Below are 72089 nucleotides of genomic sequence, written 5' to 3'. Positions count from 1 at the left end.
AATATAATACCACATGATACCATTGATAAATACAGGACAATGAAAATGAATCCACTCATATACCCCCAATCCGATGTCCCAGTATGGAGTACCACCTTTTCAAAGTTGGCATCTTCTGGTACAAAGTCTATGGATGGGGATTATTCCGTCAGCGATGAACTACATCTCTAAACGTTTGGGCATTATATATTCTATTTCATCGATAATAAATCAAATGTACAGATAAAACTCATAAAATATTAATTAAAATTTGTTTAATATTATATGATAGGTTCAAATTACGACTTGATGAGTTTTAATGATAAAAATTACACCCTAATCTACGATTTACAAATTGGCAGCGGAAATTGGGGTGTAAATCTTATCATTAAAACTCATCAAATTGTATTTTGAACCTACCATATATTAAACAAATTTTAACTAATATTTTTATGAGTTTTATCTGTACATTTGATTTGTTATTGATAAAATAGAATATATAATGCCTGAACGTTTAGAGATGTAGTTCGTCGCTGATGTAATAATTTCCTAACTAACCCCGCGAAAATGGCGACCTCCATCCAGAAACTTCGAACCATACTGTAAGAGGCCAACTTTGAAAAGGTGGTAGTCCGTAATTGGATTGTATGAGTGGATTCATGTTGATTGTCCTGTATTTATCAATAATATCATGTGGTATTATGTTTTGGGTGTTATTTTCCTTTAATTCAGATATTACATGCCAGGGTATTGTCCTAGTTTTCATTTTCTCCAAATACATATTATCATCTCTCGTCTATTTCTACTTGCCCTTCAGCCTTGAAGTAAACTTGGGATAATTATGCATTTTGTTATACGCAATTTTGAGTACAGTGCACTTTGCCGCAGCTACTTATATGATATTACCTATTGTAGACACATCCTTATGTTTTGTTCATTTTCTTAAAAACGATTAAGAGTTTAATCATTTTTGTCTTTAAGCATAAAACAAAGAGTAAATCAGTCCATTCTGTATGTGTGACCTGCAAAAAAACTACAATGGTCGTTAATTTGGTTTGCTGAAAAGCCAGATAACCTTTGAGGTAACTTTTTAAAGTATTTAGAAGAAATGTATCTTTTTTAAAAGTATTTATATGCACTGTAACTAATTTCTTTGATAGTTACTATTATGTTACACTGTTTGTACAGTAAAGCAGCTGTTACACAATTTTTGTCAATAGCAAATCTAAACCAGTATTGTAAATTGATGACTCTATGAGCTAAATACCAGTACTTTCTATATCACTTGTAAAATCATTTGTTGTCTGTTCATTGAAGGTGTTGTATTTTCTTAATCTTATAAAAGTACATAGGGTCATGAACACATTCTACTGCTACCAAAATCATACCCATGATCTGTGATGTATCTAACCAGTTACCACACACATTGCAACACACCAGTTGCAACATACATTATCATGCATCAGTTATCACACATCTAGTTACCACACACATTTTGGGTAATGACTCTGATGCATGGTATTATGTGTATTATGTACAATATGTGTGGTAACTGGTTAGTGTTTACCACACACCATTTACCACACGAATTACCTCATATTTTACCACACACCAGTTACCACATGCATTACCACACACCAGTTACGTAACTGGTGTGTGGTAGTGTATGTGGTAACGTGTGTGGTAAATCGTGTGTAGTAATGCATGTGGTAACCGGTGTGTGGTAAAATGTGACGTAATTTGTGTGGTAAGGCATGTGGTAAAATATGAGGTAATTTGTGTGGTAAATTATGTGTGGTAACGCGTGTGGTAACCGGTGTGTGGTAAAATGTGAGGTAATTTGTGTGGTAAGGCATGTGGTAAAATATGAGGTAATTCGTGTGGTAAATGATGTGTGGTAACGCGTGTGGTAACTGGTGTGTGGTAAAATGTGAGGTAATTTGTGTGGTAAATGGTGTGTGGTAATGCATGTCGTAACTGGTGTGTGGTAAATGGTGTGGTAAATGTCGTGTGGTAAATGGTATGTGGTAAAAATTGTTACCATAAATTAATCCCTTGTGTGGTAAATGTTACCATATATTAATCCATTCATGTGGTATTCCTGTGGTAATGTTGTGTGGTAAATGTTCCAATTTACCACAGGACAATACCACACGACATTACCACACATTACCACACAATACCACAGGACATAAAGACATAGCATTACCACACAACAATATATGTGGTAATCGTGTGGTACAGTCCTATGGTAATTATATGGTATTACCACAGGACATTTTTGTAAGGGACCCCCAAAATTTTTCCTGGGGGTGCTGCGTGTATTATTTTCCATAGGCAGCACCCCCACGAAATCAGGTTCCCTTTGTATTTTTTATATATGTTATAATGTACATAATTATCACATCCGACAATCGCAAATCATACAACGTCTTTCACATATTCCAATAACATCCCTCCTATAACATGTAACGCGACTCAATCAAGCTCCGGCACGCCGATACAGACGTAGTCGCGCGCGATACGTGATAACCATTATAGTTTACACACTACCATGACTACTCGATAGCAGGGAGGGACAAGGGTGTGGTTGGACTTGAAACTTAGACGGTTTTATGTCGAATCAAGTGTGGGCGAGCCCGACCGCCCGTGTTTTGTATAAAGAATTACAATTCAGACAATAAAAATCAAATTTCAGTCTTTTTCGCCCTGCCCCATATGGCCCTGGGAAGCGGGGGTGCTGGGGGTGAAGCACCCCAAAATGTGGGGGTGCTGCATGTGTTATTTTCCATAGGCAACACCTCCTGGAAATCTAGTGGTAAGTTGATGAATGACAGAAATGTAATGAAAATGAACGATGTTTTGTAGACCCCCACCCCCTTAAGAATTTTCCGACACAGTACTTAAAATAGTGTTTAAATTCACCCTTTTTCAAATCGGAATATCAAATATTTTCTGCTCGTGCTTCGCGCTCGCATTATTGATTTTTATAATAAAAACAAAGTATTTACAACGCCCAGATACTAAAGGGCTAACTCTAAACACGCGCACGCATGTTTATTCAGATACGCAGCTTGTTTTGGGGCTACTCCGGGCTGAAAATATTTATATCAAATACAATTTTATGAAAATCTGATAACAAACAGTTAAGTTATTTAATTCTAAAGTTTAGCAATAGTTTATGAAAATGGTGATATGCATGTCGTCATGAATATTAAATAGGTGGGTTGACATGTGCGGAAATCTCTTCCCAAAGGTAGAGGGACCAGGGCCTGCATGGAAAATTTGACAAGCATAAAAAAAAGAAAAAAAAGTTTTTCACCCAAAATGTAAGGTCATTTAGTCCAAAAGCTATTATTTCGATTGTGAAGTGATGTATTTTTCTCCATGAAAGACCAAAAATAGTAGGGGGGCATTTGATATTGTGTCCCCCTACTATTTTTGGTAGGGGGGACACGTCCCCCTGTCCCCTCTGGGATTTCCGCCCTTGCGGGTTGAAGATATCACATCCCCACTATCCTGTTTCTTGTGTTATTACATGGAATCAAAATTGTTTAATTTTTTCATACCAGTGTGAATGATATGTCTCCCTTATAATGAAATAAGTTGCAGCAAAGAATATCTAATAGACTAAATCAGTTGTCAATTCAACTGTTTTTTGGTTCTTGAAGGGAAAATATCAAATAAACCTAATTTTATATAATAAAATACAAAAGAACAATTGGGGATATGACATCATCAGTTTGCTCACTGAATATTAATGAAGACATGCTTAAAACTGTTTCACCGGAATAATGCTAATCTTTAAAATGCAATAACTTTGATATTCCTTGTCGGATTTTGATCAAATCTTTATTCTTATGTTCGCCTGATTTCTCTTTATCTGTTCAAACCATATTGCATTCAGTGTGGAGTTTCAGATCAGAATATCAAAAATTTTCTGCTCGCGCTTTGCGCTCACATTATTAATGTAAGAATATATCCAATTACCCATCATTTTCTTGATTTTCAAAACATGAATAGAATGTCCCAATTATAGGTCTGAAATCTCAATTTTGTTTCCGCTCGCTCTTTGCGCTCGCATCAATTGTATAGTTATATACCTATCCTGTTCATGATTAGAAAAGTGCTTAAGATGTCCTGTTTTTAGGTCTGAAATCTCATTTTTAATTCCGCTCGCGCTTCGCGCTCGCATCAATTGTATATTTATATACCTATCCTGTTCTTGATTAGAAAAGTGCTTAGAATGTCTCGTTTTTTGGTCTGAAATCTCAATTTTGTTTCCGCTCGCATCTTATCCTGTTCATGATTGCAAAAAGTGCTTAGAATGTCCAGTATTTAGGTCGGAATGTCAATTTTTTCAGCTCGCGCTTCGCGCTCGCATTATTTGATTGGTGATATATGAATCGTCTTAATGAGTAACTGCAAACATTCCTTATAACACTTCCCTTTCGATCAGACCAGAGCGTATATAAAAAATATCTGCTCGCACTGATCACGTTCGCAGTTATTATTTGTTACATACGCATCTTGTTCAGGACCACAAACATTGCTCAAAATATTCAATTTTTCAGGACAAAATACATGAATTAATTTCCCCCCCCAAAAATAGCTCGCGTTTCGATCGCGCTCGACTTATCTCATTATATATGTTCTTTTATAAGAAGAAAGCTAAGAAGTGACTGTCATATATATGTATATATATATATGTGTGTGTGGGGGGGAGGATTGGTTGGTGTGTGTGTGGTGCCCTTAGAGGTGTGTGTGTGTGTGTAATTATGGAAAATTCAATTATTGTGTCCCCCCCACCTTTGAGGAGAGATTTCAGCACCCCCACTGAAAAAATCGTTCCCAGGTCCCTGTTATATAGGCCCTATAATCGATGAAAAGTCATGATCATCACCAGCATGACTATGGTCCAACCATGGTCCCAGCTAGCAAGCTGACGTTGGTTGGGCCAATGCGGGGTGCCGATGTCGGCCACATTCGGCGAATATCGGATTCCATAGACCAATGAAAATTAGAATACTACGTACGTACGTAATAATACTGCGTACGTACGTAATAATACTGCGTACGTACGTAATAATTATCACGTACGTACGTAATAATACTGCGTACGTACGTGATAATACTGCGTACGTACGTAATAATTATCACGTACGTACGTAATAATACTGCGTACGTACGTAATAATACTGCGTACGTACGTAATAATTATCACGTACGTACGTAATAATTATCACGTACGTACGCAATAATACTGCGTACGTACGTAATAATTATCACGTACGTACGTAATAATACTACGTACGTACGTGATAATTTTTTTTTTTTGGTTGTCAAAAATGTCCGGTTTGGGGCTTCGTATTATTCTCATTGAGCTTTAAGCTTTGCCTTTGAGCACATCACATCACATGGCCTGAAATCGAAACCGTCTGGGGTTCTATTATTTCGAAACATCTCAGTACAGGTAATTCTTCCATTTGTTTGAATCTTGGGCTTACCTTTGGAATCCAATGTCAGAATCGATTACAAAATATTCGGGTTTGAATGTGGCTGAATAAAAATGATGGAATTGTCATAATAATATTCTTACAAATACCCCGGGAAATACTTCTGCTGTCTTGCCTTACAACTACAAGCCTTAGCAACATCACAACTCGGTGCACCTGTTTTGTGTATGGAAGCCGCGCCCTTGCCTCGCCTTGTAAAAGCTCCTTGGTCGCACCATGGACCTTAGAGTTTACGTTAGATATATAAAAATCTAGGCCTAGATGCTAGATGTTTAGAGTAGATCTAGATGTAGATCTACATACGATTTTGCGAATATTCAGGTTGGGTGGCATGGCCAGGTGAATACTCCAGAGTGGACTGTAATCCTGTGTCAATATTATGGTTGTTAATCATCATCATCATCTGGTACAGGAAGAAGGCGGTGGCCTGTAAATAATTCCCGGTCACTCCATCTATGGTTTTAACTGTAATTAAAGAATGATTGTGTAAACAACAATGCAACCATGGTAGTTGGTACATACAGTGGGTGATTTGAAGTTCAGTGTTGATCTTTTGGTGAAGCTGTAGGTGTCAACCTTTACACGAAAACACCAAACATAAATGAAAAGTCACTCACTAGTTGTTGAGATGTCAATAATGTGATCTTTATCAGTTATACAAACTCTGAATAAGTTTTGGAGCAAGGGGAAGCAATTCAAATTTCAACACCGGACTTGAAATCATATCACCCAGTGGCGTATCCAGCATTCTGACGTGCAGGTACGTGGTAGAAATTGAAATAGCAAATTTGAAAATAGACTTGATGATCAGCAAGATGCTGATCGATGGGCATGGAAATCTGAATTTGCAATTTTCTTAGATTTTGCTGTATGGGCAATTTTCTAAATACTAGGTGGCTTAATTGTGCCTCTATCTAGATGCACCACTGCAGCTGCAGTGGTAGACTGGACATTTCTGTCTCTGTTAATACCAGTCGTGGTAACGATCTCAAAATTAGTTCGAACAGAATCCAATGAAATTATTGCAAAGTGTTTGTAAAAGATATGTGCCAAATATTATTAATTATTAATTATAGACACCCAGCATAAGAAAATAGAGAGAGAAAAAAATCCAGGTCTAGGATCATTTCCAACAAGCCATCTTTGTATATACACCCGTATGGTTTATGTCATCCTTCTACCAGAGGTTACTTTTGTTTGTATGCATGAATGTATGAAACGTTTCTATCTTGAAGTGGATCACTCAATGAATTCCTCAAGATCATAATACATGTATACTGTTTTATGTCGTGTGTGAGTACAGTGAGTCACTGTACAAAGTGAATGAGAAAACAATTACCCTGACTTATACACTTAAAGTAGCTACATGTACAGGTAGCAAATGTGTTCTAGGGTTTCCTAATTAGAAGTGGACAAATTCCTGCATAAGTAATATGTGTGTAATAGACTTACAACTTACAAGTCAACAGTAATTTCAATGGTGCAGGTTCAAATGCCACTGCTTTCACCACATTGCGGAATGACACACCTGTCATTTCAAAGATGTGGGTTCAAATCCTACTGCTGCAACCACAACATCAAGGATTGGCGCACCAGTCATTTAAATGATGTGGGTTCAAATCCCACTGCTGCCACCACCACATCAAGGAATGACGCACCAGTCATTTCAATGGTGTGGGTTTGAATCCACTGCTGCCACCATCACATTAAGGATTAATTGACACACCAGTCATTTCAACGGTGTGGGTTCAAATCCCACTGCTGCCAACACCACATCAAGGAATGACGCACCAGTCATTTCAATGGTGTGGGATTGAATCCCACTGCTGCCACCACCACATCAAGGAATAACACAAGTCAATTCAATGGTGTGGGTTCAAATCCCACTGCTTCCACCACCACATCAAGGAATGGCATACCAGTCATTTCAATGGTGTGGGTTCAAATCCCACTGCTGCCACGAGTCACGACCACATCAAGGAATGATGCACCAGTCATTTCAATGGTGTGGGTTTGAATCCCACTGCTGCCACGACCACATCAAGGAATGATGCACCAGTCATTTCAATGGTGTGGGTTTTAATCCCACTGCTGCCACCACCACATCAAGGAATAACATACCAGTCATTTCAATGGTGTGGGTTCAAATCCCACTGCTGCCACCACCACATCAGGGAATGACACATCAGTCATTTCAATGGTGTAGGTTTTAATCTCATATCTGCCACCACTATTTAGGAATAACACACCAGTCAGTGTGGGTTCAAATGGGAAACATCAAGATTTCTGCATCAAGTGTGCAATGACTTGACATTGGCATTGAGAATTATTTTCCCATGTCACCCTTTTGAAAGGTTTAGAAGAAAATCATTCATCAAAGGAGAATGAAACCCAAAATTTAATACCACATAATATCATTGATAAGTACATGACAATCAAAATGAATCCACTTATACCCCAATCTGATTTCCCAGTATCGAGTACCACCTCTTCAAAGTTGGGCTTCTTCAGGTTCGAAGTCTCTGAATGGAGATCGCCATTGTTGTGGGGTTCGTTCAAAATTGTGATGTCAGCGACGTACAACTGCTCTCGGTAGTATCGGTACTTCCATGTACATAATGCATAGCTAGCTATACGGGCTGAAACCGCCCCCCAAGTTTGCATAATATAGATACTTTTTTTACCAGAAATAAATAAAATATACACATAAAACACTTAAAAATAATATTAAAAAGCTATTTAAATTATTTTATTGTTAAAAAACACAAATTGATGAGTTTTGATGAAAGTTTTTACAAATTTATTTACGATATCCAAATTGGCAAATTTGACAACGCTAAATTTATATGTACTGTACTGTACGGACGGTCATGTACCCTGAACCGAGTGATCGTGTTATGTTGGAAGTTTGGTTATTTATCCCGTTTGAATATCGGGAAATTGTTGATTGTGCTATATATCTAGCGTTGTTTATTATTTGTTACCGTCGATTTTAAATAAAACAACATATCGCGGACGTTTGTATTGAAATGGAAGGCCGAGAGCCTACGACTTCGAGCCACAAATAGATCTACTCGGCCAAAGAAATCGCTCAACAAAAGAGCTAACTTAGAGGTAGTAGAGTAGAGGCACGGTCAGCAGCAGCCACCCAATTTTTTTAGAGAGAGATTTCTGGCCTCAGCTTCTGCGGATCGTGAATTAGGTAAAAGCTAGCTGCATTTTGTCCCCTTTTCTGACCGATTTCGGCAGCCATACGTTTGGCAGTATACCATCCTGATCAGCATTGTTTTACGCTAGCAATCACAGGCGCTCGCCGGGGTCGGACACTGAGTTGTACGTCGCAGACGTCACAACCCCCCACGGAGATATGGGGAGTATGAGCAAAATGGCGACCTCCACGGGTCTTTCGAATATCAAAATATTGATAACTTTGACTTGGCATATCATGGGAAATAGGAAACCGTTCTGCCTCATTTTAATTTTATTTTAATTAGTGAAGTGTAATTGGCTTATGACCAGATAATAAATCTATCCTTTCATTTTCCTTTAAGCATATCAAGTGAAACATGACTTAAAGTAACTAGGCATGGAAATAAAAACCAGAATGGAAATAGATAGGTTGAACAATTTGTGACCTGAATTGTGTACATGAATAACAGAAATGAAAAAAAATACAAAAAATATGAAAGTGTCAGAATTAAAAAAGATACAAATACAGATGATAAATTAGCTTGAGCAAAATTTGTTATAAAATATGTAAAATATACACAATTGGACGTGTGCAAGTGTATCATAAAGAGTCACTTTCATGGACACACACAGGCTCATTCAAATAAATAGCACTGCAATCTGTTTGTGCATCCCATGCACAGAGCTACCTGCAGAAATGACCATAGCGTTGTAGAATGGTTGATGTTATTTCTCTAGATAATATATTTTGCTAAAAAGTCACAAGGTAATGTGAGTGGAAAATGGTGTCATCCATGGTTATCTTTTTGGAATTTAGACAATATGAGACTGTTACGATATTTTTTAATCAATTAACCCTTTAACTCCAACTACTTGTCAGTTATAACCTCTTGAACAAATTTTCATGAATTTCCAATGTATTTGCATGTTCAGTTATACTCTCAATTATTTATCTATGTACTTTTGGGGTAAGGTGCCCTGTAAAAAAACTTCACACAAAGCAACAGAGCCAGAGGTAAATCAGACTGGTTTGGATTGGTTCCAAAATTGTGAACATTGCTTTGTCAAGGAAATGGATGCAACATGTATTCAATCTGGTACCTGCACTTTTGTTATGTGTCAGGCATGCTAAAATAATAGCTGAGTTAATTCCAACAAGACCAATTATCCACATTTCCACATAATTGCAATATATCTTATTTTACTCATTTTTGTAATCTATTTTTGGGGGGTACTTAAGACCTGTGTAACTCACAGTTTATGTAGAAATTTTAAAAGTCCATATGACTCAAAAGTTTAGCTGCCCAATTACAAACTTTCCACATATTCCACAGATGGACAAATGATAATGCGTATGAGAAATGGTCAAGTGGTGAAAACGGGCGGATCCAGGATTTTTTTAAAGGGGGAGGGGCACATTTCCTGAGGAAAAATTTGACAAGCCCCCCCCCCCAAAAAAAAAAGTTTTAAAGGGATGGTCCAGGTTAGAAATATTTATATAAACTCAATAAGAAGAGTAAAATCCACAGAGCAAAATGCTGAAAATTTGATCAAAATCGGATAACAAATAACAAAGTGAGTGGATTTTAAAGATTTGCATTATTCCGGTGAAACAGTTCTAGGCATGTCTTTATGAATATTCATTAGGTGGGCTGATGATGTCATATCCCCACTTACTCTTTTGTATTTTATTATATGAAATTAGGTTTAGTAAAAAAAATAACCAAGAACTTTATTGGATTGACAACTGATTGAGTGCATTAGTTATTTATTGCTGCAACTTACATGTATGTCATCATAATGGAGACATAATTTACACATGTATGAAAAAATTAAACATGATTATGATTTCATGTAATAACATAAGAAAAAGGAAAGTGGGGATGTGACATCATCAGTCCGTCTAATGAATATCCATGATGATGACGTGCATATAACTGTTTTTCACAAATTAAAATAAATAAAAATTAAATAACTTTCTTATTTGTTATCCGATTTTGATGAAATTTTCAGCATTTTGCTCTGAGTTTTACTCTATTTATTTAGATATAAATATTTTCTGCCCGGACCATCCCTTTAACCAAAAATTAAGAGGATTTTGTCCATGAAAAAATTTGACAGGCAATAAAAAATAAAAAGGTCTCCTCTTTCAAAAAAGGGGGAGGGGGCACATTTCTGTTTTAACGGCATTTTTACGGCTGTGCCCCCCCTGGATCTGCCAGTGGGTGAAAATATAAAGTATTTGTCAAAATGAATAATTTTAAAAAGTAAAAAAGGGGCCTAAGCTTTCGATCCTACATGTAGCAGAATCTTCGTCGGAGGCAAAATGACAAACATATATTTTGCCTCCGACAAAGATTCTGCTAGGATCGAAAGCTTAGGCCCCTTTTTGACTTTCTAATTTACTCAATTGGCTCTCTTTTATTAGACAAGCAGTTTTCAGCAGCTTCTTTTTGCCAATGAATAATTTTGACATCTTTGTCAGATTAATAAACTTCAGGTCTGTCAAATGTTGAAAGATAACCAAGATGTTTATCCATGCTTAAGCGGGCAAAATCTCCTGACACTGTGACAGGAAGAAAAATAGAAAATAGATAAGGTTCATTTTTTATGCTAAAAAAAAAAAGTTGTTGCCTTAACAAAGCAAGCAAGAAAAAAAAAAATGTTTGCACATCAAGGACGGCATCCCCGTTTGTCTCAGCCCACTAATAATTTTTGGAAATAGGCCCCTGGATGATAACATCTTCTGATGAACTCTCCTACAGTACACAATGACACCGTCAATGACACTGATATGATTGGTTCATTTCTGGTTACGTTTGGCGCATGTTGCCGGCCAGATGTGATGTCACAATGTGTTTGAGTTCATGATGCACTCTGATTGGCTACTAGTATAAATCCAGAGGGACTGATATCAGCAATAGGTTAAAAGTTTAGCAGTCACCTGTAAACCCCATGCAACTGTTTGTTTTGCTTATCATAATGCAAGTGCATGTGCATAAATGTTTGTTCCTCCCCCTATTGTGTTCCCTGTTGTGTAAACAAATGGAAACAAAATTTCATTGTATGTATTTCTCAAATATTTACAAGTTACAGTTTTCCTGTAAACACAGAGTAAAGTGCAAATACATGTACTTGCAAACAAGTTTTATTGTTTGAGAGATGAAATGTTGTATTCCTTGACGTTTGTTAATTTCCATCTCTAATATTTGATCTCCTAAAGTTGATCTACAGCACCAACCAGTACAAATTTAGGAATTTTATATAGAATACCCCTGGTACGTAAACATCAGGCCAAAGTCCAGTATTCTAGGCATCATTATTTTTATCATTTCCTCTGTTATAGAATCCTATGTTTTATATAATCAATTCGTATTTACTTACGGTACTTGATTGTAGGTTCTCAAATGTTTACAAGTGTTAGCATTGTCCTATCAGCTTCTATGTTCTTTTGGATAGGCCTGCTTTGGGACATCAGTACTTTATATCGTCCCTGGATATCACCCAGATTCAATTCTGAAATAGATCAGTTTAGCTCGGAGCTTCTGGAACATCAGGTTCAAAAACTGCAGCTGTGTACTGGTATCTCTATAATTGCTTTCATTTAATGTCCTTTAATGTGACATATGATAATCTGCAGCAGAATAATTCAGGAAACCATTGTCATTTGAGGGTCACAGGAAGTCTTGCATTTCCATCAAAATGGGTGAGAAAGGAGAAGAAAATGATTTTGCGGTGGTCAATCCCGCTCTTGTCGAAGATGAAAAGGACTCTCATGCCACCAGGTAAAGAGGTTACCTGTGATTTTTTTTTTTTTTTACACTCGTAATTTTTTATTCATTTTAAGATTTTTCAGGCACTTTTCCATGCATTTGTTCTTCATAAAAAGATTCTAGTACAAGAATACTTTTAGTTCCATCTGTAAAAAAGATTAACCATATATTTTATCTTAAATGTATGCTGATAAATTTTGATCATACTAATGGTTATAAATAATTTTATTTTAGATGAATTGAATCGGCCTACACACATACATGTAGTATAAGAATAAAAACGATAGGTTATTTCCGGTTTTGATAGGCCCTTGCTATTTTGTCAGATTTCCTTGATTTTATTAACAGGGAAAACTTCATGTTCCAAACCAAAGAAACTTTGAAGAAAGTCTTCGAAATACACTCCCAACAGATATTCATAATTTTCAGTTAAATCACTGTGCTAATTATTGTGAGTTTGTGACCATAGAACTCTCTTTTGTTGGTGAACTATATTTTTTTCCTTTCCTTTTGCTTTACTTAAAATAAATTTGTTTTTATTAATCAGTCAGCTTACCAGCGTGATTCAAGACATCTGTTTAAAGCGTCCTCTGGATAACATTACTTCATTATTATGGATGATGTATTAATTTATTATTTATTCATTATTACTGTACATTATACATGTCTGTATATTCACACTGACCTGCACAAGTTAAAAAAAATCTGTTTTGCTGCATTAATACTGTTTCAATCTTTGCAGTGACTGGTCAGTAGTGACCTGCAGAGTGTGCCGTTTGCCTCAATCGTCACAAGACATTTGTTTCATGTGAGAAATTGTGAGGCATGCAAATAATAATGTGTTGTAACGTCATGATTTCAGTTTCTAGCAGTAACACATGTCTTTTTAAGACTATGTACTCTAATTTGAAATTTTGAATAGTTAATATTTATTCCAAGTTTCCAGTACTATAATTTTATTGTCATTTCTACATGTAAAAAGGGATGCTGATCAGGTTTGCTAACATACCGTACGGTATATAGAACAGACGTACAGTACAAGACAATAAGTGAAAAATGCTGACTCATGGTGATGAAGCAGTATTTCTTTCGTTCATGATCAATAACTACAATTAATTCCTTGGGTTTCTGTTTAGGCTGTATGCCAAGAGACAATGACTTTTGAGTGTTTTTGTGTGATATGGGACCTTTGGGTATCTTGGTGTTGATTTTGCACACAGTCGGGCCATTCCATATGCCTATCGCTAGTTCCAAACAGTGTGTGTTCTCATAAAGTGTGCTTGTGATTCTTTGAAATCATATTTATTTCCAGCGAACCAGTGTACCAATCAAACTGGGAAAATTTACAGTGAGTATTGAGATTGACAAGGGGCATTGCTGAGTAAAATACCGTACATGTGTATTTGATCAAATACACTGTTTGCTGAATATTCTATTGTATACGGTAATCAAATGATATCTCCTTGGTATAATGTAATGTGCCTTATGCAGTGTCTGTTTCGTCAAGGAAATCACTCTAACTAAAGGAGTTATATCTCCTTGGTTGCACAGCGCTACATCATTATTGTAACATTGTACATGTAGAGGTTTTTATCTTAATAATTTTTTTAATCACTGTTTTTTTTTCTCTTTCTCTTTGATCACCGTTTTGTAGTCCTATCGAAAATGTCTACAAAAAGTAGAAATATAAAAAAAACACGAGACTTAACTGCTATAACAAGTAAAAAGCTTAAAAAAACATAAAAGAAATGACCAAGGGTCCACTAATTTTGTTCATCTCAGTTACGTTGGTATTAAGATACAAGGACATTGAGGTATGGAATTTCATCGGGGTTTTCTAACCACCATTGTTTTGTCCATGTAGAAATATAGAGAATTGAAACTTGGGTTGGCGATAACAGGCGAGAAGAAAATGTTGTGTGTGAAACATTAAATGCCGGCTGTAGTTAAACAGTGGTAGTCTATAATCAACTTACAGCTGAATACAGCAATACTATGTATGAGTTATGACAACCCACGTGATTTTATGTAATATTTCCCTAATCAGGTACATGTATATTGCTGAGAAACTGATAAAATAAAGACTTTCACATGAAACTCCTTTATCCTTACCTCTTTTCTCACTTCCTCTTAAATTTCTCTTTCATGTATTAAATCAAACAAATTCAATTCAAATGGAATATATTAGTGAATGCAAATCTATTTATATAGTGTTGTCAAAATGGTACCCTTTCAGTAAGCCAAGCATTGCTCTGAACTTTTTTTTAAACCATTCCATATATTTTCTGAAATTCCATGGACAAAACAATGTACATTTTTATCTTCTGATTCTGTGACTTAATTTATAGTAATTTGTTGGGTATTGCTTAAGAGGCATGTACATGTATGAATGTACAGTAACGTCTAAATATGCATTTAAGTGTAAATAACTTGAGAGAACTGATTGGAATGAATACATTTTTTTAAAGGCAAATAAGAAGCCTTAAAAAATGTTTTACCTACCCTATGCTACAGAAACTGATTTTTTTTTAAAAATAGGAATGTACTGTATATCCCATTATCCTGGCAGTTTTGGCTGCCTCAATTTAAAGAAATCACTCCTCAACATTATTTTTTTTTAAATCCTATAAATAGCAGCCAAATCCTCTTCATCAAATCATGTGATTTCAAACAGAATAAAAGGAAAAGGTAGAGATACACTCTCTTGTTGTGTATAATCTGAAAGAAAGATAGTCTATTAAAAGAGAAGGGGAGAGCAGATAGAAGAGGCATCTTAAAAAAAACTTGAATTCATTATTCCAGGTCAACCAAAGATATATATAATTTTGGATAGCATGGAGTGACTTAGTAATTTAGTCATTTTTTCTTGTCTCAATATGTCTACTGAGAGTAGAGTTCTAGTCTGAATGTGTCTATAAGTGGATGATAGCGTGCTGCATGATAATTTTTATTTTGGAGTGGTACTTGAAGGGTTTATTTCCCATGCTGTACTTCAGAGCTTTTTTTAGTTACATTGATCTGTTTATAGCAATTACTAATCGATTATGTTTCGAAATCAGAGTGGTGTTTTCATCAATAGGAAATTGAGAAGGCCCAGATAGTTTCACATCATGGTTCAATTCTGTGTTATTCTAGAGCAAAACCATATGATACGTGCGTTTCCTTTTTGTTCTTTTTGGATAAATTTAGATGTAAATTTTTAATTTAAATGTTTAATTTTAATTTAAATGTAGATGTAAAAATATATTTCTACTGAAATTTAAATGCTTGATAAATTCTACACAAGTACATGTAACTCTATTAACCTGTTGTGTAGTACTATATGCATTTTCAGATTGTGATTTCATTTCTTTTTAAAATTTGTGAAATGATACAGTGTACATTGTTCTTTTTCAATAATTTTGTTCATAACTCTGATTTATTTCTTTCCTTAGTTCCATGCTCTATAGTGAATAAATAAAGTGACATTTTAACTGTGAATATAGAATGAATTGGAATAAAATATTTTTCATTCAATAGGCCATCAATAATTACGGGGTTAGCTTGAATATTCCACTTTCATTTCACACAGCATTTTTGCAAAGTGGGCTAACCTTTCCTTACCTATAGTACAGGATTATCTGGCCCTGCAAAGTAGCAGGGTTAACTTCGACGGGCATTCGTGGTGTTAATATACTTTTCATATTGCATTTCCTTAACCACATAATATCTTTTTTGGGGATTCACACTGTCTTTCTTAACCCCATACTATTTGCTTAGCAGGGGATAATGCCTTAACCCCGGACTATCACACAGCTCATGAATATTTATGATTTTACCATACAGAGTGCGTTAAACATGCAATTTCGACTGGCTAAAGCTTAGCCCCACTTTTCCTTAGCCCACTTTCGTTTCACACTGCATCTCTTAGCACCACAATTGTAGTGCTAACCCTGCCTTTTTGCAGGACCAGATAGTACCGTACTATTTACCGTGCTAGCCCACTTTGCTAAAACGAAGTGTGTGAAAATGATGTGGGCTAAGCTTAACCCCAGGAAATTGGTGGGGCTAAGACAACCCCCCCCCCTTAGCCCCCTTAGCCCCACCAATTTCCTGGGGTTAAGGAAAAAAAGTGCAGTGTGAAAAGTTAAGATAGCAAGTGTAAAAAGAAACCCGACCAAGCCAAGGAAGGTGGTTGATATATCTCCTCGGGCGAACGAAGCCAGCCTTGTTGTCCAATCAGAGATAGCGCTCATGAATGGCTACCACTTGTCCGGGAATACTGAATTTTGTTGCGGGAAAAGCAAGCATTTTCTATGCCGGGGTTAGGCAGAATATTTGGCCTGTTTTAAAAGGAAAAAAAAAAGTAGTATGGGGTTTAGGATAGTATGGGGTACACAGAGGAGACCACTTGAAATTAAGTGCATTCACTCTTTGTGATATTTACTTCAGTTTCCTTCCTAATGTTTTTCAAGATTATGTCTCTGTGTCCAAAATCCTTATTTTAATCTATTACAGTGCAACCGGCATTGTTTGGTATCATTGTTACTTTTTAAATCTATTTATTTTTATTATTTTCAGTATTGTTACGCTGTCATTTTTCCTTATCATTTACATTCGGAAATCTGTATTGAAAACAATATCTTTGCTTACTTTTGGTGCAGTACCAAGGAGCTTGAAAGCAACATGCCATCGTCAAAGGCAAGCTTCTCTCCCCTCAAAGGATCGACAGCGCCCAAGGCAGGTTATCCCGGTGCCAGCAGGGAGAAGTGGGGCAACAAGGCTCAATTTATCCTTGCCTGTGTGGGATATGCTGTTGGTCTCGGAAACGTCTGGAGGTTCCCTTATCTCTGTTATAAGAGTGGTGGAGGTGAGAAATATTAATCGCTTTCTGTTGGTCCCATGTCATAAAAAAAATTCAGAAAGGCACAATTTCTATAACAAGGAGTTATTTTAGCCAATCAAATTGAATAATTTCAGTAGCTTTGAACTGTTATTGCAAATTTGTTATTTTAATCAGTTTTATGAAACCGGCCCCTTGATATTAACATATAAATGCTACAGACACACCAATGAAACTAACTCCAAACTGATAAAAGGTCTGTCATTGCATAACATTTAGCTTTTGTCAGTCTCTATTATCAATTTTGCCAGTGTGGCTGTATTTGATATTACTACATGATTTTGCCTTGATTGCGCAAGTATTCTTCCTTTTCATTGGTCAAAATGAGATATGGAAATTGATGTTTGATTTAAAAAAACTGCCATGTCATTAATCACACCCACATGCACTTTGACATCCAAAGTAGCTTTATAAACATTTGTCTTGTGTAAATATCACGGCTGGCTCCCTCCCAACAAATTAAGATCATGTGAAAAAAATTGGCGCGTTTATATATAAATCTGATTTAAGAACCGTGCTTTATCAAAAAAAAAACCTCTGATCTTTGATTAACCCACTTAGCCTGTGCCGGAGATGACTTGGGCTAGGGTCTATGGGAAATGTGTATTATACTGAAATTAAATGATGGTCAACGGATAAAGGTCTGTACCTAACGGATGTCTGATTTTAAACAGGATCTTTTCGTATTTTTTGTTGCCTGTTCCTAATTGAATTTTCCTCTTCCAGCAGTCAAGGAGTTCCAAATTGTGACTTGGAATTTGATTTTAGCAAATCTTGCAAAGGTATTTGCATGATCCAAATCTAAACCACATTCCAAATGCCTACTGAAAAAAAGTTTTAGAAAATTTTAAATGGTTTTGAATGACAAATGTTTCTACTTTATTATATTCATGAAAATGATAATGAAGCAAGACTGGGGCCCGTATTCTGAAGTCTGATTTAACTTAGACCATGGTATAACTCTGCTAAAATTATGAGGAGCAAAAAAAAATATTAAAAAAATCTGCTTACGTTGTATATTTCTTATATTTACTATTGTTTCCCTTTGCTCTCATAATGAAGACAATATTTCAGTTATCATTCTGAGACAGTTATAAATGATTTGAGTGTCATATGAGTTAATAAATTGAACATGTGCTTATAAAGATTTGTTCCCCAATTGGCTCTCCATAGCTAAACCACAACTGAGTTTGAATTAAATCCGACTTCAGAATACGGGCCTTGGAGTTCCATTTGACTTTGATAATTCCAATGGTTCCCTGGTTTTATGCTATATTGGATAATGAATCATTTGTAAAAATCTTATCATAGCATATAATACTAATTCTTGTTTACATATGGACAGCATTTGATATCCTTAAATAATGTACATATTTAAAAACAGATTCATTTGATTCAACTTTAATCTAAATCCCTGCACACTCAGCAATGTTACATCTAAGGTCGATTTCTTTTGTTGTTTGTTGTCATCAGGTGCCTTCTTGATACCATACTTCCTGACATTGTTCTTGACCGGGATACCTCTTCTACTCCTTGAGTTTGGTCTTGGACAGTACATCCGCCATGGCCCAGTTGTGGCCTTTAAGAAGATCACCCCTCTGTTCAAAGGTGAGAATTCCAGGGGCCTATCAAGCCAAAACTATCTTTATTTAAAAAAAAGATATACGATTGATCCAATTAAAGGGGAAGTTCACCCTGAAGAAAAAATAATAAGATATATTGATCAAGGTTTGAGGAAAATCCATTATAGAGTAAGGAAGTTATAAAAATATCAATTTTTGGATTTGTGACGTCATAAACGATCAAAGTAAAATGCATAAATTTCAGTTGAAGAATGACTGCACTGCGGTTTTGAATTTTGCGCAAAACGTGACACCCCACTGAGAGCGTTTCCATAGCAACAAGATCGCTTTACGTGAAGTGATTTTGAAAACCACATTCTTGTGATCAAGTGGGACGCTAGCAAAGTGATCTTCCAAACTGCTTTCCTGAATCAGTTTCCATTAAACTAGTTTTAGAAAGTGTAATGAGAACGGCCTCTATAAAGTTATGTAGCGCACCCTGCTCATTTTTTTGTCTCGCCTGAACAAAATTTGGCAGGGACAACTTACAAAGGGGCAGTACAGTACAGATGCTGCCTTGATCATTTTTAAATCAAATGTGATGAAAAATTATGTACATGTTTGTCTGAAAGTATAATGTTGACAAAGGAATGTATAAAAAGTGTAATGGGAAGATGTGCTATCTGTATTTATTGAATGATATGATGATAGAAAGGACTATCCTCACATGACAACATTAATTTGGCGAGTTTCATTCATATCTGTGCAATTATTCGTATTGTCTTGTAAATTTCATGAATGAGTTTTTGAACATTTAATGCTCTGTGACTGAACAGACCAGTGTGGGCAATTACACCTGTTTTTGTCTCTGCTCCAGGGAAGAGAGAGTGCACCACATCTGCTGGTGCAAGGCACATATGTTTCTTTTCATGGTTCCTCATTAAAGGGCGTGTTTTATTAAAGGTCTAGTCCACCTCAGAAAATTTTTCCAGTATCCATTCCAGTATTCATTTTCCAGTATCCTTGACCTTTCTTATTTTTAGCCGTACATATCGTCGGCGTTCATCCGAAACGTATCAGGCAATTCTGGTTTTTTTTTAATCAATTTTGATATTTTTGCAGAATATTAATGTACAAGTCCTATTCTATTCATAACTGAATTTCTAGGCAGCAATTTATTTTAGTTTCTGAGATATGAGGGGATATTCACGGCGATGCCATACAAATTTTTAATAAAATGCGCAAATCCCATTGGAAACATGTACTGTAGCAGAGCGATACAACGTTTTGACTTACCGTGATTTCAATGCGCACGGTCAACCAAACTGCCGTATCGGCCATCTGCACTGCATTGACTTTGCACGTGAAAAGCGATACAACATTTTGACTACCGTAATCGCGTGCATTGAAATCGCAGTCAGGGTTGTTGTATTCCCTATGGCGTTTTTGTACAGGGGAAATCTAAACCGCTCAAACCGAAATTACAAGCACGGAGCTCTTTTGCGATATTTTCTATAATCCTTAGTTTTGTGTAAAAATGGGATACCATTGTCAAGCAATTGTCTTTGTCTTTCCAACCATGTATTTTTCTAGCAATGAATATGCTGTTAGGCTGGAGAAATAAGTGTGAAAATCATATCATCAATTTTCGCAATGAATGAGTAGCTGAAAATGATAGTTCCTACACTTTCATGAGATTGGAATGTTGGATGATACGTTATTGATCCTTTAAAGATTCAAAAGAACTTTCTAGATTCAGGAGAGTATGATTGTCGTGCATATATATCAAGGCATATATATGGTACACTATTACTTCCTTAATCATTTTTCTGAGATATACTTTCACACAATGTTTTCACCAGACCCTAAAAATATGATAATCACTTCATAAAGATCATGTCAGGCCTGGTGGCTAGACACTGCATAAGGGATCCTTGGTCAACAGTCTGAATGCAGTGGTATATTGGAAGCATCGTGCTTATCCATTCGTTACTGAAGCACTTCACAGTATGGTATGCACCTGTCCCAGTTAATTATGTGTTCATCTTGTGAATAAAGGGTTATTCTTTCTGGGTCACACATGTATACTCCAGTGCAAATGCTCCTGCCCTCATCGAGGTGCTGCTTTTTCCATTGAAAGTGTTCATTCACACTAGTAGAAACCTATACCGTTTTATGGCACGCTGCTTGCTGGTACTCTTGCAGCATGCAGTATGCATGATTTGATATCTGTAACAAATGATATCCCATAACAATATAATAATTGATCAACTATGGAAAAATAGATCAATGAATGAGCAATTGGATGCAAGTATTTTATACAATTATCAATAAACACTATGGTAAATGAATGAGTGGAAGAATTATCAACATGAGTTAAGATGTAATAAGTAAAATAAAGGGAATGATGAATATGGTTACCAGTATACATGTGTAGATTCACATGTGCACAGTGCAAAATATATCGAGATGATGAAAGATCAAGCCAAGTTGAGATATGGATAGCTTCTTACATGTACATGAACAAGTGCTCTCACTAGAAAAAAATATATATTTACAAAGGTCTCTTGCAAGAACTAGTCCCACTGTTGGTTTGATATTTACTTGTTCAAAATCCACTCTGTATAAGTTTGTTTATTTATTTATTTATTCATATTCCACAAATCCTCAAAGTACATTTCATAATAAATCATTTCAATGAAAAGATGCATCAAATGCATAACATATGCAGGGTTGAAACTTACTGGTGAAATGAAAAAAAGTGGAGGGGTCTACTGAAAAGCAAAGCTTGTAAGATGTAGACCCCCTATCAAAATTATACAGTATATGATGGTAATCATATAAGTATAGTAAAAATGATCAGCAAAATTATATGAATTTATTTAGATATAAACACTGTGACATAAGTGTATACACTGTATACCAAATTATATTGACTTTAAAGTAATCAACACTAGGCCTACCTTGGATAAGTATGAAGTTCACAAAAAAATTTTAATTAGTAAGAATTCAGAAGAATTTTTTTATGAGTAATTTAAATCGGTTCAGATTAGCTGCCCCTTTTATTACTCTGTCCAGAGAATTCCAGATTTTCGGTCCTGTGAAAAATACAGTTTTGCTAGAAAATACTGTTCTTCTTTTAGGTAAGTAATAGTCATTTGACTGTCAGTCTTGTATTATATGAATGCAAATTATTATTTCTCATAAATTTCTTTTGTAGGGCATTAGGTACACTATTTCTATCTAGCTGATACATGAATTGGAATAGTTGTAAGCGGTACAGGTCACTGACTTAAAGGATACGTTTCTGATGAAACAATTCATCCGTATGAACTCTAAAGGACATATTGCATTCTGAAGTAGCATGATTTTGTTGAGTCTCATTTGAGAGGCATTTCCCCATTCCAGAGTCCCATAATTAAGATATAGTAGAGTTATTGCACAATACAACATGGATAGTGCCTGTCCTGGAAGAACGTAAATTTAAGTTTGTTGATGACTCAAATATTTCTTGCCACAGTTTTGCAAATATTGTTGATATGAGCATTCTGTTATCAATAGTAAGACCTGAAAATTTTGTTGTTTGCACTTCTTTAATTTCAGTTTTATCTAAAAGTATTTGATGCGGCAGATGTTTCAATGAATGACTATAAAGCATTTTTTGCAGATTCAGTGACAGTTTGTTGGCTTTAATCCAGTTTGTTACTTTTTTAAATTCTGCATTCATAGTGCTCACAAGTGAATGTGGATCATGATGTGTGTAGAAAATATTGGAATCATCAGCAAAGAGAATATTATGTATTAAATACATGACAAAATATATCTCAAAGCCCTATTATGTCCTGGGGGCTGTTTCATAAAGCTGTTCTTAAGTTATGAGCGACTTTAAGAACGACTGGTGAACCCTTCTTAAGCGCTAAACCATCGCCAATTCAATACCATTTACCACAAGAAAGGATCACCATTCGTTCTTTAAGTCGCTTTTAACTTACAAACAGCTTCATGAAACACCCACCTGAACTTGGGCAAAATATTGTATGGTAAGTTTCAAAATGTGAAAAAGCCCTCAGAATTCGCCAATTTTTAAATCAACATTTGACTAATTTCCACACATTTCCACATTACAAAAAATTTAGATAAGTTTCAGAGAATTCATATATCTATTTGTGACGTTATGTGTCACAGTTTTGGCCACATGCGGCCAGTCGAGTAATTTCAAATCATATTCAATAAATATTGCAACGCTCTTTTTTGCTTTCCCTGTATTGAAAAATCAGTAATGTGTTTAATAATAATAATAATGGGTATTTAGAGGCGCTAAAAACAAAACGTACCATAGCGCGTACAATGTAGGAATAACAATTCAACATTTGCAATAATTACTACAATATTCAACATAAAAAGGGAAATTAATTATTGAGGAAAAAGGTATGTCTTAAGGGAAGATTTGAAGCCAAGAACACTGGAAGCATTTCTTATTGAAAGAGGGATAGTATTCCAAGTCTTGGCAGCTGCTACAGCAAACCGTTTTTCGGCAGAGGAGAGTTTTGACAAGGGAATGCAAAGTCTGCATGTGTCAGTGATTGAACGAAGATTACGAGAGGGTGTGTATAATTTGATGGTATTATTAAGATATTCAGGTGCTAGATGATTTAGAGTTTTGTATACATATAAACAGACTTTAAACTGAATACGTTGGAATAGAGGTAGCCAGTGGAGTTCCTTAAGTAGGGGTGTAGTGTGAGATCGGGATCCAAAGCCAAAAATTAATCGAGCGGCACGATTCTGAATAACCTCAAGTTTTCTTCTATCTCTAGCTGACAAAACAATATATAAACTATTACAGTAATCTAACCGAGAAAGAATAAGTGCTCGCACAGCATGGTGACATGTCTTAAGATCAATGAATCTACGAATCCTCCACAAATTGCTGAGATGATAATTACAATTACGGACAACCTGATTTACTTGAGCAGACAGTGTGAACATGTTATCAATGCATACTCCAAGAACAGTAGTTTTAGTGGAGATGGGGATGCATTGACCATTAACATTAAGCTGAATATGTGATATTGATTGCAGATGGCGGGCAGAAGAACAGAGAGCTATGAATTCAGTTTTGCTATTATTCAGCTGGAGATAATTAGATGACATCCACCTACTTATTTCTGAAATACAAAGAGAGGTTTTCTCAAGTGTTTTATTTATGTTATCAAAAGAGCGCGGGTCAAAGGAACAATACAGTTGTACATCATCTGCATAACAAATATACTGTAGACCATGTTTATTGATAATGTCAGAGATGGGAGTGATATACAAACTAAACAGAATCGGCCCGAGAACTGACCCTTGGGGTACCCCAAACTCAGTGACCCACGGGTCAGACAACTCTCCGGCTATGCTTACCCTAGATGACCAACCAGTCAGGTAAGACTTAAACCATTTAAGAGCTAGACCAGATATGCGAAATCGAGATTTTAAGCGATTCAGTAGTATGGTATGATCCACAGTGTCAAAAGCTGCACTTAGGTCCAATGAGACTAAGAAAACACACTTATGCTGATCAAAATATGACAGAACATCATTCTGCAATTTCAAAAGGGCTGTCTCAGTGCTGAAATAGGATCTATATGCTGACTGCATTGGATCGTATAAACCATTATCATTTACGTGTTCTGTTAGTTGAATTGATACTACCTTTTCTATCACTTTAGCAATATGTGAAATATTACTAACAGGCCTATAATTACATAATGTGTCTTTATTAAGTTTATTCAGATTGTTTTTCTTGATTATTGGTGTAACTATAGCCTGATGAACACCATCTGGAAATGTACCCGATGATAATGAGCTGTTTACAATAGAGGTCAGAGCAGGAATATTGCTATTGACAAGTTTTTTCAAAAGCCAAGTAGGTTGAGAATCTGTTAAAGAAGTGGCATTAGACATATTGCTCACAATGCGTTTGATATTATCCTCACTGACAACCTCAAAACAATTCAACATACTTTCATGAAAAGAACTGACTTCCTGACTATCTACACTTCTTGGTTCAGGTGTATTTGTGACATTGTTGCGGATATCACTTATCTTCTTGACAAAGAACAAAGAAAAACGATTTGCTAGATCAAGAGGATTATCATACACAGGGAGAAATTTAACATTCTTGTGGAGCAGATTATTAACAACATTAAAAACTGTTTTGACATTGGCTTTACAGAGTAACTCCGTATAGTATTTTTGCTTAGCCTTAACTATGAGGTCGTTAACATGCTTGTTAGCTAGCCTAAAAGATGTGTGATCAGTGTCTGAAGAACTTTTGATCCATTTCCGTTCAATCCGTCTTCTTTCTCGACGCGCAGTAAGGATTTCCTCGTTGAACCAAGGATTGCGAACCCTTGTGGAGCGGAGACATGATTTCTGAGGAGCAAACTCATTAACGCAGGCTGCTACAGATGTGTTATATGCAGTAAGAACTGAATCAACATCACCAGCCGAGGACAAGTCATTAAGTTTGTCAATCAGTGCCTCACTAAATCCTTCGATGTCCATTTCCTTGAAGTTCCTGAAAGTCCGCTTAACTTTCTTCACCGCCGGCTGAGGATACCTGAGTACAAATCGGATGCAGTGATGATCAGACAAGAGACTATGATGAATGACAATGTCTTCAATGATGCAGCCATGACGGGTAGGACAGATGTCTGCAGAGGATTGTCCTTGATGATAACTACTATCTCTGGTCATTACAAGGTCCAAAGTGTGACCCATGTTATGGGTAGCTCCGGTGACATGTTGAACCAAGCTTGCAGATTCTATGATGGATAGGAACTGAGCTACATCAGACTTTGACGGTTTATCGACGTGAATGTTAAAGTCCCCAAGAAGAAGAACTCGCCCAGCCAATCGTGATATCTCAGCAGTAAGATCATCAAATTCTTGAAGAAAGTCTGCTGTACGGAGCTGATTCTGCACAGAAGGTGGTGGTCGGTAGACTACCAAGAAATGCAATTGACCTCCATTGCTAACAACGTGTGCTAGCTCAAATGTAGAATAAGTCAGAGAGTCATCCATTTTCAGCTTGCTTTTTGCTTGTAGTATCTGACCAGGGACAGCAAAAGTATTTATCAATACAGAGGAATATTTTCTTTGTATCTGGCCAGTAAGTCTGTAGTTAGATAGCAATTTTTTGTCTATGATCTGCAAGAAAAGGAAGAACATGTCTAACATAGACACCGTTCTCATTATACTTTCTTAAACTGGGTTACTGGAAACCAGTTTAGGAACCCAGTTTGGAAGATCACTTTGTTCGCGTTTCCATTTGATCACCTGAAATACGTAAAGCGGTCTTGTTGCTATGGGGACATGTCTCGCACAAAATTTGAAACTGCATCGTAGGCATTCCACATACAGTGTGTGGAGTAGCGTTCTCGAAATGTGCGAAGATCGCTTCCCCGAAACGAACGGTTGTGTCCTTACTTACCCTAAAACCAGTTTGACGAGGCAAAGCGATCTCCGGTTTTCTGAACCGTTTTGGAAGATCGTTTTTCAAGACCACTTCGACCGTTCTCATTACATGTTAAACTAGTTTTCTGTAAACTACATGTAGTTTCCAGGAAACTAGTTTTAGGATGGTAGTGAGAACGGTGTCATTATCCTTGCAGCATCAAAGTGGCTTTAAAGAGAATTTGTTGGATGGTTCTCCATGTGTTAAAACTCCTTGATCATTCGTATTCATTCAGGCCTTTGTGCAGTTTCATTGGTAATTTATCAGAAATATTTGTCTGAGAATTCTTTGAATGTATGTGTGAATGGTAAAGCACTCAACTGTAACTTTCCAGTTAGCTGTTCTTTTGTCACTGTCCATTGTTATTTTACACGGGAAGTACTCTGTTCACTTTTTTTGTTGTTCAAGAGGAACTTCATGTATCATTGCCATTGGTGTATAGCTCCTTTTCAATGTGATTTGCTGTGCAAACACATACCGGTACATGTACTACTGTCACATTTGAAAACTTACCTTTTCATTGAACATAGCCCAATGTGTACATCTTGTAAAGGAAGGAGTACATTTCCAAGAAACTAATGATAAAAATAGAACTATGAAAATGTTTTTTTTTTTTTTGCACATTTGCTTTAAAGCCTGGCTAAACATTTGGCAAAGGGTTTAACACTTGAGTATCATCTAACATGACAATCTTATATAAGTGTAGGAACAGTTGCATCTTTTTTCAACCAATGATTCTTTGTGAAAATCATTGAAGTATTTAACTCTTATACCATCTTTATACACCAAACATACTTGAAGGGCGGGGAATCGAACCCACATCTTTCAGATTGAAAGACGAGAGTCATAACCACTAGGCCACGATGCCCCCACATTATATTAAACATATCACAACTGAGTGGTTTATCTTGGTGTTGTAGCGGTGTGCCTTCATACTGAAAGAACATCGCAACAGTCGCGGGGCTGTCCCGCTGCTATTGCAATGGCTTGCCTAGTGAGACATGTAGTTTATGGTGCAGTAACTGGAGTTATACAGTGCGTATAAAAAAACGGAACAGATTTGAAAAGTCTATAAAATTTTTGTTTCAAATTATGATGTCTATATTTTGGTGTTAATAGGTAGGTGCTCTGAAGTCTTATCTTTCAAATGTCATTAAAAAAATTTAGTTTCGTTCATGATTGAGCGAACACGGAATGTTTTTGTATGGGGTTAAAAAGGAGGCTTGCGCCAGAATGGCATAAAATGATAAATATGATGATTGGACTTTTTGCTAATCAGCAGACTTCCTCTTAAAGGGGAATGAAACCTTTGGAATAAGTAGGCTTGTTTCGAAACAGAAAAATCAAAGAATAAGAAGTAAGAAAGTTTGAGGAAAATCAGACAAATAATGAGAAAGTTATGAGCATTTGAATATTGCAATCACTAATGCTATGGAGATCCTCCCATTGGCAATGCGACAAGGATGTGTGATGTCACATGTGAACAACTTTCCCTTTGATGGACTATAAAATACCCTCAAATGTCTCTTTCTGCTTTTTCTTATGGTGATGCAAACTCTTTATTCATGATGTATTCTTTAAAAATCTGTATTACATGCCCTCCTATAGAAAGAACACATGATCTACTGATAGATGTAATAAAAGAGGCAATTTAAGTGAAATATATAATAAAGTAATTGGGAGAGTTGTTCACAAGTGACATCACATATCTTGCGCAAACAAATTTAGCAATTTGATATCAGCAGGATACAGACAAAGATCATATCTCACAACACATTCCATGCTCATAGAAAAAAAAATACACCAAGATACTTGATTGGGCACCAGATCAAAGTACTAGATTTTCATTAAATATCACAAAATTCATTCAATAATCTTTATTTTTTATCCACCCCATGAAGTAAGTAGTAACATCCACTTTTGGGGATTTTTTTCTCTCCAAACTTTAATAAAAATAGGCTTTTTAATAGCCATTGATTCAATCTGTTCCAGCAGTGGTATCAAAATCTGGTACCTCATGGAAATCGTGTATTAAAACAAGCTACATTTTAATATTTGCTGAAGGTCGAATGGTACTAAAAGGTTATGCCAGCTCAGATGAATAAAAGCAGTGCTGTGTGTGAGGTCAAGTTTTATTGACCAGTTACACAGCACAGCACACATAATGGCTGTTATCATGCAAGTGCAAATATCTTTTCATAATACGTGTATGTGTGTGATTTACTGAATACACAATGACTGAACAACGTGTCCTTGGGAAGAAATATAGGGCGCTTGGTCACCGTACAAACAAAACAATTGATGGGGTTGTACAATATAGGCATCCAACCACTTGGCTAACTCAACTGTATCATATTTCTGTATTTATTCATTTATTTCAAAAACAGAGGTGCCCATGCATTCAATAATATGCTGGTCTCCTATGGGCCCTATGTACATCTTATGCATGACATTACTTTAACATTTGTCTACTTATGTAGAGCAGGATATACATGTAGAGTCATTCTAAAAAAACATACAGTCATTCTAAAAAACTCTTGTATTTTTGTATTTTATGATTTATTTTACTTAAGACGGTATGAAGAAGGAGAATTACTCTTTCAGATAACCTATTTTCTAATTCATACTTTTTGAAGACCAAATTATTGAACATTACAGAGACCCTTCCTCGGCAACTTATTGGTTTTAGGATGGCTTGTTACATGTACGGTAGGATTATAGCCCAGGATAGTATACTAATAATGAATGTTCATGAGTACATGTACAATGGACAGAATTCTTCATGAGGTGAAAGATGAAATCTATTCAACGAGGCTCGCCTTGTTGAATGGATCATTCATTTCATCTTTCACCGAATTATATGACACCAAAAAATGATTCTTTTTCATATATTTATGAATTTTGATGCAAAATATGGACATGCAGTGCAAGCTCGGTCTGCTGATTATCGCTTACATACAACATACACGCTTCAAACATGAGTGGTTTTGTGGTGCCTGCTGTCTTGGTGCGCGTGTGCAATGGACAAAATTGTATAGATCCAAAATTGCACGATGAATGGATCCGATATTGCACGGTTGATGACATCATTGTAAAATGGGCTGAATGAGTGATATCAAACAATCAGTCAAATGACGAGGAACTTTCTATAGGTGTCATATTATTAATTTTATGTCTTTTTCTTCAGACCATTTCTCACACTGTCAGGGGCAAATTGCCCTTAGCCACAATACCTTTTTTGACACCTTCCTCACAAAAAACTTGTACATATTATATACCATGTACAACCGCTCCCTTTTTAGAGGATTTGTTCCTCTTTTTTGCTATAAATACACCAATACTTTTTTGTATGATTTGTTACTTTTTTTAAAATTTCTCATCATGGAGTATGTATTATACACAGCGCGTGACACTAGCGGCGGTCCCACAGTCCCAGACCAGTAATAATCACTGTCGGGCCAGTATCTTGTTGCATAAAAAGAACAAGTAAATTCTTGCCTACGAGCACATGTTTAAAAGGGTGAATTATCAAGTTTTGAAGTAGAGTCATTTCACATGTTTTTCACCGATCTCACTACAACAAGTTGGCGATTACTGTTACGTTGAGACAAATTTTTAAAAATACTCTTTTTTTTGTCGATGAATACTTTTTTTTTCCTTATAAGAATACTTTTTTTTGTTGTAGAAGGTTGGCAGGTCTGTACATATAATAATTCCTTGATTTCCCTCTTATTCTCCCATCACCAGGTACTGGTGTAGCAACTGTAATGATCACATTCCTCTTGACAACCTACTACAATGTGATCATGACGTGGGCCCTCTTCTACCTGTTTGCATCGTTCCAGAGTGTCCTCCCATGGTCTGGATGCAACAATACCTGGAACACGGATAATTGCTGGTCCCAAGAGGACTACCTTAGTCTGGGACTTAATGAGACCAAACCCAATGGAACCAATTCATCTACTCAGGAGTACTTTGAGTAAGATAATATTACTTCTTGAATTTCAAGCCAAGTTTTGAAGAGTCTGTTGGGTTGGTAAATGCCAGGATTTTTCCTAATCCTGAATTCACAAAGGAAGCTATTGTGAAAAACCAATTGATTATAATCTCTTCTAGTTTTTATTTTATCTTAAAAAGTCTTATCCAATCATACATTTTCATTTAGTATGCATTAATTTGGCTATGGTTTTTAAAAGGGAAGTTCACCCTGACAAAAAGTTTATTGTGAAAATAGCAGAAAAATAATAAAAAGATATTGCTGAAGGTTTGAGGAAAATCCATCAAAGAATTCAAAAAGTTATTTGAATTTTAACTATTTGATTTGTGCATTTTTACATAACAAGTTTAAAAAAAAAATTTTCTCAGAAAATTCAAGATGGTCTTTATGGAACCGTTTATTCATTTCACATTCGATCATGAAAAGAAAACAACAATAAGTCATCAGGAACCATTAGTTATGATGTCAAAAATCCAAAACTTAGAATTCTAATAACTTTCTTAATAATCTTTAATGGATTTTCCTCAAACCTTCACCAAGATTTTTTATACTTTTTAATTTATCAAATTTCTGTGTGAGCTCTATATCGCAATGACGAATGACGCGGTGGGTTCGGGGGATACATGTGCTCGGCCGCGCATATATACTCGGGTGGGGGGATATTATAGCAGCATACAGACCTGACAAAGCCGTCCAAGCCTTATCGTGATACTGTTAGTAGTTCGGTTTTAAAGACTACAGAGAGAATGAGAAGCCATCCAGCTTCCCACAAAACAAAGAAAGAGAGAATTTACAAATCAAGCTTTGAATGTGAATATACTCGGTTGTAAGTTTGAGTTTTCATAACTACTTCTTTGATTGATTCTACAGCCACCGAGTACTACAGATCAGCGGTGGAATTGATGAACCAAATGGTATGCGTTGGGAGCTGTTCGGTCTCTTGCTCTTGGCTTGGATCCTTGTGTACTTTTGTCTCTTCAAGGGTGTTGCTACATCGGGCAAGGTGAGATCTAGGCTCATTTTTAACTATATCCGATGTCGAGAATAGGTTAGCTGAATATGTGTGGGTCTAAATCTTTTAGTAAGGCACTGTGTCCCAGGGGGAGCATTTCATTTCATTAACAAATAGTCAGTGACTTTCACTTTACAACTGTTATAATCTACTAAAACTCTTGCATGTGATCGGCCCAGAATTTATTAATTATTTGATATCACTGACAGGATGCATCATGAAATACTGCCCAATTCATTGAGACTGATGGCCCAAAGTCAAAATGGCCATTTTAATGGTGTCCACATATTGTACTGTTTGATGCAAAATTCCTTTTTTCACTAGATTTCGTATTCAGAATTTGACATAAGCGGAGTAATACTTTCACTTTTAATTGAATAAAGAGGTGGAGGGAAGAATAGTAGATCTACTCACCTGTTGAACTTTCACATGATTTTAGTTTGTCAAATCTTATTGCACTAAATCACTTACAAATGAAAAAAAAGTTTGCAAAGAGAGTAACTGCCAAAAAAAGATTGACATAGATCGACCCATGTAATGAATATCCCAAAGTATTGTTGGTTTTGAGGGTATCAGTCATTTTATTCAGGATCTGTGTTTCTCCCTCTTGTATGAGCAAGAAAGAAATATAAATAAACTCAGAAAATAAAAGTTTTATTAAATGATTTTTTTTCAAATGGCCCTGAATAATACCCCCCCCCCCTCAAAAAAAAAGTTGAAAAAATTTTACAAATCTGAGGGGGAAAATGTATACTGAGTTTGGAGCGATAAGAGAGAGAAAGTGGGAGGCGTTATATTAATAAATATGTGTGGTGGTGTGTAGTGTTTGAATTGATAACCTGACAGTCTCTTTATTATCCCTTTTCCTCTGCAGTAAATGTGTCTTTATAATCACAGAAACAGAGTGCTATGTGCTTCATCAACATTCATCATCACATCATTGACTCCATTCATTCATTCTGACACTCAATAAACAATAAATCCACCAATTAATCCTTTCATTTCAATTTATCTTTCCCAGGTTGATGGCTCAACATTTCTTTCTCTGTACCATTATCGTTCAAAAATTATATACAACCCGAGCAAGTCTCTGATTGTATATTTGATATTCAACCCAAGCAAACTGATGGCATTTTAGATAATCAACCCGAGCAAGTCTCTGATGGCATTTTAGATAATCAACCCGAGCAAGTCTCTGTAGACAAATGGGACGATCAGCGCGAGCAAGTCTTTGATGGCAAATGCAATGATCAACCCGAGCAAGTCTCTGATGGCAGTTTAGATAATCAACCCGAGCAAGTCTCTGATGGCATTTTAGATTATCAACCCGAGCAAGTCTCTGATGGCATTTTAGATAATCAACCCGAGCAAGTCTCTGATGGCATATGTGATGATCAGCCTGAGCAAATCTCTATTATGATGACTTACCAAGAGTCTGCTCGATCAAACTTTTTTTTCTTTGAGTCATTGCTTGACTCTGTGAATTACCATTGATGACTTACACCCTCGTGATCAATGTGTACATCTTTCTTATCTACCATAAGGTGAAGACATGCTGAATCCCTGCATAGATTTCTTGCCCTAAAATCTCCTTTTTTCTGTTCCACTATAGGTGCATATATGTCTTTAAAAACAAAGTAATTTGGGGGAAATTTATGTGTGTTCATTGAATGAAATTTTTGTTTTGTCTAAACCCATTTTATTTAACATTTTTTATTTTGATTTATTGATTTCTAATATGTTTTCAAGCAAATGTAGCGTATTTAGGAAAGGAAACACATGAGAATAGAGAGGAATATTAAAATATACTTCTCTAACTTGACTGAATAAGTTATGGAATAAGCATGTTTTGGAGACTGATAATCTATATGACAAGTTTACCAGGAGAAGAAAGCACAAACAAAAATATATTTTACTGATTAGTATAATTTGGAAATTTTTTTTTTTTTAAGGGAGCTTTCATACCATTCCCTCTTTCAGACGCCTGAAATAAATATATATATATATATATATATATATATATATGTATGAAGCAAAATCACAACCCTCAACCACCAATCTTCATCTCTGCATACCCCCCAAATTTCTTTTTCATTTACATAGGGCTCAGAAAAAATGATCACCCCACCCTCCCCACCCCCTCCAAAAAAGAAAGAAAGAGAGAGGGGTTGCAGCAAGATATCTTTTTGAATAATGTTTTTGTGTACAAATATCTAATGTTCATAACCCCCCCCCCCCCATCCCGGAAATTGCACAGTTTGTTCCACTTGAGAATCATGCATTTTCCCTCCAATCTGTTAGGATTTGTTTATTTAAATTATTCCTTTTTCATTTCCCTTTCTTTTGTTTAGCCTTTTTCCATGTCTTACATTTATTGTTTTTATTAGAATCCAGTTAGATTATACTCCTCTCTGTATCACCTTTTGGTGATTTGAAGTCTTTCACTGTTTTATTTCTCTTCAACATACCTTTCCTAAATACATTAACACCCCCTCTAGTTATCTCTCATTTATTGAAAAAAAAATGTTGCTTGCGTGAACATTGTTTGTTCTGCAAAGCATTTTCATTTGTCATGGCTTCTGCCTCCTGTCTCCCCCTCCCCCCATTTCTGTATCTCTCTTGCTCTGCCTCTGTCTCTCCCATATATATATATATATTCGGTAGATATTCCACGTGTTGGAGTAATATTAAGAGAAACAAGGTTGAAACTTTCATGTTTTAATCCAACAAAATTTATTGAAGTCCACAAATTTTCGACGAGTACATACCGTCTTTATCAAATTTGTGGACTTCAATAAATTTTGTTGGATTAAAGCATGAAAGTTTCAACCTTGTTTCTCTTTATATATATATATATATATATATATATATATATATATATACATTGTCTAAAACTGAATCTTTATGCAATAGTTTGTGGTTATCACAAAGTAGTGATAAAGATAAAGCAATTTCCTCACATTCAATCTGTGCTGAGCCTTTTATGTGTATTTATTCAGCTTTGCATAAACCCATGATGCAGATACCTGGTAGGCCCTGAAACCTCATTTGAAACATGCTCCGTTAACGAGTGTCATCGTGTCATAATCACATGTTTGGTTCACATAAAAAAATTTGGGGGGAACAAAGGTTTCAACAAGGATTTTTCACTCACCATTTTTGGGTAATCAGTGGTATAATTAATATGAAAGACATCATTGTATATATTATGATGACACTCGGTATTGATTCATCATGTTTTGAAGTGGTTGCATGAGGCCAGTAAACTTTGCAAGTTAAGCAATAACATGTTATTATTAAGCTTTATCAATTTTTTTACTTTGCCATAGTTCTGTTTATAAAAATTGCTTTTTGCAAACTTTCACTTTCCTTAAATGGAATGGCATCACCAACTTCACCAAGTACTATTTGATTATAGTACCATTTCTAAAAATATTGAATGTCATTTGGTTATTGTACTGATATGAAATCAAGCTTATTTGAACAAATTTCCTTTTTACTTATATTGTAGTGGAACCATCAATATCAGGGGAAATTTCAAACTGAAAAATCTTCTCCTTTTGGAAATTTTGAAGAAAAAAATTGACATTGACAATATATCTGATTTAAATTTGTTGTCAGCAAGTAGACAGGAAAAACCTATTTTTAGAAAATGTTTTTAATTAGTTTGACTGGCATTATGGTATGTTGATGCTCTTCCTATGCTTACTCTCATAAAATCTGGCTTCAGGTTCCATCCTTTTTTTTAAAGATTTGTTTGTGCTTCTCCTTCCATACCTTGTATTTATCCCCGTGTTTTCTATCTAAGATCATTTTGAAATTATTCAACTACATTTTGTTTCATTTTACATCCTCGATAATTTTCTTTCCTCTTATGATATGTTCTTATTTGTTTTCATATATATTAGCCCCTTAAATATTTATGCCATTCATTACTTTTTCCCCCACAGGTCGTGTATTTCACAGCAACCTTCCCTTATTTGGTGTTGTTTGTTCTGTTAATAAACTGTGCCCTGTTAGATGGGGCTGCGGATGGTATGAGTTACCTCTTTAAACCTCGCTGGGAACTCCTCAAACAAGCTTCGGTAAGCCAGCTTTCATTTCATTTAAAAACATAACGCTTGCATACTTTCTGCAGTACACATAAAGCAAAATTTGAAATCAATTTACACTTTAAACTTTGTACAGATAATATGAACTCAGTTTTAAAGTACATTTTATAAAGCTATGTTCTACTTTAATGTATATTTTGAAAAGTCGGCGTATAATTGATGACTTTGATTTGCTAGAAATTTGCCTTGTGCACAGATATTAAATATATGATATTTTATTGAATGAAGTTGTGACATCCATGTAGTATTGGAATGAAGATTTTTTTTTCAACCTTTGATTCATTTTTGAAGGGGTAGGATATGGTATAATTATTTTTATAGCCATCATTTCTGTTATATATCATTTTTCTACTTCATAGGTATGGGAAGCTGCAGCTGCTCAAAATTTCAACTCCATTGGGATTGCCTTTGGGTCTATGATAGCACTGTCTAGTTACAACGAATTCAAGAATCGGTCTATAGTGAGGTATGGCATTCATTATAACTCCTCTGTTGTAGAATATGGACCTGTTTTATGCCATTGACTGAAGCCTAGCGCATACTACACGGTCCGTTGCGACACGATTTTGAACGAATCACATTAAATATAAAAGTCCCAAGAAGTAAAATCATTTTATTGGAAGTTCGGTAGGAATACTAAAATTAAAATTCTACTTTGCTGCAAGCCTTATGGTCGGAGTAAAGTCCAAAGCAGTTTCGAGTCGCAGCCGATGATGACGTCATTGCGATTTGGAATTTGATTTGCTTATATCCCTAAAGGGAGGATAGAATTTCAAAGTTAGTATTCATATTATTATTCAGAACTTTGGTTGTTAAGAATTTATAGGTTGGATTGTTCGTATCAAGTGTCTAATATAATTTAATTGAAAATTGGATTGCAATGGATCTTATAAGTGTGCGCCAGGCTTAAAGGACAAATCGCTAGGTATATACTTTCAACCTCTTACATGTTGGACATTCCTGAAATAATTTGCCTGTGTTTTTAGGTTCATACGATTTGGTTGCCAATTGGAGTATTAAGTAAATTGAGTGAAATGGAGACAAGTGGGGTTTGAGTGCACAAACATGTTGACTATTTTATGGAAATTTCACGAAGATGGCCAGTCCTGAGCTCCCATTAAGACTTGAATAAGGAAAGGCGGCAACTTCCGCCGGCCCTCTACCATTGACCCCGAGGGGTGTTTCATTCTGATTTTTTTTATGCAACAGGAGTCTAATTATTTGACACTTACCTGTAACAGACAGACATTGTGCTTCTTAGTCAAACAAAATCACGGAAAGTTGTGGACAAATTTTGATGAAACGCTCCCAAATTTCCATCCAAAAAGCGCTGTAATTGCAGCCAAATCGAGTAGATCTGTAGGGCTGCATATTCTTAGACTACAATAAGCTGTATGATGATTGGTGTTGGACTATTTAATGATAGTAACATATGAACCCATGCCATAGATGTGTAAGGCGTTAATTTGGTGAATGGTGCCTGACTATTTAATGGTGGCGGCAGTGGGATATGAACTCCTGCCATCACCATAAAGGTAGGTAAGTATGATTGATGTGTGAATATTCAATAATAGTAACATATGAACCCAAGCCATAGACACAAAGGGCATTAATTTGGTGAATGATGCCTAACCATTTTATTGTGGCAGCAGTGGGATATGAACTCTGAAGGTAGATAAGTATGATGATCGGTGTGTGACTATTTAATGGTAGTAACATATGAACCCATGCCATAGACGTGAAGGGCTTTAATTTGGTGAATGGTACCTGACCATTTAATGGTGGCAGCAGTGGGATATGAACTCCTGCCATCACCATGAAGGATGACAAGTATTATGATTGTTGCCTGACTATTCTAATGGTGGCAGCATTGGGATAGAATCTACACCAGAGAGGCCCATACACTGTCCCTTTTAGGTCAAAAAAGCATCAATGCATACATCATCTCTTAAGCACTTTACTCGGGCAAGATTCATTATGGTGATGAATTTGGCAATGCTGGTTTTAAAGTACACATGAATTTAATTTGTATTGTAATCAAGTTTTGCTGAAAACAAGATAGAAATAATTGTTTTTAGACCTACCACTAGTGGAATTGGTGTTTCAAGGAAAAAAAACTTTAAAATTTCTCAATCCTACTATGGAGAAGTAGGACACATGGATTATTAAATGTCTGCATGTTTTGCTTCTTTTTTCCCCCAGAGATACTCTTACTATATGTGGGATCAACAGTTTTACCAGTATATTTGCTTCTTGTGTGATCTTCTGTGCTTTGGGTTATATTTCCAAGATTCAAGAAGCTGACATTGATGATGTGGTGGTATCAGGTGGGTTGGATTCTAGCAGAGGTCGATCCTGGACCATTATTCTGAAAATCTTTGTTTTAATCCTTAATTCACAACAAATTTTAAGGTGTACCTGTGATCGGTCGAAGATGGCAAATTTTCCATCAACCAGCACGCAGGTCAAAAGTGGGCCATTTTATGCCATAGGCACACTTCATTTCTGATCACTATGACAAATGAAATGAAATACGGTTTAGAAATGGAATAATTTTCAGAATATTGGTCAGGATTTCATTAATAGAGGTTTGCAAAGAAAGTTTATTGGTTTTCAGCTATTTTGACAAGGAAAACAAATGTGCTCACTCTCCTATATCTGACATGCAATTAAAGAATTTTCATTGATCACTTCTTAGATAAAATGTGTATAACAATTTAGAATTCACAATGTAGGGTTGCCTTTTTCCCATTTTTTAAGGCTAAAGGCCCCTTTCATTTGGGGGCTATAGAAAACACATTTCATCTGTTAAAAAATAATGTTTTTGTTAATGATTCTCAGCATTCATATGATGGTGATAATAGTTGTTATTTTCAAATAAATTAGCAGCCAGAAGCTGAATTGCAGAATTTACTACACATGAATGATACATATGAATTAATAGATAACCACATTATTTGGCAATGCTTTCTGTTTGTTTGCAGGTCCTGGTCTAGTATTTGTCACCTACCCAGTTGTATTCAACACCATGCCTGTACCTCAGTTGTGGGCTGTACTCTTTTTCCTCATGTTAGTCTGTCTCGGAATAGATAGCCAGGTAAATATGATCAACAGAAGTATTTTTATATCAAAATTAGTAGTAGTAGTAGTAGTAGTAGTAGCAGCAGCAGCAGTCACTTGTGATACAATGATTATTTAACAGTTGATAATAAACCAACAAAAACATACATGTATCCCAAAGATAGAGCAATTTATCCTACTGTCAATGACAACCCTTTGTAAAACCTAATCTTGTGTGTTTTGTTATTTTACCCAGTTTGCCATGGTTGAAGTGGTTGTTGCTACCTTCAATGAAGGTTTTCCTAAACTTCGTCAGTTCTACTTCAATCGCAAAGAGATCCTGGTCCTCTATATATGTGTTATCTCCTTTCTCCTTGGTCTTCCTAATATCACCAGGGTAAGTATAATGCGATACTTATTTTATATGCAGACCTTTGTGTAGAACCATAACAGATCAGTATACCAATTGTATCTTAAATAAAGATTTAATATATCCTTATATGAATCATATCTCAGATCTATATTTTATATTTAGATCTTATATACAGAGTCATATCTGATTCTAATACAAGGATGCTCATTAAGATTCTGATGACATACTATCATTGTCATGTACATTACCATCTTAAGATTCAATGTCATTGCCATCATTATCATCATCCTCATCATTACCTCCAACATCATCGTCGATATAATAATCTCCAATGCCATCATCACCAACATCATCAAGATAATTGTCACCATTGGTGTCATCACTACTTATGTCATCTCTATCAGTATAGTTCTAACATTTTTATATCATAATAATAATCATCAGATAAGTATGATTCATACCTTAAACATGAATATGTGTCTTGTTTATTGTTTTTTTTATACAGGGAGGAATGTACTTCTTCCAGATCATGGATTGGTATACTGCTGTCATCTCTCTCTTCTTTGTTGCCATAGGGGAGGCTATAGCTGTATGCTGGGTTTATGGTAATTAATCTGTTCTACATATTATAAAGATAATGGTGTTTATTTACACATTAAAAATTGTTTAAAATTGTGACCTAAAAAGAAATAGGGTAAAAATCTAGTCGATTATCAATTTGGATAATTGCTATACAATACAGTTAATTTAATCTCGCAAAGGAAGTAATACCTCGGCCACATTTCCCCTACGGCCGCTGTACAGCCATTTGAAAACAGCAGTTTGAAAAAAAAATTGTACTCGTGACATATGGGTGGTTTGAATAAAATTAGATAAAAACGGCTGTTTTCGACTCACCTAACGGCGGCCGTAGTGAAAATGTGACTGAGGTATGACGTCCCAATGTCATATATTCCTGTCCTGTATTTTTTAAGGAATAAATTTCAGAGATGTCATTTTACAAGCTGTGCAGATACATCGTAAAGCTCAGAACTGATCTCAAAATGAATTTAACACTGTCTTACCACCATTATGATAATGCAATACTTACTTTAGATGATTGCCTACAAAGTGCTTGTAGGAATCCAGTTGAAAGATGAATTAAATAGAAATAAGAAAACTGCTTGTCTGTGTTATTTCTCTAGGTGGGAATCGGCTGGCAAAGAATATTGAGGCCATGACAGGATCCTATCCAAACATATACTTCAGAGCCTGTTGGTTGGTTATCTCACCAGTTCTCATTCTTGTAAGTCATGATTCTATTTTAGCAGTCACTTCGCAGGCGCTGTTTTTAACGCAGAGAATCTCTTGTCAATAGCCCTTTGTAACAAACCATCCTTTGTAAAAAAAAAATCGGTAAATCAAGATAGCAGTGCCATTAAGGACATTTGCAGTTTTTTGTCTGGTCCAAGTCTTAAGAATATGCTGTCCAGGTTCACCAATTTTCGACAATGACCTCTCATCTGTCCATTGTGATTTGAGGGGCATTTTCACCAGATTCTGAATGTTGCAGAAAGCGTCTGCGAAGTGTATGCTTATTTTCTGCTATTTATGATGAGGACAATATTAATTTTGATAGAGAGGAAAGGATGATTATCATTATTGTGATGGTGGTGGTGGTAGTGGTGGTGATTTTAGTGATGACGAGGATGAAATTCATGATGATGATGATGGGAGTGATGATGATGATGATGATGGGAGTGATGATGATGATGAATATGATGGTGATGATGATGAAGGCAGTGGTGTCGTTGGTTAGTATTATGACAGAGTTACGGGCCCGTATTCTGATAGCAGGTTTAACTTAAACTCAGGTTTAAAGTTGTGGTTTAAGTATGGATAGCCAATTGTTACATAAATCACTAATGGTAGAGATATCATATTTCAGCTCATTTGACTCTCAAATCATTCATAATTGTCTAGGAAGTATAAATAGATTATTGTCTTCACCATTGATGAATCGGGAAAGAGCACAGTAAACATAAGAAACGTTCAACCTAATAAAAAATGTTGATACTTTTGGCTTCCCATACTTAAACCACAACTTTAAACCTGAGTTTAAGTTAAACCTGACTTCAGAATACGGGCCACGGTGTTTAACACCATGGAATTTGTATAGTGGATATGACAGCGGTGATGATGAGGATGTTAACATCTGTGTTCATGATGCTCATGATGATAATTGTTGTGTGGATGTTAGTGATGATTAAGAATGGAGATACTGGTACAGACATGCCAACCGTTCCCTTTTTAGAGTATTTTTTCCTCTTTTTTGCTATAAATACACCAATACTTTTTTGTATGATTTGTGACTTTTTTAAAAATTTCTCATCATGGAGTATGTATTATACACAGCGCGTGACACTAGTGCCAGTCCGACAGTCCCAGACCGGTAAAAATCACTGTCAGCCAGTAACTTGTTGCATGAAAAGAACAAGTAAATTCTTGCCTACGAGCAAGGTGAATTCATTTCACATGTTTTTTTCACCGATCTAACTACAACAGGCTCGTGATTGTTACGTTGAGACAAATTTTTGAAAATGCTCTTTTTTGTCAAAAAATAGTTTCATTGGTTGTAGAAGGTTGGCAGGCCTGCTGGTATTTTGATAGTGGTGATTAGATTAGTCCATGATAAATTTCAAAGGGATGCTGAATTGAAACGAATTGATGATTCAATTGTGATGATTCAATGTAGAGTATGATTTTCAAACACAATTGTGATATTATTAGCATCAACAACTGTGACAGAGCTCTCCGTTCTAGTGACAGCCATTATGGAAAGAACAATGCAACAATTTTGACCACTTGTTATATGCTTTGTATCCAGGCTATTCTGATCTTCACAATTGTGGACTATGAACCCGTGACGTATGGTAACTACATCTACCCTGCCTGGTGCCAAGGCCTGGGTTGGTGTGTGGCTCTTCTGTCCATCATGTGTATGCCCGTTGGAGCCATACATACATTGGCTACTTCCAAGGGATCTATGAAAGACGTAAGTGTGCACTGCATGTTATGCAGTCCCAATAAAAGCTGTTTTAACTTGATCTATTCAACCTTGCTCTTTCTAAATAAGCCATTCAATGAAAATTTGTCATTGTTACTCAAAAGTATGAATTTGCATTTTTTTCTTCATTACTTGAAAATACATAATATCTCTTTCTAGGCTCACTGTGTTTAATGGAGAAAGTTCTCCTCAGATCCTCCACATCTTCTCAAGGATAGTAAATGTTAACATTGGCGGCTTTTGGCATCATTTACACCCAGTCTTTCTTTGATTCTTTTCATTTTTTTTTCACCAGCGCCTGCTGAATAGTCTCAAGGCTGACTTTGATGATGAAACTCACATCAAAGAATGCGAAGGATTCGACTATGACATTGAGATGACCTCCAAGCCCCCATCTTATGACATGGTTGTTGGTAACGTTGCCTAGATATAGAGAAAGTGGTTTTACATTGTCTAGTCTGTATTCCAGTCTATAGTTTCGCTTAAACCATATTCTAAGTCTATACTAATGTTATGTGTAGCCAAAGGTTGTTAACACTTTTAATTTCTTATGGATGCTTGGCTCTTTTTTTACCTTATTGGTAAAAATCTATTGTATTTAACATTTTCACACATTTCTTTAAACTATCATAGTACCAAGTGTAAAATTGACCATCTACTCTTATAGGCTTGTGATGTATTTTGGCAAACCATAGTTTCAAATTACAGATTTAGGCTATAGTTTAAGTTAAATCTGAGTTCAGAATATGGGCCTCCCATTCAGGGTCCCATTGTTTAAAGAATGGGACTGAATAAATTCATTCTTAATTTGGTAAGCCAGCAGTGCCATAATTCATAACATCTAGAAGATTTATGCACTGTCCCATTGAGGGACATTGTCCCATAGCACGATATGAAGATGACATTTTAACTATCATGTCATTGAATCCACAATGAATGATGAATAATCATCACATCTCGCTCTCGTAATGTTTTTTTCAAAAATGAGATTTTCTAAAAGCAAGGTATTTGAGTTTTTTTTACAAAATGGGAGATGATATATGAAGTTTTGCAATACATAGTTGATGATAACTAATGATCACATAACCTTGGTTCTCTAAATAGATATAACTAAAATGAGCGTACACGACTGGTTACGGTGATATAAAATCGTTGAAAGATTAAAACTTTTTAGTGATGTGCAATGTATAGAATAGTAGATTAAAATAGAATTGTGAAAAAAAATATTTAACATTGGTTTGATATAACAGTAAACAATACTTTAAGATTTTATCACTTGCAAGCCAATTATAAGAGGTAATTGAAGAAAAAAATAATAATTTCATTCATTGATTTGTTAATTGGGAAATGATTTATATGCAACCATCCCTTATATTTTTCAACAAATTGAAATACTGCGACAATATGATAATACTAATTGAGGATGCATATCTTTCATGATTATACCTGTAACATGAATCAATAATATTAATGATAATACATAAGACTTGTATCGTGCACTTTCCATCTTGATTAGATGCTCAAGGTACTTCAGAGCAGAACAACAACAAAAACAAATTATTTATGATATATGTTTGAACAATAAGTCGATGTCTGTCAAAAAGCACTCCTATACATGTTTGTTTTCAAGTTGCCCCTGAAGGTGGTCCGATAATGTTTAATCAAACTGCCTTTGTGAGGCTGATGGTTGTTAAACTTTCATTCCAATATGACAGAATAGACACTTTTAATAGACATCTCAAAAAGTTATATTTCTTTTCTGAACATGCTTGTGCTGGTCTTGTTAAGTGATCCAAAGCAAGATGTGCTCTTGGTGTCCAATTTTTAATGTATTTTATCATTAAATTAAAGCTCATGTTTTATCTTATGCCTTCACAGCAGAGTGAAGTAATATTCATATCGTTCAGAAATATGTCTTTCATCCTCCAAATGCTGACGTAATTATGTGGTGGGAATGAAAAGTGTGAATTGTATTCTTGTGTCGTCATATGACGTCTGAGAGTCTGAAGACCTTTCATTGTGAAATTTTCCCTGATCTTATTTCCATAGCTATTTTTTATAGAGAAGGACATTATTGTATTTTTATAAGTCTGCCAGTACAATACAGAAATCATGTATGAATTTAAAATAGGAGTTATAAAACCATGCATTTACCTTTTTATGGATTCAAAACTACCAGTAGAAGTTAACCTAAGGATAAAATTATGAAAAGAAATTAATTTGTTGAAAATAATTAAAATACCTTGAGAAAGACGACACATTAGAACTATGTACAGTAAATTTTGGTTGATAATGAAACTAATGTTGATGATAACAGTACCATAATGTTTAGAAGGTTCTCGGAATTCCATTGTCACGTTTTAGCCGGCAAGGCAATAATTTTCGGTTGCCACTCTCTACCCATGTTTCAACATTTTGAGCATGTAAGAAATGTGTTAGCATAGAATGCTCCCCAGGGTGTGGAGAAGTGAGTATATTTCATAGCCGCATTTTGGTTGGCAACACAATCATTTTCATTTGAATGGGCCCGTGGTCGATTGTTAATGTTTGAACTACATGTGGTTTTATCAACATTTTGAGCATTTGAGAAATGCAGTAGGAGCATAGAATGCTCCCCAGGGTGTGGAAAATGTTGTACACTGAACGTGAGCAAGCAAACATTTGCTATGTATAAAGTGCATCGATGATCGTAGATCATTTTTCTACAATAAATTGCATTGACTACAATGAAAATCAAGTGTATGATTAATTGTTAACCTTTGTGGTATGGTACCCTAATACATCTATGATGTATTATCTCTTATGCCTTACAAGGCAGAGTGTAATTATTGTTAATAAATGTTTTTCTTTTTTGCATGATAAGATAGTTTAAAGAATATTCAGCTTAGAAAGCCAACTGAATTTGTTTTAGCACCAACCATGGGTTACTACATAGTCAATAATGGCCATATGTAGTGTTAGACTTTTTCTGTGTAGTCTTTCATGTGTATATATTTTTTTTCTTGTTAGGATGTAATATGCACTCTAATTCAGTACAAAAGTTGACTGTGAAGTGGATTTGTAAATGTAATAGATTTTTTTTCTACTAGTGTTCAAGTTATGTATATTTTGCTGTTGATGTAATCAGAGCAACAGTTTGATTGTTGATGTAATGATAAACAGGGTAAAATGTGATATCAGAGTTCAAAGTACACTGCGCACACACTACATGATCAGACACGAGACCTTAGAGCTGTTTCATTGATCTTAAAATCATGGAAAAGTACCTAAATATGTGTGAATGTCTTTTAGCACAATCTCATTTCTTACTGTGCACAGTGGTAGTAGCAGAAGTAGGAGCAGTAGCAGTGGCAGCAGCACCAGTAGCAGCAGCAGCAGTAGTAGAAGTAGCATACCTCTCAGTCCTATGCTGTGATGTGCTATTCTGCTTGCAACCAGGAATTTATGAGTGATCGTTACTCACATTTAACCCCCCCCCCCCAACTTTGTAGCAAATGACAATTGAATTCTCTCATGTTAGGTCTAATGAAATCAAAAGATTGTTCTGCAAATATTTTTTTAGTAAAATCGACTCCAATCTAACCCTACCACATAACTTACACGACATCTTTCCACTTCAGAATTTAATTTTCATGCCAATAATGGACCTGTGCAAGGATGCTCGCAGCTGCCTTGAGTTTAACTAAAAACTTTAAAACATCCATACTATGATATAGTACTTGGACCAATGTAGTTTTCCATATTTGAATGTTTTAATTACAATGCTACATATTTTTTTCTAAAATTTTGCGTCGCTGTCAGATTGTGTAGTGTGTGGTTGGCTTTAAGTCTCTTTTTCTTTCTTTGTCTTAGAAAATGAATGATTTGTATAATTGCCTGTATCAGGCATACAGAGACGATTAGGAGTTCTCAGGTTAATCTTTCTGTAAAGTAATTTGGGATTACAATCAAGGAAATCAATACTATTGTATTGTCTTGTCTGCTCACCATCGTGGTGTTGAGTTTGTGCATGCATTGTATGCTGAAAAGGCTGATCAAATGTGATCAAGAAAATGACAATAATCCTTAAGTGCTTATTTACTATGTCTTTATCACCTTACAAATAAGTAGTTATTATAGAGCTGCGATTGATTAGAATATGTCTCGTGTATGGAAAGTGTATGGAAAGTTACACCATAATTAGTTTGTCTTTCGCACATTTTCTAATAAAATTATATATGATGAAGATTTACAGTACAAATCATGTTTCAAATGATTTCAAATTACATGCATTTTGTTCTGGGATGTACATGTAGCTGTAGTTGTGTGAGCCCATATGACATACTATGCATATAACCATTATCTTGACTTCAACGGGGCTGATAATAAATTCATGTGGTCCTAATTTGGCCCATGTTGAAGCAGTTTCAACAAAATTTGTGCAGTGGATGTTTTTCATCATGCTCCTCCAACATGTATTTTAAAATATATGAAGCGAAGCATATGCAAGAAAACATGTTTATGACATAGTACATATCAAAGTTAACACAGTCATAAAGAACTAAATAGAGCATTAAGAGTAAAATTAATATCAGTGAGAAATTAAAGGCAGCTTCGAAAGTATCATAAATATTTTTCGTATTTCAAAGTTTTGGAGGCATCAAAAGACATAATTGCATGATTTGAAAACTATACGAACAATTTCAGAGGCTTCCCAAGCCATATTGAGACAGTAATGAAAGTGTTTATTGTTCATATTTGATGACAATTTTTATGCTATTGCAATCGGCTTGGGAAATGATGATTTTAAATCTTCTCCAAAGGTGATTTTGTTGATAACGATATTTGCCTGTAATGCCAAAAGGGCTTAACTCATCGAGTTGGTTTTGACAAAATGGGAATCTTAAGTGATCAGGGCTCCGTAACACAAAGATTAGCGATCAATCGCTAAATGAACTGACCAATCGACATCAATATTACACGGCATTTGGCGCAAAATACCGACCAGGAACCAATCAGACGTGTTCTCTCATATTTGCTATTTATCGCTAAGCTTTGTGTTACAGGACCCTGGTACATGTAAGTGTATCATGGAGCATCTTGTTGGTGGTTTGCACAGACACCTTTGCTCTGAGCCAATCAGATGCAAGGATTTCTGTAGCTTATAACAGTTGTCAGTGAACACGGATTGCTCAAACACCGAGTCGTCATGTCTTAACTAGTTTTGGGTTTGTGCAAATCAATTTGTTAAACATAATTTCATCCCCTTGTCTTAACACTCATATGCAGGCTTGTCATTGTTTGTCAAAATGAAATGAAAGAAACTTAGCATTTAAAGTGCAAGAAAAAATAACGGTTGACTATGTATTTTAGTGCATAGGCCATCCTTTTTTTATATTGTTATATGTAAAGAAGTAATATTGAATCTATAGTAATGTTTTGATCATTAATATAAATAATGCTATATATAGATTTGAAAAATCCTTAAATATGACCTGAAATGTGATTTAGTAATCACACCATTATGCATGCAATAACCTCACTTGGTGGTTGTTGTGTTTATTTCTATATTATATCATATAACTATATTTTCAAGACACCATATAAGATGAGCATTATTTCTGTGATCTTGTGGCGTAGTAATGGTGACTGTAAAGAAAAAAAAATCCCAAATGGAAAAGATGTCACAAAAGAATCATATCAGTAAAAGATGGCAGGGAATTAGAATAGGACCACCCTTTTCCTAAAACTACATATATATCAATATATTTCCTTATCAAGTTTTCATATGGTTTTTAATCATGTGCAGTGAATTTTGAAAACACATTTCTACAGCCAAAGGTAAAATTGGCTTCAGAATCATTCCTTATCAATTGTTTGGTGTCAGTCAAATGTGATCAACCACTCTTATTAATGTTAAAGTTTCAGATTAAGAATTTGGGCACTCAAAGATCACCAATGGATGAGTCACCATACATGTAGATATAATTTCAGGATTTTTTTTCGAAATGTAGGTTTCTATACCCATTTTGTACTATTATTGTTTTCCATTAAAAATAGACAGTTCAACGTCACCTCTCTGGTTGTTTGGGTTTTTGTTCAGATATGTGATGTGTTCGGATGGAAGGTTTCATGTAAAGAGTTGAATGTTACTCATGAAGCATGTTATACAAATGAAGAGAGATGCACCCATTGAATGAATTATGGGAGGACGACAAAGAATGAAGGAATGAACTAAGAAATGGAGAGATAACGCAGGTATTGATAGAAAGAAAGAGGGGAGAAAAGAGGTCGACTTTGGGAAATTCAAATTATTTTCAAATAGTATAGAAAGGAGAAGAGAAGGAAATTGAATAAGAAAGTACAATAAATATCAATGGTAGGTTATATCAGATGAGAAATTGATAAAATGAAATAGAACAAAACAGATATCCACAAGCACTAGGAACAATGTAAACATTAAAATGTATATTGTCTATGGAATACTACCATGACTACTTTTCATCTTATTTGTTCAATATCGTGATAAAGATATATTACAAAAGTAACTCGCACTCTTTGAAAATACATTTTTTAATTAAACAAAATTGGTAAAAATAGTTTTGGATGAGATCGACTTCTGTATAAAAATCAGATCGATATGTCAAGTCAAACACATGAGCGTGTAGAAAAGGTGACATGGTCTCTTTTCAGAATGAACTATATCATATACATGTTTATATGTGTATATTTTATCAAACTTTTAAGGTTGGTATGATAATTAAACTTAGGTTTAACCCTAGACTAAACAACAAATTTGTCCGCTTCCCTCCCTATGGAATACTACTCTTCATCTTATTTCTTCAATATTCGTGATAAAGATAAAGTACAAAAAATTATTTCAAAATTTAATTGTATTATCTTATTATCACGCATTTTTTTCACTTGGCAACACAATTAATTTATTGACAACTTCTTGCTTATTTTGAAGAGAGAGGATGGGAGATGAGAGAGAGAGAGCGCAAATCGTAGACAAGTGGAACGCATCTGGCATATGTAAAACTACATTCTAGCCAGGACACAATAAGACCCCAAACTAAAAAATAATACTGATAATAATAAAGACCGAGTATGGATAGAATGCAACATTTTTATGAAAATCGAGTGAACAAAGCGGGCGAGACAAAATTGACCTGACCCCTCCTTCACAAGTCTGTCGTAAAAGCATGTAAATCAGTTAAATTTACTCGAAGATAGAAAATAATTTTGTAGTCATTTATGTTGCGAAATTATCTCACTGCTATCTTATCTAATAAGTCGGGTGTAAGGATGTTGCATAATAAAAAAATAGAGCTCAGACGATAGGTCAAAATAATATCAATTTTTTATAATTCTATGTGATTATTTTCATGATATTAACAATTAGCAGACGAAAGTTATGTTGAGTCTATTATGGTATTGTATCATTAAAACCTTTCAAGTCATTTTAAACACTTCTTTCTTGTGAACTTTCTTTCGTGGCTTTTTTTTTACAGTGACCTCTCAATCAATAAAAAAACCACATCCTATTTAACCTGACGGAATAGAGATATTGATTGATTCAAAACAATGCACGCAACTTTCACCCAGACAATTGTTATTCTTCTTCAGCAAGCATTCCCATTTCAAATTAATGTAAATTATTAATAAAATTTTAAGGTATAGAGTAGTAATATTAATGACATCAATCATGATTATTATTATACAGTAAAGTACAGATGGGGGCTGGGGCACTTGCCTCCCCCCCCCCCCACACACACACCTAAAAAGAAAGAAACCACGACCAAGGAAAAGAATTAAGAGGAAAGAGAGAAGGGTGAAATATGATATCATTTTCTGAATGTTATGTCAAAAATTTAGCACAATATTGGAATTTTGTAATAAAAATGTCGAAATTTTTGCTCGCTCGCTCGCTACTTTTTTTTAAATAAATTTTGCCAGAAACGATTGTAGGCTGATTACGACACTGCTAGTATATTGTGCTGGAGATAAAGTGCGAAGAATCACATTGATGCAATGTATGCGTCAAAGTGGGGAAAACAATTCCACAATCGAAAAATAATATGTTAACTTAATGGAAAGTTGAGTTAGGATGTTGATATTTTATGCTTATAATAAAGAAATGATATTCTCTGTCAGATAAAGGCCGGATGTATTATAAAACTACAGTAGACCTAACTTAAAGTTTGTTAGATATCTGATGATATTATCAAGAACTTCTTTACGTTAAATTGCAGGGATAATAGTTTTAGAGAATAACGAGGGAAGGGGAGAATTTGATAACACATTTTAGAGAAATTGGGGAAGTTAATAAGTTGTTGAAAAAACATCAAATAAATTATTTTATGGATGCGGTTCAATTCAAAGAAACTAAAGGTCCACCAAAGGTGAAGAAGCACCTATGCTATAGGCCAATAGTGGTAGTGCGTTCCCCCTCCCAACCAATAAAATCGATAGCAGAACCAAGACGACATCGAATCGGATCGATCATAACGCAAACTGTCTATACTAGACAGGGAGGGACCCATTGTTGGGTTCCATGCCAACAGAAAACTTGCGGTGCTCATGGAATTTGGATGAAAGCATGGTATGAAGCCAGGGAGAGAGAGGGGGGGGGACAAAACAATCAACAAAACACCATTATATCTGTTTGTTAGCAACGGGTCGAAAGAAATTCCAAGTTCGCTTATCAAATCCTTAGGGGGACTTAATCATTTGTTTCCTCTTAAATTACTTCTTCCTTCCCCGTTTCTGTATGTTTCAATGTCGTTTATTATTTCAGTTATGTTTATCATATCAGAACACCACTCTAAAAGTAATCTATTCCAATTCAAACTCTCATTTTCAGAGGGGCAATGGACAGAATTTATTATGAAAATGAAAAGTTCATGTAAAAGGGGGACAAGGTCGTTTCAATCAAAGGAATCAACCCGGGAATCAACAAGAATCTTACACTTTAAGATAAAATCTCTGGTAATGAAGTTTCTATTCAAATTTGAATAGACTATTTTTTTAGAGTGTAGAAATATTATTACCAAATCACAACAAACAAACATTTCAACCAATTCCACAGCCATTCTCAATATACATACTTTCTTGGAGTCACATTTATTCCAAGACCGTGATTACGCGTCTTGATTGTCCATGATTATATATATGTTTTTTTTAATATCGAGATTTTAATTCTAAATCTAATTTTGGATTTGTTGACGTGACCCTTTGGGAGTATTTTAATAGATGAAATTCGAAATGTATACCATTCATCACCATTATCACAGCATCGTCATAAAAAACAGCACCGAATTCATTAAACACTGTCAAACAATCCGTGACACTCTGAAAATCATTAGCAGGACATACGATCTCACGCTTTCAACAACAACAACAAAACAACACGTAATATTGAAATAAAATAACAAGATAGAATGTAATATACTTTTCAAAGAAACAAAGTGGCCACTTTATTTACTAAGCAGAGATTTCATGCATAAATAAATATTGCGACATGACATAGCAAAATAGATTAGGGTGCGCACCACAACTTTCATTTACAAAAATATCAACGCATTTGAGGTAAGTACAAAACATATCAACATAATCATAAAGAATGAAAGAATACACGTAGCGCTACAGAAGGAAAATTGAAATATACATCGTAATAATATATCAAGGTGTCAGTGGATGACAAAATTCTAAACGTCTCGGCAAGTAGCAACACGTATAGAAAATTCATTTTCTGAGATCTAAAAACAAGTACAGTTTTTGCTCGATATCGTTTTGGAAGGTTAAAATCCTTTACTAGATTTATGTGTAAAACTCAAGCAGAATAACACTCTTTGATATCGATTATTCTATTACAACGTGAAGATGTTCAGTCACATAAAAAAGGCGCGCCGAATTATCGCATCGCGGAGTGATATCCTAAACCGTGAGTTCACTCATAAATACTTCCAAAGATCATGCACCAAACATACCGTAGAATTTATTTAAATGATCTCTTTCAAAGAAAAACATATATATATATATGTTTATAGTGACATCATAATAATATATTTTCTCTTTAACTACAATACCCAGCTGTCCGATAATTGTTTTTTTTTCTTGCCAAAACTATAATGATTCTTATAATTTTAATGTATACATTTGTACAAGAAAATTGCGGTTTGGAAAAACATGCATATATTATGTACAATCAACCAAGCATAAGATGATGTACTCTCGAAACATGTATGAAATGTTAATTAAAGTGGTGAAGATAAAACAATCAACCACCTACATATATTTTGGTTGATCTCGAATTAACGATCATTGTATATCTTATTTCTAACCAACTTTCTGTACATGTTTTGAGAGTGGACTGGATAAAGAAATTCCGTACATCGTTCCAAATTGACAGCTATCTAATTGCATTTGGCAAACAGTTATTTAATTACCAAACACATTTAATCATTATCATTTATAAATGTTACCGAGGAAGTGAATGACTCGTCAATCACCAAAGTAACCGCTTATTGGAGCTGCTCCGATATCTTCAGCCGGTCCAACGTTCGAAGCAAGTTGCCGGCTCGAAAGATTTTCTTAATAGTCTTAAGGAGTTATTAAATGTTCTATGATGTTATATTTAATTAATGGTTGAATAAGAGACTGGCTACGACGGTAAGAAGCATGACGATTAGACTTGTCTTGATAGCTGCTGCTCCACAGGTGACGGAAATACAGATGTAGTTATCACTTGGGGAAGCAGGGCGGGTCCAGTAGGCAGCTGACGCAGGTGCTACGCTGGCGCAGGCGTAGCCGAAGTCGGCGCAGGTGACGCTGTCTAGGGTTAGAGTAACGGCGAGATCCTCGAATTCCACAGTAGAACCAGCTGTGAGATCGGTGGTTCTCTGAGCGGAGGAGAGGGTGATGGTCTCAGTAGCGACTGCAGTGCCGCTCGTCTCGGCGTCAGCCAGGTAGAGGCTCACCAACCAGTTGTTGCTGCCGACGACGTTGTCGCTTGATGATGGGTTTGAGAGAGTGATGTCGAAATCGAGGGCTTGACCGCCACCGATACGGATGATGTTATCATCAGGGTTAGTGATTTCCAGGGCAGATACAGTCATGTCGGCAACAGCTGTTGAGTAAAAAAAGAATAAGGAGTCATTAGTGTGTTGTCAAAAATATGACCTTCAACATGCAGTCACAATTTCATTCCTTTCAGGAGATAAATTTTTATGATGAATTATAAAGTTTTTAAGTCTATATTACATGCCCATCTTCATGATCTATATAACTTAGCCTACGGTAAGACATAAAAATTTGTTTCGCATATATGTTTTTGATGTGAGGTTTAGAAAGTTAGAATAGATTTTTAAGTGGAAGCATGTAGCATTTGAAATATGTTATTATTTGAAGCCATAATTCCAAAGATGATTTTTTTTTTTAAATAACTAGATATACTTTCTTCAAGAAGCAGAGAATGAACCTACCTTTACAGACGAAGCTGGTACACATGGAACTGTTAGAGGTGTCAACGCCGGACCAGGTCACTCCGGTGTATGGCATGAGGGAGACACAGGCATACTGGTACACGGTACCATTGCCGCATTCGATGTCGGTCAGATTGAGGGAGGTCTCAAGATTGTTCCACGTCACGGAGTCATCGTCGGTGAGGCTTGTAGTCTGTTGGGCTGCGGTGAGCTCGACGGTTGCATAAGCATCAAGATCTAGCGTTGAGCCATCCTCAGAGAGGGTGAAGACAGGCATGAAACGGGTGGATGCGTGGGAGCCGTCAATGATCGCGGCAGCTCCGGCGGTCGGTGTGAAGGTGAGATCGAACTGGACGGTGAACACTTCGCCGTCGTAGATCACGGATGGACTGTCGATGTTAAAACTGTCGACGTCGACGAACTGTGCGTAAGATGTGGCGACGAGGGCCATCAGGACAACGAAACGAGTGAAAGCCATTGCAATATGGAAGAGTTGAATCTGGAAAAGAAAGGGGGGAAATACGGGTTAACTTTGAGGAAAAAGATATCTCAACAAAGGCAATGGAAGCATAATTAATAACAAAAATTTTAACAACATTTCATAAAAAAGATGTTAAAGAGTTGAAAATGTAAAAGAGCATAAATATTTAGACATACTTATTTCTGGCTTACACCAAGTTTATAATAATAAAATCGTTCAGAAGTCAAATAAACGCATGGTATGAAAATTAGAAAGTTGTAATATTGTAGCCGGGCCAACAGCCCAAATAAGTAGTCGACAGGGGATGGAACAAACAATAAAGAGCATGCAAGGCATAAAAGAAACTATCGATCACCCCTCCGTATATACGCGCCCTATTTACGACGTTGCCATGGTGACAGTACGACCACGCCGGTCATCCGGCATCGAAAACTTTATTGGAGAAATGCTATCTTACACAACATTAAAAACGAATTATTATCAGACCGACCAAAATAAAAAAAGATAAAATTATGCTTATTTCTTTTACACGTTACATAACTAATGCAATTATGGACTTTAAAGTAAATAAAGTAGGAAGAATCTCTTTTAGATGTGAATGTAGTATACTGAATAACTTAATTTGGAAAAGTTGAAGAGTAATGTGAATTTTCTGCCATTCAACATTTGCAAAATAATAGATCACTACCGCCTAATACTCCAACGAAGCTGGCAATGTCGACAAACTACCTTAAACCGTAAAAAAAACTTCCAAAACTAATAACTGCGACAAAACAAACTTTTAAGCTAGAGCGCTAACAATCAAAGGGAAAGAAAAGAATAACAAAATAATTTTGCTTACCTTTGTGAAATGTAGAAATAGCTGATGTATCCTTGATAAGGATGACACAGATCCTAAATGTTTAAGTTTCAGAAGAAGTTTGTGAAATGCTTTCAACTAATAATGATCAAAATATCAGAGTATCCACAGACAGTGATGTCTCAGTAAGGAATATTTCTTGACTGATGCTAACTCTCCAAACTTCCCATGCTTATATGGATGCAAGCTGTGTACACCGAGTAACCAGCAAACCACACCTCGTTGCTAGCCTTAGACAATGTTTGGGTATAGAACCAGCTCTGTGATTGGTCTATCAGAGGAGATCGATGGCACCGATGACGACCAAGTGAGTTGTGTATGGGTGAAAGTGTTTTACCCCTACCATGGAATCGGCCGGAGATCGATATCAATATTGATGAATTTACGGGGTGATGGCGTAAAAGAAGAAAGATTGTGACGAAAAGAATGGAAGCTATTTTGGACGGGTGGTCATAACAGTAAAAAGTAGAACCAAAGACATTGTAGATGAAACGAAATATAGTTTTAGAGCATAGAGATCTTTGATACATTAACCGATAGCATAGTTTAAAAAATGAAGAGATCTGTATACTACAAACTTTAAACCATAATAGATGGGGGTTAAGCCGCATATTAATATTATGCAGCATAACCCCAACCAGAAATAATGCACTGTGGTAAGAAGTATTTAAGGATAGAAAGGAACAGTTTTAATTCAATTCCCTTAATAATTTAGTTTTCTATAGTGTTTATTTAGGGGTGGCAATTACTATAATTATGCCCCCCCCTTTAACTTAACTAAGTAATGATATACAAGCTATATTTGATATATTTAACAGCGTTAATTATTTTATGATGCTTACGATAGAAGTAATATTGCCATGATGAATGATGCTTTATTACCGCAAGACTATTATTTATCTGGGATAGCCTGTTCTGAATCAATTTCACAAAACCTTCCTTGTATTAGAAATTCGTTTAAAAAATAGGAAACATTGTAAGGATGTGGATTTAAAAGATCAACAAAACCAGATACTATGTTACTCCCCTTGATTATTAAAATTCATAAACATTAATATTGCATAAATCTTGTAAAGAAAGTTGCTTCGATTTCATCTTTAGGTTAAACTTACTATGAGAATCCAGCATATCCAAGTGTATAACACATAATCCACGTGATCACCACATAGCTTAATTCCCACACACACATACACTCGCACTTTTCCATCATGTTTTTATTAAGGATTTCATCCAAATGGTTTACATAAACTCAAGATAAATAAAAATATCTTCAAGGATATGCAAAAAAAAATATTTACCAAAAACTGAAGCAAATAAGGATGGAATGAAATATCTTAAAATATACTTTTATATCTAAAAAAACAAACAAATAAACTAGTCTGAGCCCCCAATCCTCTATGTATTTAAATAATATTGAATGATTGAATGATTTGCAGGAAAACAAAAATCAACATATTTCCATTGCATCCCTTATCCCATTTGGAGCGTTGTGGCCCAGTGGATTAGTCTCCGCACTTTGAAACAGAGGGTCGTGGGTTCGAATCCCAGCCATGGAGTAATTTCCTTCAGCAAGAAACTGATCCACAGTGTGCTGCACTCAACCCAGGTGAGGTAAATGGGTACCGGTCGGAAGTAATTCCTTAAGAAGCTGTGTGCGCTGTGAACGCCTAGCTTAGCCGGGTAATATAGGAGCGCCTTGAGCACCTAACAAGGTGGATATGTGCGCAATATAAATACCCTATATTATTATTATTATTATTTTACATCAACCTTCAACATACCATTACCTTATTATACACACATACAAACACCCACATCCTAACACACACACATGCACATACAATACATACGTAAACACGCATAATATATACAAATCTGCATATGATATCTGCATTTTTTTGCGAAATAGGATACAGAAAGAAAAGAACCTGCAAATCAGATTGATACACGAGGAGAAATTGAACACACGCACCCTCACCATTACGCACACACTTTCGGTCCAACCTCGATCACAATCTCACACATCAAGGTACCCTCACACCTTGTCCTCCTATGCCCTCAAGGCACATAACCACACCCTCACCCCACACTCTCATCAAATACAATACACACACACCCCACTCACCCTTGCTTGTTAAGCATGTTATTTCATAAGTGTGATTCTAAAAAAACACTATCCTTAACGTCTAGACACATCCACACACTTGAACACACCCTCTCCCACACATGCATAACCTCTATAAAGACTTAACAAAAATATTTGATAATAGAAGAAGAAAATGGAAAGAAAGGATCCCCAACCAAAATATCCTGACGCTGTCCCTGAGACAACTTTATGATATATTCAGGTGACGTTTCATGGCCCATGCATTGTCTTCTAGTAATATTCAGGATATTTGCAAAAGATTATTCATAGCTGTACATGAAAATAAAATAGTATTGCTTTTAATATCTGAAGAGTATATATCCCTGTCAAATATGGCGAATTCTGTTATCATGCCTGCCCCTCGGGGACGTGGATAAGTCAATGCATTTAATTTGATTTGATTTGATTTATCGTTTTATTCTGCATTCATAACATTCGTATATAATACATTTTAATTACATAACAAACATGGGAATTGTTCTGGGGGCATAAATCATAAAGAAAAAAACACCAAATAAAATGTCGTTCTAAACAATTACAATTTGCAGGAGGATTGTCAGTATAAGCAGATTGCTTGAAAAAATAACTACCCCGGATTAGAAGTCATTAAAATAATTGATACATTTATAAAGCGGAATGGTAATATTTGTTCATAATTTCAATGATGAAGATGGAGATGAGGATGATGGTAACAATGGTGAAATTAAGGCCATGGGGATTATGATCATGGTCATGGGAGAGTATTTGGTTATGATTAAATCAAAGGAAAAGGGTGATTTAATGATTAACTTAAATACTAACACAGAAAATATACATCGGATATTCTGTAATAACATGGATTTAACTTTTTTTTCTTAAATGAGTAAAGAGAAGAGCATCTTTTTATATATAAACTCTGGTAGAGAGTTCCATAAATCGGGACCGTGGTAACTTTGGATGCCATAAGCAATTTGGGGAACTTGATTAAATTAAAATTTGAAGAGTTAGATGTAGGGTATGAATGAATATATGTAGTCATAGTATAACATTGTGGAATGGAGGTAGAAGCATGTTATTTACGTACTTGAACATCAGCAGTAAACTTTGAAGTGAATTTATGTCATATAGAGTCTTTCGTTTATGGCATTATTGGTCTTATGTGTGATAAATATTGCGAATCGGTACAAATTCGATTGGCCCTTTTCTGTTAAGACGATTGTATCAATTTTAGTTTTTGCGCAGGTTGCCCAAACTATATTGCAGTTTGGTATATAAGCTAATTTAAATGCATTGTATAGTTTAGCAAGGGTAGTATGTGGAATAATGTTTCTCATTTTGTCAAGTATACCAATGTTTCTCGAGATACTAGTATTTATACAACGTATGTGTTCGTTCCAATTTGAATTTTAATCTATTGTAACACCTACATTTTGGTTTCTTTTTCTTTTTTTGATAGGAACATTGTCTTTGAATATATTGTAAGGAAATATAGCAATATGTGAATTTGTATGTTTGAAAGACATAAAGTTTTTTTTATTTTAGTGAAAGCTTATTACACTTAAACCACAAAGATAGTTAATATAGGCCTATATTATTAACAAAGGCATCGATAATAGGCACATATACGCACATCCGCACTTACACACTCATTTTCTGTAAATCAGAGTGAAGTGGAAGTGACCAAAATTTTTATTTCATTTTCAATATTGTTCAGTGAAATATGGTCCTGGGTACGTAATTGAAATATGTTTAAGATTCTAATTAATTTTACTTTCATGCAATATGTTAAATTAGCCTGACACGTATCTCATATTTCTCATAGTTTCTCACGAAAATTACTGAAAGTTTTATCATTATTATTATTATCATTATTATTATTATTATTATCATTATTATTATTATTATTATAGTAGTAGTAGTAGTAGTAGTAGTAGTAGTAGTAGTAGTAGTAGTAGTAGTAGTAGTAGAAGTAGGAGCAGCAGCAGCAGCAGCAGCAGTAGTGGTAGTAGTAGTAGTAGTATAGTATAGTATAGTAGTAGTAGTAGTAGTAGTAGTAGTAGTAGTAGTAGTAGTTGTAGTAGTAGTAGTAGTAGAGTAGTAGTAGAAGTGTTGTTATTATTATTATTATCATTATTATTATTATCATTATAATTATCATTACTATTATTATCATCATTATTATGTTGGTTCACTGGGTACAATAATCATCACGACACAAGTCGCACTCGAATATCTTGGTCCGACAAACTGGGCGGGGGATCGGGATCGGGGAGAGTGGTACAAACCTCATGCACCAATGCACCATGTTGTTCTCAAAGAGCATTCCAATCTTGTGTTTATGAATAATTGATAGATGAGCACAGGGCGTGTATTGTGTTTACCTGGAGTCTCACAGACAAGCACCACCTATTATGATCAACAAATTATGTGTTGTTTAGGGGGCCGGCCAAGAATAGGGCCAGCACGGATAGTGTTTGGTGTTGCATGGTTAGATTGAATATAAATAATAATATGTTTTAACAAGCAGATAAATTAAAACTAAGTTTGAGAATAACGTTATCTTGGTGACAGTAATTTTATATTTCTAAACTAAGTTGGACTTATACGAACTTTAGCAGGGGCGACGCCAGGGTACTTTAAATGGAGGGGGGGGGGGCAAGATGTCCTAAAAATGGATTGAATTACAGGGGTAATAGACGGCAAATATTTCTCTTTCAGTGATCTTCTCTCTCTTTCTTCTATTTTTCTTCTTTTTTCTCTTCTTTTGTTCTCCTTATTGAAATATCATAGGCGTGATCGCCCTTCCCTCCTTGTAGCACCGTCTCTCAGTGGATGGAAGAGGGGAATAAAAAACAAGATGGGAATAATTACATCAGCAATAACGAACTATACTTACTAACTTATCGTGGTTGGAATAGTTTAAGATCCTCTATACAAGCAAATTAATCCTTTTTTTACAATCATTCTTTAAAGACGCCATTAAGTATTTTTTTTATAGATTTATTGGTCTATGTACACTTTATAGGCAGCGATTAATTTACATTTGACACTATTATCGTTGTATCTATGATAATCACAATCATCACTAGTTATTTTCATGATACATCATCGATTCTAACAATGATCATCACTTTAAGATGAATTTTTCAATTGAATCTTTGTCTTCTTTCCCATGAATATTGTAGGACAGGGGCGTCGATCCATTTTTCAGATTGGGGAGGGGGGAAAAAATCATGATTCAACGTTCAAAAGGCGCTCGATCACACCAAACAAACTCACCCACACACACTCACACGTACACAGGCCTAATTATATATATGCGAGTGCCGAGAGCGAGCTGAAATTTCTTTATATTCTGACATGAAAGCTTGATATTGTAATCATGTTTGGTACTAATGATTAAAATTGGTATATAAAAGAACAATAGATGCGAGCGCGAAGCGCGAGCTGAAAATTTTTAAATTTCGATCAGAAAAAAATTGACAGTTTTATGGACGTATTTAATAAAGAACAAGATGTATATTCAACAAAAGATTATTGCAAATCGGAGCGGGTGTTCTTTTGAGGTTTAGAACTGAGAACGGGACATTCTATTCACCTATTTAATCATGAAAAGTATGGGTTTTGCTACAGAAATGATGCAAGCGCGAAGCACGAGCTGAAAATTTTGATCTGAAAAAATTGACAGTTTAATAGACGTTTTTAATAAAGAACAAGATGTATATTCAACAAAAGAATTATTGCAAATCGGAGCGGGAGTTCTTTTGAGGTTTAGAACTGAGAACGGGACATTCTATTCACCTATTTAATCATGAAAAGTATGAGTTTTGCTACAGAAATGATGCAAGCGCGAAGCACGAGCTGAAAATTTTGATCTGAAAAAATTGACAGTTTAATAGACGTTTTTAATAAAGAACATATAATAATTTTTAATAAAGAACACATAATAATTCAACAAAAGAATTATTGCAAATCGGAGCGGGGGTTCTCTTGAGGTTTAGAACTGAGAACGGGGCATTCTATTCACCTATTTAATCATGAAAAGTATGGGTTATTTGCTACAGAAATGATGCAAGCGCGAAGCACGAGCTCAAAATTTTTATATTCCAATATGAAAAGCGGACATTTTGTGAGCACGATTTTAAATTAAGAACGAGTTGTGTATCTCAATCTCGCTTGCTGATTTCTGTGTAATATTGCACTATTATTTTATTTTTGCACATGCATGCGGAATTATTGGGGGGGGGGCAAAACGATATGTTTGCCCCCCAATATTTTCATTGGTGGGGCGATCGCCCCCCCCCCCCCCTCCAGGATCGACGCCTCTGTAGGAGGTATGGATCTGGGAGTATCTTAGCCTCGTTCCCTTTGAACCGTGTATAAAAACCTAATAATGACCATCTGATACTATATTTTGGTCGTTCCTTGCCTCTGACTTTGACAATAACCTTGTTATTTAATTTCATTGTAAAGCGACAATTATTACGCGGCTCTGAATGATAACTTGACAGTTTTCTCTGTTATCACTATTATTACTATTGTTAATGTGTACTTAGTGTAATTATCATTATTTATTGTATATTTCCAGTGTATATTTTAACTCGATGGCCCCTTATAAGCTCTGCTTTCTCCGGGGTCACCACACCATCATTCGTTTTTTTGCTCTATATTCTGTTTGTACTTGTATATAATCATCTATATTGGTATGTATTTGTGCAATAATAATTGTTTGTACCTGATGATGGTTGAATAAATAAATTGAATTGAATTGTTAATTTTATTATTATTATTAATTTTGATATTATTTTTATTACTATTATTATTATCATTATCATTGTTATTATTATCATTATTATTACTATTATCATCATTATTATCATTATCATCATTATTATTATTATCATTATCATTATCTTCTTTTCATCTTTTAACTTTTATTGATCATATAATGTGTAACGTATGATCATTTCGCAGTCATTATCAAAGTTTAAATATATACAACATCAAACAATACATAGATAGTGAGGCGGGAGCACTGTTTATTTCGACACCAAAGATTATTATCATTTTAACATTATTATTGTCATTATTTGTCACATTATATAGGATTCACTCTCGCAGGTACTGTCTTCACTGTTAAAATCATTAATTTTCTCTCTTCTTTTTCACTACATCCAACCGTGGACGTGTACCTCTGCGGTCGTGAAAAATACAGTGGGACCTTTCCCAGGGGATAGCCCCACCCATGAATCTCTCTCGTGGACACGACCTGTCTAGCTGTCACCTTCACGAGTCGTTCTCCGCAGAGGATGTTGCAAGACTCTTATACAAGACCGCGTCTAATCTCTCAATGGATTAGAGCTACTGAATAATTGATGAGGTTTACTATGCTTTGTTTACCTGCGCTACAAAGCTGCAGCATGCGTTCCATTCTATATTATAGGTCTACTAATCACCTGTGTGGGACGACAATGGTAATGACAATATCTTATTTGACTTTTTAGTATTGTCCTATATCTTCAGTTAGATAGAGATAGATAGATAGATAAATTTAGTCATTTATTTATTCATTTTCATTTCCAGGTACACATTAACAATAATCAATTTAGTACATTGAAAATAATCATCATACAATATCTATAATACAATATACAAGTGAAAAAAATGAAAGAACACCAGCTAATGCCTGGGGATTATCAAAAGAAATCAAGTTTCTGTTAAAGACTCTCCTCATTAGATAAATAAATGAATAGAATGTAAAAAAAACTAATAAGCATGTTGTTAAGCCCTCACTCTAAATACAAGTTGCTTAAACTTATTTTTATTATTGTTTAAACTTTTTAAACATAGATAGATAGATAGATGGATGGATGGATGGATAGATAGATGGATGGGTGGATGGATAGATAGATAGATAGATAAATAGAATGTAAAAAAAACTAATAAGCATGCTGTTAAGCCCTAACTCTAAATACAAGTTGCTTGAACTTTTTTTTTAATTGTTTAAACCTTATAAACATAGATAGAGATAGATAGACAGATATATAGATCGATAGATAGATAGTTGGATGGATGGATAGATAGATAGATAGATAGACAGGCAGATAGATAGATAGAATGAAAGATATATAGATAGATAGAATGTAAAAAAAACTAATAAGCATGCTGTTAAGCCCTCACTCTAAATATAAGTTGCTTAAACTTTTTTTTATTATTGTTTCAACCTTATAAACATAGATAGTTAGATAGATAGATAGATGGATGGATGGATGGATAGATAGATAGAAAGATATATAGAGATCGATAGATAGATAGATGGATGGATGGATAGATAGAAAGATAGATAAATAGATAGAAAGAAAGATAGATAGAATGTTAAAAAAAAACTATTAAGCATGCTATTAAGCCCTCACTCTAAATACAAGTTGCTTGAACTTTTTTATTATTGTTTAAACCTTATAAACATAGCTAGTTAGATAGACAGATAGAAAGATCGATAGTTGGACTCCGTGGATGGATAGATAGATAGAAAGGTAGATAGAAAGACAGATAGATGGATAGATAGAGGGATTGGTGGATAGATAGGAGGATGGATGTATGGATTACTGGATGGATAAAGTTATAGATAAACCTTTCTTTTATAGATAAATAAAAAAGCTACATGTATATCCAACAAACCAATGTTATCAAAAGGAGTGTGGTTGTCGAATCTATATGAAAAGTATAGTATATTGTTGCTAATCAACTCTCTTAAAGAAACACCGCAAATTCACGAACTAAAAACGTAAAATTTAGGCATGTTGTTTAATTTTGTTTTAATTGTGGAGAAAGGCAGACTAACTAGATGTATAGATAAATCGATGAATACGGATAGAGGAAAACTAATAATAGATGAATTAAATAATCTCATTTTTATTTACGAATTTAAGCAAACACATAAATCAAATGAATAAGTTTATATATTCATAATAATGAATGACATGAATGAGTCAATGGACGAGTGAATCAAGGGGCGTTAGTCGAGAACTGATCAAATTTAATACAGTGTGTGAGAGCTGAGGGAACACATCTTTAAATCGGCTGGATAATAGCTGCATGTTTATTACGATCGATGTGTATATAATGTTACCATGCATGCATTCTTCTTTATTTCTTTAATTAGTTCTGCGAACCATGGACCTATATGTGCGAACTAACTTCTCCAATTTAGCGGTCGGATGAGGGTCATGCCAAATATGGGTCTTATGAGGGCGCAAACCTATTAGGAGCTTTGCTCCAGATGAAGGAAATAATGACATATGTACCCTCTCATTCTGTCTCTCACCCCCTCTCCCTCTGTCACCCCTTCTCCCTCTCTCTTCATTCTATCATCTTCTAATTTGTTTTCTTTTCACCTGTAAACACACAATCATACATAATTATTAAGGTGTCATGACGTTTTTTCGTAACACGTTCCCACAAGTTACTTTCTCGTTCCCCCGACTAAAATTGGGAACAAGTGAGGTTATCGGCCCAAGTTGAGGTAACGAGTCAATGAAAAAACGCCAAGTCAAGTTAGGGGCTCTAAACATTCAACCATGTTCCTTGACAACAATCCAAACATTCATACAAGCTATATCTTTCTTTTAATTTAAAAAAAAAAAAAATTGCCACTTTCTGCTTTATTTTCTTCTCTATTTTCTGGTCATACCAATTTTACCATTTCATTTCCAAATAAATTTAATAGATATAGGTAGAAGATATTCCTCAAATTGAGCTAATAGGCAATGGTATATAAGAAGTATTATTATAACATGGGAAACAATAATCATATGACAGCATTTCCGTAATTTTATTACATAATTTGTATTTCTTTTAAATAAAAGAGAGATTACAGCATACAATTATTGCTAGAAGATTATTTGATCTAGCTCAAATGGATTTGAACAATTCATAAGTGTAAACATAGGATTTGTAATCTGAACAATCACATTGATACAATAACATAATTTTGAATAACATACATTATTCTGAATAAAGGTTGTGAGACAGATATGTTAAAATATGAAGATATCTAGAAATGAACAGAATTCAGACATGTCAGCTACTGATTTCAGAAAAACAACTTTGCTACAAGGAGTGTACCAAGGACGTTGCTACCAGGAGGGGACAGTGGGTAGAACCCCCCCCCCCCCCCCATGATTTTTTAAGTCATGAAGAAAAAAAAAGGGAGGGAAATTTGATTAAAAATTGGGTAGAAAGGAAAGAAGAGAGTACAAACAAGAGAGGACTTGGCCATGCAACTGAGAAACATTGCATTATTCAAGAGGGAAAAATTACATCAACTTAAGGTAATCTTCGATCTTAGATCATGATCTGAACATTCAGTATCCCATAAACATAAGAATTTGAGAATGTATTCATTCTATGTGTAGCATCCATACAGTGAACATGCTGAAATCAAGTTGTTTATAGCAGTAATTTAGAAAACAGAATTACATTAATGATGATTTAGTGAAAATCCACTGAGGAAAGTTATGAGCTTTTGAATTATAATTTCATTAGCAGTTCTTTGCTATGATATTGATTCCATAAAATCCTTAAAAAAGAAATTATATACTTGTGCATTCAATATCATCATACATTATATCACATGTGCTTCAATGAGATGAATATTCTGTTATCAATCATTAAAAAATGTAAATATATGGAATGTATACATGAATATGGGGCACCTGCCTTCAAGTGACCTCACAAAATCTAAAATCTAAAAACTTTATTTAAGTATGATGGATTCTCTTGAAACCTTTGTTAATATGTTTCTCTTTATTTTTTTTTTTCATTCATTAAAAAAGCTTTTTGTTCTGGTGAACTTCCCCTTCATCAAATTATAATCCCTGGGGGCCATTTCATAAAGCTGTTCGTAAGTTAAGAGCAACTTTAAGAACAACTGGTGAACCCTTCTTACACGCTAAACCATCATCAATTCAATATACCATTTACCACAAGAAAGGATCACCAGTCGTTCTTAAAGTCGCTCTTAACTTACGAACAGCTTTATGAAACACCCACCTGGCATCTTATTAACAAATTCATTCCTTTCATAATCCTCATTTGCTTAGATCTTTAATCCTTTATCAAAAGACACATCTGAACATATGACACAGACTATAAATAATTAAAAACTAATGCCACCCTAAGTTAAAAAATCAAATGTTAATCTTTCTGCTGGTCCTCGACCTCCTTCTTTTGATCTAGTTTTACTTTGATCTCCTCCGGTATCTCCACATCCCTAAGATTCTCCATTCCTGGTAGCGGTTCATCCATGATGAGGACATCAATCACCTGATGACACAGACTCTCAACTTTCTCATCCTTCTCCCACTGATGATACTCCCTCAGGATCACATATGTCCTTTTTTCCTTCACGATCCGCCGACCCTCCTTTGAGGCACAGAGCTGAAAGAAATGACGACAAACTTTTAATAATGAATTTTGTGTTAACCAAGACTTGATGTATTTTCATTCTACATGAAAGGAGATGAAAAATATCCATAGACTTAAATCATATACTGTACTGCGGAATAAACTGCCTAATAATCTGAGGGCCATCACATGTACTTCCACCTTTCTCAAATCTTTAAAAACGGACTTGTTCTCACGTTAGATTATTTTGTTTAGGAAAGGTATGTTACAATGTTTTGTTAATCTTTCATTTAGTATTTATGTATTTTATTTCAAGTATACCTGTATTAGACTTACTTACCTCTTTTGTAAAGCGCACAGAGATTCTGTCGAATATTATGCGCTATATAAGCATCTATTATTATAATTATTTATTTGAACAACTAATTTCTGAAGTAACCCGTTACATATAATGTGTAACTCAAAATTGAAAATATCAAATATGAACTTGTATTTCTCACTGAAATTGTATACTCTATTGAAGACATTCAAGAGTCATCACTGGACTATCTAGTTTCATCAGGAAGAATAATAAACAAATTATCAATTACTATGATATTCTATATATAAAATCATATATTTCATGCATTTAATGACTATGGAAGCTGTATCCATCCATCATTAGATAGGTACTATTGGCGGGCCTAATCTTTTTTCCATCATTAGAATTATCGACTTATTTTAAGGAAAAGGGGTCATTTTTTCAGTAATAGTCTACATACATTCTTAACAATTTTTATAGCAAGGGGTTACAGTTTTCTTTCAATTTCAACACTATCTGAATATTTTTAGCACAAAAAAGAAGAAATCTAGAAGTTCAAAAAAAGAAAAATGAAAAATACTAACTTGATAAATTGCTTCCAAGAGCATAGCACGAATATCAGGATCATCCTCCCTCTTCTTTGTCTCCTCAAGATACTGAAGATCATCTGGTAATCCTTCCATATCCTCCTCACTCAGCTCTTCAGGACCAGCTAATGGTAGCAAGAGATGGGGCAAGATATCCACATCATCTCCTAACAACCATTCATGAGATGCTAAGTAATAGTTGAAGGGATAAAAAATGGTTTGAAAACAGATTAATTCAGAAAATATACTTGGCTCATATATCAAATGGAAATGCTGGCAAATGTAAGGATAAGGATTAAAAAATTATTATAAATGTATGTACACAATATTTATATATTTACAATTATACAAAAACATATGAATAAGTATCTATTTGTGCATCCATGTCTATAAAATTCTCTCTCAGAAAGAAGAATTTGTGAATTTATCCAAGAATGTAATACTTGATTTTTCACTTCATTATCGATACAAAAAATAGAAAATAACAGATCATTGTACTTCTATAACGTTCTAAGAGAAAGCGTTAAGTGACAAGTGTCATCACCTAAAATAATATGCATACATGGAAAACTTATATGAGCCTAAAACCTAAATTTTGCCATTTAGAATCACGATAGAGGTCATTTCAAACTTCCACTTCATAGATGAACAAAGACGTGACTAAATGCGAATAACATGACTGCTGACAAGGACAAGTAATAAATAAACTTTTCTGAAGATTTTTTTCCCCCTTAATTCCAATCATTACCAGTTTCAAAACAGCAGTTCCTCAATGCTGTTGCTACTCCTCTTCTCCTGGCCATTGATAATTTATACTGAGTAAATGGAAGTAACCTCTGTACAATGCATCGCTCTCTGTTTAAGATATATTCTCTTGCTTCGGTAAGCTGAGTTAGGTTGGCTAATAAAGGTCCAACATAGTCAAGACTCGAGTTCTTCTTATTGTAACCTTCTTTACAAAACGCTTCCACAAGTTTGTTCATTCCAACAGCAGAACTTTCATCATCATCATGTTGAAGAATTTTTAAGACCCGTTCTGCTCCAGCTCTGTTTCGAGTTAAGTTGCTAAGAATCATGCAAGCTTGCTTGGCAAAAGGACTCGAAGGATTGATGATCGTCTGCAGCAAATGGGATATGTACGACAGATCAAGGGCAAGTTTTTCTGCAAAGCTATCTTCCGATGACAAATTGACCACAATATGATAAGCCTGCTCTTGGTGGGATTCGTGCACAGCATCCGAACAGATAAGCTCCCCCACAGTTTCGGCTACGGGCAAGAGCTGTGTCCCGATGGTGAGTCGCCCCTCTTTGCTTGCAGTCGTACCAGTCACATGCGCGAGTGCCGTGTCCCTGACATCGGGTCTAGTTGTCACTGATAGGAACTGAATCAGTTCTTCAATAACTGAGGCATCTGCCATCATCAATATGAAGGGGAAATATCATAAATATGAGAGAGAAATTCATTAGAAGCTGAAACTAGTTATTCCATGTAAAGCAGCGCAGCAGAGCAGAACTCGCCTATAGCTAAATAGGCTTCTCTCGCGCTCGCAGGAGTTTTATTTTGTTGACCTTTTTCAGCACGTAGATATGTAGGCTTATGTCACTAAAAACGACTGGTGGGAAATAGTCTACTCATTAAAAAGCATTCCACTTCCGGTAGCGTGACAACCTAGACAGAGACGGAAAATCTTCCATTTAATTTGATTTTATTGGTAAATTGTTTGATTGAGCAGATTCTGAAATCATTTTCTGCACCGGATTGAAATAATGCCATCGTTTAATCATGGTTTTAGAGCCGCGAAGCTCTTAATTGGAGTTTCAAGTGGGGTTGCGTTTGGAGCAGCTGCAATGAAATATTCCCAGCGAGAGCGAGATGGATTCCTCCCCACAGCTCTGGCGGCGTGGACTACCAATCACAACCCAAGTGTCAGATGGGATTCCAACTGGGACAAGTTAGTTTTGTGTTCTATTCTGAATTTTTGTGGGGAGCTTAACCGAATATAAAGTTCATTTACAAGTTCCTTCTCCTTACTCTAGAATCCAGAGGTAGAATATTCATGAATAAATTTCAAATTAAGTTAAATTTGAAAAATCATTTCTCTGAGACTTGAGTGATACTATTACTAATACTAACTAGCAAAACGTTTATTCTAAACTTAGTTAATTATAAAGTTTGAGAAATTGAGGAGGAGTTATTGAAAGAAACTGAGAAATAAAGCAGTGGCAAAAATAGTCATTTCTGACTGGTTACCAGCCAAACCAAACAAACTAGGAAGAGAAGAAGGGTTAGAAGGGCTTTGTGTCTATCAACCAAAATTTTACTGTTAATAATAATATCTAGAAAAAAAGAGAAACTATGATTTTATTGATCTTGTTTTCTAATGAAAAGGAAAGGTTTGTGCCCTATTTTGTACTTTCCACTAATGGAAGGCCCTTCCAAAATATGCTCAAAATTGTAGTTTTCAAGCTCCCTTGTGCAATATTTCTCAAGTCTCAAGATTACATGTATATTGAAAAGCGGATCACAAACAAATGGAGTTCATAATCATAGAATCGATAGTGAACACACAAAAAATAAGAGTGTTTTGTATGTTGCATAGACTAAATGCAGACAGGGTGGTTGCAGACTTCAAATGTGTTGGGCTAGAGGCATTCTGCTCTGCAAGAAAAATGTGTTCTGAAAATCCTTCACAAAGACAAACTTAAATTACATTATATGAAGTTTAACTTTGATATTTAAAGCTTGGAAGTTCAATTGTAAATGACCATTATACCTGATGATTTCTTTGAATTGTCAGTTGGCCTTGTCCCAGCCCCTGATTATGCGGGGATGGCCAGGACTGATATTCACTTATTAAGCTAGACTTTGCATGCATGCTTTTTATCTGGATTCTGAGTATGGCGATTTTTATTTGTAGGGTGATTGCAAGTGCAGGCTCTCGGGGCTTTTCATCTGCATCAATTGACTGGGCTCTGTTGTTCAGTTGACTGGGACTATTATGATCTTCACCAAATTTCTGACTTTGCCAGGAACATGCCTAAAAAATAAATATTTTTTGTGCACAAGTTAATTCCAAGGCAGGCCCTTTACTTAACTTTATAAACCAATTCTGTATTGCTAGACCCTATGATGTTTCTGAATCATTGAATAGGCAATTTCAATATTGTCATTTCATTCACTGTAAATGTAGAAAAGGGCTTTGCTAACTTTTCCTGATACCTTATTGTTTTTCCAAGCAAAAACTACAATGATTAATTTCAAGAATATCCTTATTGTCAGGAGAGACCCACAAAGCTTGATAGATCCATCCAGAACTGAGGTTGACTCTAAGGATCCAACAGCCAGCCTCTCTGGAGCAAAACCAACAGCAACCAGGCATCTGATCCTCATCAGACACGGACAGTACAACACTGATGGGATCACTGATGATGTCAGGATACTCACTGCACTGGGTAGGTACTTCCTGCTTCCTAGAATTATTCTGCTCGAGTTAGAAGTACAAAGTGGAATATGACAACAAGGCGTCACATTTTTTTATTTCATTTGAAAAATATAAAAGCAAGACTCTGATCCTGCACTGCCTCAAGTACCTTTATTTTTTATTTATTTACTTTATTATTAATTTGTTTGTTTATTTTTTATGATTAAGAATAATAATACACTAAGGCAGAGTGGATTTGGCACATTACAAACCCCATCTATTATTATTTATTACTGTACATTCATTCAACCAAAGATTAATGTAACAGATTGATAAAGATTAAGTGTCAATGATCCTTATTTCTTGAATTTCAATAATTGTTACACTGAAAGTCTAAACCTTTGAAAGTTTGCACAATGACAAGTGCGTTCTAAATTTGCAGGATTAGGATTTTAGTAATGGTATATCAACTTTTTGCAATAAATATTTAAACGTTATGAAATATTTTAGGACGGGAGCAAGCCGAAATGACAGGAAAACGACTGAAGGCTCTGAACCATCCCTATACCACCATCATCAACTCTACCATGGCCAGAGCTATAGAGACGGCAAACATTGTCTGTCAACAACTACCAGATGTACCTCGTGAATCATGTGAGCTCCTGAGAGAGGGTGCACCAATACCCCCTGAACCACCAGTGGGTCATTGGAAACCGGAAGTCAAGGTGAGATCATTATTGTGTTGATAAATCATTTTGTCTTTTATATGTATTTTATGTAATTATTAGTTTTAGTTTTTTTTCCCGTTAGATAACATCAATGAGCATTTGATGTTTCAGATGCTATACTGAATAGAATGAAGATAGGAATGAGAACCTCTTTAGAAAAAAGTGTTTTATTGTAATGAATGAAATATACCATTAGGTATTTTGAATTAATGAAATACAGGTAAGTTTGCCTATCATTAAAGTTGAATCGCTTAGGATGAAAGAAATTTGTATGACTCGGGCAATGATTTTGTGAGGTAATTGCTTTGCACAATCTAGCTTTAAGTGACTCATGCAGACTTAAATGGACGGCTATATACATATACTTGCATGAAAAATAACATGAACTGATGGCATCACCCGCTTACTACATGTAGGCCTATAGGCCTATCTTTTGTGATTTATGATATGAAACATGAAATACTTTAGTTTTCTCCTCATGATCATGAGAAGCAAAGTTATATTTCAACATCTACATGTGGAATCAGTATTGTTGTAACCTATTGTCTCTTTATTGTCAAATCTTAAAAAAAAGTGAAAAATTGTATAATTCCAATACAATATGAAATAAAAAATGGCATCATTAACTCTTTCATTGCATATCATTGTGTTGTGCATATAATTGTTTTGTGAAAAATAAACAGAATTTTAGGATATCATAACTTTTGTATT

General features: G+C 35.2%; 5 protein-coding genes and 1 long non-coding RNA gene across 10 annotated transcripts in view; 4 read left to right on the top strand and 2 right to left on the bottom strand.

The window, feature by feature from the left end:
- Nucleotides 1-1263, top strand: part of LOC129271561 (uncharacterized) — a 7494-nt gene extending 6231 nt beyond the window's left edge. For both annotated transcript variants that reach the window (XR_010296363.1, XR_010296361.1), the window contains exon 5: nucleotides 1-1263. This exon is cut by the window's left edge and continues 15 nt beyond it. This is a non-coding gene — a long non-coding RNA (uncharacterized LOC129271561).
- Nucleotides 1264-12079: 10816 nt separating this feature from the next.
- On the top strand, nucleotides 12080-21914 carry LOC129283384 (sodium- and chloride-dependent GABA transporter 2-like). The gene is made up of 3 exons (XM_064112666.1): nucleotides 12080-12469; nucleotides 17101-17306; nucleotides 18813-21914. Exons 1-3 carry the CDS (start codon nucleotides 12387-12389, stop codon nucleotides 19103-19105), a joined length of 582 nt encoding a protein of 193 aa, XP_063968736.1. The 5' UTR covers nucleotides 12080-12386; the 3' UTR covers nucleotides 19106-21914.
- Nucleotides 21915-30156: 8242 nt separating this feature from the next.
- Nucleotides 30157-48058, top strand: LOC129254587 (sodium- and chloride-dependent GABA transporter ine-like). Of its 2 annotated transcripts, XM_054893085.2 has the most exons (11): nucleotides 30157-30384; nucleotides 31273-31405; nucleotides 35365-35499; nucleotides 35886-35992; nucleotides 37729-37853; nucleotides 38511-38623; nucleotides 38843-38983; nucleotides 39465-39564; nucleotides 40144-40244; nucleotides 41826-41993; nucleotides 42301-48058. In XM_054893085.2, exons 1-11 carry the CDS (start codon nucleotides 30173-30175, stop codon nucleotides 42430-42432), a joined length of 1467 nt encoding a protein of 488 aa, XP_054749060.2. In that variant the 5' UTR covers nucleotides 30157-30172; the 3' UTR covers nucleotides 42433-48058. The 2 variants fall into 2 exon arrangements, with proteins under 2 accessions (XP_054749060.2, XP_063968708.1); XM_064112638.1 differs by lacking the exons at nucleotides 30157-30384; nucleotides 31273-31405 and adding an exon at nucleotides 32436-32958.
- Nucleotides 48059-51435: 3377 nt separating this feature from the next.
- LOC129254588 (uncharacterized) lies at nucleotides 51436-55128 on the bottom strand. Its single transcript, XM_054893086.2, has 3 exons — nucleotides 54793-55128; nucleotides 53471-53969; nucleotides 51436-53115 (listed from the first exon to the last, which is right to left on the bottom strand). Exons 2-3 carry the CDS (start codon nucleotides 53946-53948, stop codon nucleotides 52628-52630), a joined length of 966 nt encoding a protein of 321 aa, XP_054749061.2. The 5' UTR covers nucleotides 53949-53969; nucleotides 54793-55128; the 3' UTR covers nucleotides 51436-52627.
- A 9445-nt stretch (nucleotides 55129-64573) lies between these two features.
- Nucleotides 64574-68769, bottom strand: LOC129254589 (protein HGH1 homolog). Of its 2 annotated transcripts, XR_010296358.1 has the most exons (4): nucleotides 67977-68769; nucleotides 67226-67416; nucleotides 65987-66373; nucleotides 64574-65831 (listed from the first exon to the last, which is right to left on the bottom strand). XR_010296358.1 is itself a non-coding variant. In XM_054893087.2 (3 exons), exons 1-3 carry the CDS (start codon nucleotides 68647-68649, stop codon nucleotides 66131-66133), a joined length of 1107 nt encoding a protein of 368 aa, XP_054749062.2. In that variant the 5' UTR covers nucleotides 68650-68769; the 3' UTR covers nucleotides 64574-66130. The 2 variants fall into 2 exon arrangements, 1 of the variants encoding a protein (XP_054749062.2); XM_054893087.2 differs by having other exon boundaries at nucleotides 64574-66373.
- Nucleotides 68770-68872: 103 nt separating this feature from the next.
- Nucleotides 68873-72089, top strand: part of LOC129254590 (serine/threonine-protein phosphatase PGAM5, mitochondrial-like) — a 9129-nt gene continuing 5912 nt past the window's right edge. For both annotated transcript variants that reach the window (XM_054893088.2, XM_054893089.2), the window contains exons 1-3: nucleotides 68873-69180; nucleotides 70509-70681; nucleotides 71161-71375. In XM_054893088.2, the coding sequence (XP_054749063.2) occupies nucleotides 68996-69180; nucleotides 70509-70681; nucleotides 71161-71375 (573 nt within the window). In that variant the 5' untranslated portion in view covers nucleotides 68873-68995. The remainder of the gene's footprint in view (nucleotides 69181-70508; nucleotides 70682-71160; nucleotides 71376-72089) is intronic.

This window comes from Lytechinus pictus, chromosome 2 (assembly GCF_037042905.1).
Source record: "Lytechinus pictus isolate F3 Inbred chromosome 2, Lp3.0, whole genome shotgun sequence".
In the NCBI taxonomy this organism is placed as follows: domain Eukaryota; kingdom Metazoa; phylum Echinodermata; class Echinoidea; order Temnopleuroida; family Toxopneustidae; genus Lytechinus; species Lytechinus pictus.
The sequence above is the reverse complement of the archived record's forward strand: the minus strand, read 5'-3'. Positions and strand labels throughout refer to the sequence as shown.

Excerpts from the sequence above, each read along its gene's own strand:
- LOC129254587 (XM_054893085.2), top strand. The coding sequence starts at position 30,173 with ATGATCACATTCCTCTTGACAACCTACTACAATGTGATCATGACGTGG. Across the intron at positions 30,385-31,272 it reads TCTACTCAGGAGTACTTTGA|CCACCGAGTACTACAGATCA; the intron begins GTAAGATAATAT and ends TTGATTCTACAG. Across the intron at positions 35,500-35,885 it reads AACTCCTCAAACAAGCTTCG|GTATGGGAAGCTGCAGCTGC; the intron begins GTAAGCCAGCTT and ends TCTACTTCATAG.
- LOC129254588 (XM_054893086.2), bottom strand. The coding sequence starts at position 53,948 with ATGGCTTTCACTCGTTTCGTTGTCCTGATGGCCCTCGTCGCCACATCT. Across the intron at positions 53,116-53,470 it reads TACCAGCTTCGTCTGTAAAG|CTGTTGCCGACATGACTGTA; the intron begins GTAGGTTCATTC and ends TTTACTCAACAG.
- LOC129254589 (XM_054893087.2), bottom strand. The coding sequence starts at position 68,649 with ATGATGGCAGATGCCTCAGTTATTGAAGAACTGATTCAGTTCCTATCA. Across the intron at positions 67,417-67,976 it reads GAACTGCTGTTTTGAAACTG|CATCTCATGAATGGTTGTTA; the intron begins GTAATGATTGGA and ends ACTATTACTTAG. Across the intron at positions 66,374-67,225 it reads TCTTGGAAGCAATTTATCAA|CTCTGTGCCTCAAAGGAGGG; the intron begins GTTAGTATTTTT and ends CATTTCTTTCAG.
- LOC129283384 (XM_064112666.1), top strand. The coding sequence starts at position 12,387 with ATGGGTGAGAAAGGAGAAGAAAATGATTTTGCGGTGGTCAATCCCGCT. Across the intron at positions 12,470-17,100 it reads AAGGACTCTCATGCCACCAG|TACCAAGGAGCTTGAAAGCA; the intron begins GTAAAGAGGTTA and ends CTTTTGGTGCAG. Across the intron at positions 17,307-18,812 it reads CTGTTATAAGAGTGGTGGAG|GTGCCTTCTTGATACCATAC; the intron begins GTGAGAAATATT and ends TGTTGTCATCAG.